At 46.2% G+C, this 69131-nt stretch overlaps 6 protein-coding genes and 1 long non-coding RNA gene across 9 annotated transcripts; 3 read left to right on the forward strand and 4 right to left on the reverse strand.

The window, feature by feature from the left end:
• Positions 1-5226: 5226 nt before the first annotated feature.
• On the reverse strand, positions 5227-7543 carry LOC138100633 (dentin matrix acidic phosphoprotein 1-like). The gene is made up of 4 exons (XM_068998509.1): positions 7469-7543; positions 7329-7370; positions 6596-6850; positions 5227-6480 (listed from the first exon to the last, which is right to left on the reverse strand). The coding sequence occupies exons 1-4, from the start codon at positions 7529-7531 to the stop codon at positions 5227-5229; spliced, it is 1614 nt and encodes a 537-aa protein (XP_068854610.1). The 5' UTR covers positions 7532-7543.
• An 802-nt stretch (positions 7544-8345) lies between these two features.
• LOC138100631 (uncharacterized) lies at positions 8346-9696 on the reverse strand. The gene is given in 3 exon segments (XM_068998507.1): positions 8346-8810; positions 8812-8921; positions 9669-9696. Coding segments are annotated over 3 exon segments (603 nt in total).
• A 16666-nt stretch (positions 9697-26362) lies between these two features.
• Positions 26363-35549, forward strand: LOC138100630 (SPARC-like protein 1). The gene is made up of 10 exons (XM_068998505.1): positions 26363-26423; positions 26551-26604; positions 29114-30283; positions 30988-31057; positions 31698-31825; positions 32385-32505; positions 33272-33408; positions 33863-34011; positions 34885-35033; positions 35521-35549. Exons 1-10 carry the CDS (start codon positions 26370-26372, stop codon positions 35547-35549), a joined length of 2061 nt encoding a protein of 686 aa, XP_068854606.1. The 5' UTR covers positions 26363-26369.
• Positions 35550-38528: 2979 nt separating this feature from the next.
• Positions 38529-45224, reverse strand: LOC138100622 (ADP-ribose pyrophosphatase, mitochondrial-like). 3 transcript variants are annotated; one of them, XM_068998498.1, is made up of 8 exons: positions 45117-45224; positions 43455-43691; positions 42308-42403; positions 41703-41789; positions 40712-40823; positions 40398-40544; positions 40065-40149; positions 38529-39145 (listed from the first exon to the last, which is right to left on the reverse strand). In XM_068998498.1, the coding sequence occupies exons 2-8, from the start codon at positions 43646-43648 to the stop codon at positions 38970-38972; spliced, it is 897 nt and encodes a 298-aa protein (XP_068854599.1). In that variant the 5' UTR covers positions 43649-43691; positions 45117-45224; the 3' UTR covers positions 38529-38969. The 3 variants fall into 3 exon arrangements, with proteins under 3 accessions (XP_068854599.1, XP_068854598.1, XP_068854597.1); XM_068998497.1 differs by lacking the exon at positions 45117-45224 and adding an exon at positions 44809-44916; XM_068998496.1 differs by lacking the exon at positions 45117-45224 and adding an exon at positions 44359-44739.
• Positions 45225-45364: 140 nt separating this feature from the next.
• Positions 45365-54902, forward strand: LOC138100624 (estradiol 17-beta-dehydrogenase 11-like). Its single transcript, XM_068998499.1, has 7 exons — positions 45365-45620; positions 47431-47538; positions 48147-48278; positions 48919-49025; positions 52731-52868; positions 53130-53246; positions 54196-54902. The coding sequence occupies exons 1-7, from the start codon at positions 45411-45413 to the stop codon at positions 54281-54283; spliced, it is 900 nt and encodes a 299-aa protein (XP_068854600.1). The 5' UTR covers positions 45365-45410; the 3' UTR covers positions 54284-54902.
• Positions 54903-57171: 2269 nt separating this feature from the next.
• Positions 57172-58158, reverse strand: LOC138100626 (uncharacterized). The gene is made up of 3 exons (XR_011146861.1): positions 58073-58158; positions 57879-57971; positions 57172-57790 (listed from the first exon to the last, which is right to left on the reverse strand). It is a non-coding gene; the product is annotated as an uncharacterized lncRNA (long non-coding RNA).
• Positions 58041-64925, forward strand: LOC138100625 (estradiol 17-beta-dehydrogenase 11-like). Its single transcript, XM_068998500.1, has 7 exons — positions 58041-58676; positions 60858-60965; positions 61574-61705; positions 62346-62452; positions 63134-63271; positions 63533-63649; positions 64355-64925. The coding sequence occupies exons 1-7, from the start codon at positions 58056-58058 to the stop codon at positions 64440-64442; spliced, it is 1311 nt and encodes a 436-aa protein (XP_068854601.1). The 5' UTR covers positions 58041-58055; the 3' UTR covers positions 64443-64925.
• The last annotated feature ends 4206 nt before the right edge of the window (positions 64926-69131 follow it).

The following is a 69131-nucleotide window of genomic DNA, read 5'->3' on the forward strand; positions in this document are numbered from 1 at the left end:
TCATTGCAGAAGTAACAACCAACAGCCTGCACACGCAGCTCAGGAACTGAGCTCTCTAGCAAAGTTAAGTCAGTGTCCCTGGACCATCAGGCATCTGGATGGAGCGGAGGCACACTGCTTCAGTGCTGCACTAGTGATGGCTGCCTGCCTCCCAGGCTGCACACACTGCTCTAACCTGGGAAAAACCCTGAATCTGGGATTAAAAAGGTGCCACATGCAGCAGAGGCAGAGTGTGCTACGTGTGTCAGGAGGAACTGCTGCTCTTGTACATGTCATTTGTTATTGTGTACACCCAGGAGTTGCAGAAGAGTGATATATGTATCCACATATCATAGAATCACAGAATGCTTTGGATTGGAAGGGACCTTAAAGCTCATCTAGTCCCAAGCCCCTGCCGTGAGCAGGGACACCTCCCATTAGACCAGGTTACTCAAAGCCCCATCTGACCCGGCCTAAATACATAGAGAAGTATGTGTCTTCCACAAAAAGTACTCAGGCACTCATTTAATATTATAAAAAGGTGGCTTTGGAAGTTTTCACACTGTCATGAAACTCCTTTTTGCTCTGCAGGTGAAACAACATCCGGTCTAGGGCAGAAAGGGCAGGTGTTGCCTCTGCCCCCCACGTGCAGGTTCAGCCCCTGTGTTCAGTAACCTGATGCCTTCTGCTAAAACACAACAGCTCTTTGCAGCTTTGCATTTCAGGGTATAAAAATAGGAAAAAACTGAACTGCAAACCACTTGCTCACTCTGCAGCTTTAAGGTTTCTGTCATGAGTTTGGGGAGTGCAGTACAGGTGGATTTAAGGTTTCCATCATGAGTTGGAGGGTGCGGTACAGGTGGATGTTAACACTTGCACTTTATTTGTACCATCCTGTGGTGCCTGGCTCCTTGGGGCAGTGCTGAGGGGACCACAAAACTCCTGACATGGCTGAGCCAAGGCTGGGAAAGTTATTTGCCATCAAAGTGCATGGCAGTAAAGGGAGCTGGAAGAAAAATTTCCTGCGAGCATTTGAAAGGTTTGTAACATTTTGGGGTTTCACTGAGGTCAAAGGCTGTTTTCCCACGTCTGGGATATTCTTTTGTTCAGATTGATGGCCTCGGTGATTCCGTCAGAGGTTTTTTCTCCCCATTGAAAAGGGCAGAGAAACGCAATCAAATTCTCGTGGCCGCACTTTGTGCTTGGAGAGGAGTGGTTCCCACCACAGAATTCCATCACAGGGGGCACAGAAGAGACGAGCCCATCAGACCTGAAGGGAGCCTACAAGAAAGAGGAAGAGAAATTTCTTACAAGGGCATGTAGTGACAAGATAAGGGGGGATGGCTTCAAACTGAGAGAGAAAAGGTTTAGATTTGGTCTTAGGAGGAAATTCGTTGCTATGAAGGTGGTGAGGCACTGGCACAGGTTGTCCAGAGAAGTCATAGGTGCCCCATCCCTGGAAGTGTTCAAGACCAGGCTGGATGGGGCTCTGAGCAACCTGGTCTAGTGAAATGTGTCCCTGCCCATGGCAGGGAGGTTGGATTGAGATGGGGTTTAAGGTCCTTCCCAACCAAGACCATTCTGTGATTCTATCATTGTTTCTTCCACGGATATTCCCATTTCTCTAAAGACAAACACAGGCCAAGGAAAAGCCCTGCAGCCAGCTGTGGAACTCAGATCACCACAGGAAGCCCAGGACATGTGCCTGCACTGTCAAAAAAGTCACTGCTGGATGGAGAGGTGGTCTGGAGGTGCAGAGGTCTCTCTGTTGCTCCCACCAAAGCCAGGAAAATAAGGGGGTTGAATAAGTGCACCTTGTGTGCCGTGGCTGCCCCAAGTTCAGCTGCCACAGCCAGGCTCAGCACTGCTGCCTCCCACCACTTCAGCCACACCAGCTCCTTATTAAAAATAGATTTTTTTCTTCTTGGAAAGGACAAAAAAAAAAAAAAAAAAAAAAAAACCAAACAAAAAAAAAACAACACAAGAAACCTTTCTTTTAAGATGATGCAAACTCATGTTTTCACAAACCCAAATGGATCCAAAAATACCTGCTTTAAACCCCAATGCTGATTTCTGGGTAAATCACTACATTCAGCTCTGGAGCCACCCCCAATGCACAAAGAGTGTCATGTGGGTGGATACTAAAAGCATACATTGACGTGGGCATTTTTTATCCCTGCCTAACCCATCAGGAAAACTGACCCTGACAACTTCATGGCATAATCATCTCGAAACTGGAGGCAGGAACATCTCCAGTGATGGCAAAGCCTGTGGCTGACCTCCCAGCTGCTTTTCCTGCCAGCTCAACAGCAGAGAGCAAGAGCTCTCCCCTCCACTGCTCACAGTGCACAGACACATGGCACGAAAACCAAATACATAAACTCCTAAAAATGCCTTCAAGTCCTCCAAGAGAGCATCTTTTAGTCACTCTCTCTCTGTCCATCCAAAACCTCACCCTGTGAAGTGCTGCCCACCATCAAGCCCTTCCAGATGTCAAGCAGGGTGGCCCTGCTCACACACAGATTAACAGCATTTAATAGGGATAGTCCAGTGCCACCAGTGTCCCCCAAAACCTTGCAGATGTCCTTGCCAGGTTCTGGGCACATCCCTGCATGGGGCCAACACGAGCGGCTCCCTCCCTGCGGCCAGGCAGGAGGTTTTCCCAGAGAAGGGCAATGCCCAGGAGGGATGGTGCCGTGGGAAGCTGTCCTGGCAGGACCGGCAGGCAGCAGCCAGCTCTGGCACCGGCTCCGTGGCTTTTGGGGAGCAGCCAGCCAGCGGGAGGCAAGCTTTGGGCACTGCTGGCCAGGACACGAGGGCAGCGGCAGCACGTCCCCGGGAAGGCACGTGAAGGGCACCCACGTGCGGGGCAGCACAGCCGGACACCCTCAGCCCTGTTGGCAGGGCACTCGTGCCTCCCGCTCAGAATAAACCCAGATCTCTCCAGTTTTTCTCTCCATGCACGAACTGAGGAGGACGGGGACACGCGGTCCCCTGCCCAGCTGTGCCAGGCTGCTCTGCACCCCAGCACCGCTCCCACAAGGATGAGGATGGACACAGGGTCATGCGCCAACTTGCAAGAAGCGATTTCCCCCCACCCCTGCTACGTCTCGACCGTCCTGCTCGCAGGCTGGGCTCACTGCAGAGCTGCACTCCTCTTCCTGGAGGGATCCGAAAAAAGCTGCTCCATCCCCACCCCCGCCAGCTGTCGCTAGGCAAATATCACCTCTGGCGGCCCCAGTGATGTGACCCAGCCCCGCGGCAGAGGCGGCACCAGAACGTGGCCGCTGCCTGAGCAGCAGCACCGCTTGCTGGACACGGGAGAGCTCACGGCCCTGCCCTGCCCCGCAGCGGCGCACACGCCGCTGCTGCAGCTTTAAACCACAGCCACAGGGATGCGCAGACCCAGCCCTTTTGGCTGCAGCCAAACCCACGCTTGATGTCTTTCACCCCACTGGTGGGGCTGCACACCAGAATTTTGGTTCCCATGACCCCGACAGGCATCGCCGCTATCACAGCGTCCCCAGCTACTTACACAATTGATCCGAGGGGTCCAAAAAATAAGGGCCAGGTCACAGCTGAGGTATTCACCGTGAAGTGGGGACTAGTGGGATGGAGAGTCAGGAAAGAGGCTCATTCCCAAGGCAGCAGCGTGGGGAAGCTGCAACTTTCAGAGCTGATCTCAGAGAGAAGCAAAAAAAGGTTACACAGGGTGAAAAAACCATGATTTCCACAAAAATCAGGAGCTGTTCAGCTACCAGCCTTCATAGTGGTGGAAACAGGCTACAAATTAAGTGTGGTTCTGCTAAAAGTAGCAAAAAATAATTTCGTTTTTTTACTGGTTCTTGAATTTGGTACTGCAATGCTCAGCAGTGACACCCCTGAGCCCCGACAGCTGAAGGGCATGTACCCACTCACCCTGGCCCCTTGGGTACTGTCCCCTGCAGAGCCACAACCTCATGCTGTAAAAGTGACACAACAGCCCAAGGCTTCATCTGTCAGCATCGAAACCCACATTGTACAGCTTGTCCTGCCACGTGAACAAGGAAGAAGCGCCTGGGTGGGATTTAAAATAATGTGATTTTAAATAATATGTTGTTTATGTGCTTGCTGATAGGAGGAAAAACCCAACCAAATGGCACATAGGGTAAAACAGGCTTTACTCACAATAACACCTTTTGCCTGCTCACCTGCATCTCTGCTGCAGGGGACCTGGTACCAGAGGTCACCACTGGCACACAGAAACAGTGGCCCAGAAGAGTCCTCATGCCCTGGGACATCTTTCCAGCACCCCAGGAAGAGCAGCACAACCCTTGCTCACATTGCAGGAAGTGACGGCCATAGTAGAGCAAAGCCCCAGGCCCAGCTCACTGGGGTCATCAGCCACATTTTCCACCCCACTGCGGGTTCACCGAAGGGCAGGGATGGCCTTTGGGGTGCCTGGAAATAGAGTGGGTGGGAATACCCTCAGCTTTGGCTTTCCCCCTCCCCCTAGCATGCTGTGGTTCCCCACACAAATATCCTGCTTTCTGCTTCCCCCTCCCTGTAGTCCAGCCCCAAATTGCAGACCCTGCCACGCCCAGGAGGAAAAAACAGCAATACCTCAAACCACACTTCAGTGGAGTTTGGTCGCTTTAATGGTGATTAAAGAAATCAACAGGGTACATCTCATCTTTGAAATACAAGTGCAAAAAGGATACAGTATAATGTTTTCTGTACATTTCTTACAAAATATTAAAAATATTACATACATCCCATCCTGAAGTGGTACTTCACACCCTGCTGCGCCCATGCACCACGTGTGCACACCAGCTGTAGCTTTTCCTTGTTATGTGCGGGACATGGAGTTAATGGAAAGCTCCAGCTGGAGTCTGGGCAGATGTGTTTGGGGCAGTGGTAGGTAAATACAAGGGGTGAACACAGGGACCTTTCTGCCCAGCATGCCCAGGTGTGCCAAGCCACCACTGTGCCCCCGAGGCAAGTGGGCAGCATCACCCTGCTGGCACTCACAGCTCTCAGCTGCTCTCCAGTTTGATACAGAAAATGCCTTTTCTCGCTGTGGTTTGGCGTTCTCCCCGTGCCTGGCAACACCTACCCCTTCACTCCCTGTGTAGCCTAGCCCTGGCGAACCTGATTCCATTTTAACCACAGCATCTTCTTGAGAAGAAGTCAACCAGGCTATATGACAAATAAATTAACCCCTCCTCCCCCCACATCCCCCACGCCACTGAGGCCATGGGGCACAGGTCAGTACCCGTCCTGGCAGTCATTGTCATCGTAGTCAGCAGCAGGTCTGTGGCGGAGGGCGCCCAGCCGCCGCTTGCGGCCCCTGCTCTCCAGGCTCTGCTGGGAGCTGTCGTCCCCGTGGCTGCTGGACTCGCGGGTGGCATCCTCCTGGGAGCGGCTCTCCACGTCATCATCATCCTCCTGGGACTCGCTATTGTCACTCTCTGTGGACCTGCTGTCCTCACCTGTGTTGTCCTCTGGGCTGCTGTCATCCTCTGGGGACTCAGGGCTCTCAGCTGATGTGCTCGGCACAGAGTCATTCTCATCCTCCTCTGATTCCTCCACAGTGTCCTCTGTGGACTGGCTCTGGTCATCATCATCTTCCCTGGACCTGCTTGGTTCACCCTCTTCTTCCCTGGACTCACTGTCAGGTGTGGACAGCACACTCCTGTCCTCAGCAGAATCCCAGTCCTCCTGCCCTTCCCAGGTCCGGCTGCTGCTGTGCTCGTTCAAGGTTCTCACCACCTCCGGGGACTCCCCTGGCTCTTCATCTGACTGCTCATCAGTGCCCTCCCTGGAATCACTGTCCTCATTCTCCCTGGAGGGGCTGTCCTCTCCATCCACATCCCCATCCTCCCTGGAGCGACTGGAGCTTTTCTCCTCTGACTGGCTGTCAACAGGCTCTTCTGACTGACTGTTGTCCTCCACAGAGGGGCTGTCTTCTCCAGAGTCACCATCCTCCACCTCGGGGGACCTGCTGTCACCCTCCTCCCAGCGGTGGGAGCCAGCCCCCTGGGCACTCTCCCAGCTGTTCCCCAGGGCACGGGGGCCAGCGTGGCGCATCCTGTAGCTGCTGCCTGGACCGTCAAAGACAGAGGGGTCATCCCCCTGCATGGCTTCATCCTGGAAGTCATAGCTCTCCTCCTCCTGGCTGCTGCTGCTGGCCCCTCCGTGCCTAAAGCCGTAGTTCCTGTAGCGCCGGTGGTCTGCCCCGATGCTCTCGCTGCTGCTGCTGCTGCTGCTGCTGTCGCCATGCCCCCTGCCAGCCCCGGCATCCCCACGGCCAGCGTCGTGCTCGTGTTCCCCTGCCCCATCGGCACCAGCCACGTAGGTAGGGCCCTCGCCCCTCTCCTCTTCCCCGTTGGCATCAAAGGTGTCGTCCCCACTGTCATCCTCCTCGTCCAGGAACCCGCCGCCGTGGGACAGAAATCCATTGGCTCCGGTGCCGTAGTGGTCTTCATTGTCACCATCATCAGTGTCACGTGCATCCGCCTCCTATGGAGGTGACAAACAGAGATGAATGCTAAGCCAAGCACAACCTTGACCAATGCCAGGTTTGGGGCCAGGGAAGCTTTCCTGGCAGAACAAAACACTCCACTCACTCACTCACCAGGAAACCAAGGTCATTCCCATTGTGGGCGCCCATGTCCTCATGGTCCACCTGGTTCACATGCTGAGCCTGCCCAACTCGGCCTCCCATGTCTTGGCCACCGAGCTCACCCATCTCCCCATTCACGGCATTCCCACCCATCAGGTCCCTGGCAAGAGCATTTTCGCCTGGCTCCGGACTGCCAGGAGGATGAATGCCATCTCCTCCATCCAGGTGGTTGCCCAGCTTGCTGATGTAATCTTCATTTGCGGTATCCTGGAGGCAAAACATGACACAGTGCCTTGGTTTATTAAACACCAACCACAGCACACTTACTGCTGCTGCTGCAGGACCTCACTCCCAAGCCATGCAAGAGCTCAAGCCTTTTTATTTCTTGCACCTCAGCCCTTCAGTTAATTCTGCTGATACAAAAGAAAATCGTAGCCACCAACAAAAGGGCAGCCCAGAAAAGCCCAAACTGGGATAGTTCAGAGCACAGAAACTCCTTTCACAGGGCCAATACAGCAGAAGGTGTCAGGTGAACTGGGAACGTGCTCAGGGAGGCAAGTCAAAACAGGGTGAAACCAACCTAGCTTGAAAAGACTGAGCAGAGGGACAAAGCTCAAAGACCCACGGGAGCAGCAGATCCCTCCCAGGCTCCTGGTCCAAGGTTGCCTGCCCAGGGCTGGTTTCCCCTCCCAGAATTGCTCCCTGAGGGGCTGCTACCTGTGGGACAGGGGCACCTGTGCCTTACCTCCTGCAGGGCGCTGGAGTGGGTGGGTTCATGGCCAGGCACCTAAACACATCCAGGAGACATTTGATCAGTAATCAGTGTGCCTTGGCTGGGCAAAACGAACAGGTTTGGGGTGGGAGTGTCAGTCCAGGGTTACTTACGGGGTGAGCACAGGCCATGGCCCAGAGAAGCAGCACCAGGAATGCAGCCCTCATGTCAGTCATGGTCCCTGTGGCTGCAACAAGGAATGAAGTATTTGCACACTAGAGCAAAGCATTTGCATGTGCCTCTGGCTGGAACTTGGCCCCAAAAAGCCCTCCCAAATGATACAGCCTTGCCATGCTGGCACAGCGCTCAGCCTGGCATGTCATCAAACAGCCAGGGACTTGTCCTTGTGCCTCCTCCTGTCACCTCCTGTGCAGAAACCTCCCTTTAATTTGGGATTTGAAGTACCTAGCCATGCGCTGGCAGATTTTTTGTCTAAGCATCACTAAAGAGCAGGAAAGCTCTCTTGAATTTTCTGTTCCCATAGTAATGTCACCACCCAGCTGAGCTCAGTGCTTGTGACAGGAGCCTGCACCTCAGATGGGCAGCACTGTGAGAACACGGGCTGCAGAGCTGTACCCCATCTGGAGTCGTCCCCACAGCCACAAAAATCTTCCACCATTCCAAAGTGGAGCATCCCAATGAGATAACCCCATGGAGAGCTGCATCGCCAGGGCCCGCTGGGTCGGCACTCCAGCAGCACTGCTGTCTGGTAGGTGGATAAAGCAGTGGGGGCTTTCCTCCAGCTCTGCTCTCATTTTCCAAGCATTTTCTTTAACCAGCCCAGCACTTTGTCCCCATGGGACACACTGACCACACTGAACATCACCCTGCACCCAAAACACGATGGAACAAGCATGCTCCTGATTTCTTCCCTGACAAAGCAACGCCTACATCGCAGCTGACAAGTATCCTGCTTTCAGCCAAAACTTGTGAGGAAATCTACAACCCCTGTTCCCAAACGTTGCCATTTTCACTCCAGGCAATGCCGGATCAATCCAAAGAAACCAAACCCTTTACCTTAAGGTGCAATGCAAGCCCGTGTCTCCTCTGCTGGGGATGGGATGAGCTGGCTGCCCGTGTTGGGATGCTCCAGGCTGTGTGTCCCCGGGTGGCCGGGCAGGCATTTAACCGCTGGCCAGTACCAGCCCCGGGCCGGGGGCAGCCAATGGCACCGCCGGGCAGCGCTGCTGCGCCTGGAGGTGTCACCGGGAACTGGCCTCCCACGCTTCCTCTGGCCTCCGCCAGGACGCTGGCCCTAAAAAAGCTCCTTGTGGTTGCAGGATGACGAGACGGGCTGGCGGTTAATGACGGACTGCTCTGGCCCTCTGTTTTGACAGCTAAATCTATCCCATTCACACACTTCCCGCTGTGACACACACAAACAACTACGGCGTCACCCACGCTGAGCGCTGGACCCCATCCCAGGGATGACATCCGCCTAACCCGTGCACTTGGGAGCAGTGTTTGCCCTGTGCCATGGGCCAGGGTGCTGAAACCCACAGGGGACCATTTCCCTGCCAGGTCTCAGCCTTGCCCTGTACCTTGAGGCAGGAGCACAAAACCACGCTAGAAAGAGAGGGCTTGTCTTATTTTTGTGCCCACACAGGCACTTGTGCCAGGGAGCAGGGAAATACTAAATGGAGGTGTATAGGGAGCATCCCACACTCTGCACTGAGTGTAGCATTCCAGTGCTCCTTCCAGCTGCTGGACAGGGAGAGGATGAAACCTCTGCTCTGGAAAACTCAGGCCACAATATGTGCCATGGGGACATGGACAGGGCTGCAGCTTTGCAGGCATTTACAGGAGATGCTGGCACTGAGAAATAAATGACTGAAGGAAACTTGGGCAGGGTCAGGATTGAGACAGAGCTCTGTAAAATGCAGGTTCTCTGAATTTGCCCAGGCTATAGAAAACAGCATCCAGATGGCTTGCCTCGTGCTGGACAGAGCATCTTGTGAAACCAGACACGTCAGTCTGCTGCTGGGTTTAATTTCATTCTCACAATCTCCTGCTGTTTCCCCCCCTTCATTACCAGCCCACAGTCCATGTGTGTCTGCCCTGTGAGGACTGCAAGGTGCCGAATGTGATGAGCATCCTTTTTTCTCCTTCCTCCTGCCCCCCATGCAAGGAAGCCCCAGTGTAACTCGGCCCCACTATTTTCCCCACAGCCCCTTGGCCTCGAGATGGTCACCACCAAGCCACTCACTCTCATGCCCATACCTTCAGCAGATGTTTTCCCTCTTCTTCCCTACCTGATCCCTGCTGCAGATATTGTGGGATGTATTTTCCCTTTGACCTGCGACAAAATTATACCCCTGTCCCCAGCCAGATATGAGTTCATGTTGCCAACCTTTTTTAGGCACCTCCAACAATTACCATGTTTTGTTGTATTTTTTTTTTGTAATGTCAAACCTGCATTTAACTCAGCCCCCAAAGATCTGGTGCTGCCTCATGTCCAGGTGCTGTGGTGCAAAAAGGAGATAAACACCAAGCTCTACATGCCCAGCTCTTTTATAACACAGGTCACCCATTACCCCACCAGCCACCATCCAAAGGTCACTTCCCTCCTTTCCACTGGCCCTGAAATACCCACAGCACCAGCACACCCAAAAATGCTCACTGCCAGCACCCCAGCCTGACCCTCGTTCCTGTAATCTCCAATAGCCCTGGGTCAAACAACAAGGTCTGTTCCCCAAATCCCTTCCAGAGATCATCCTACAGCATTAGCCACACTGCCCAAGCAGATCTGCCTGTGTTTTGCAAGGAAAGGAAACCCCAGCCCACATATTGTAACCTTACAATTAACCTTATAAAGAAAAAAATTATTAATTATTATTTCTGTTGTTACGTCAGAGGTGAGAAATGGACTGAGGGTGGGAGCAGCAGCTGTCTGATGGGTGCTTTAAATGCCACTGGGCATTTCCCCAAGTCCTACCCTACCAAGATGCTCAGTCTCTGGAAGGAAGATGGGGGAAACCTGGCACCATCAGACTACCAGGGAGGAGGTGGCCAAGTGAGAAATGAGAAGACTGGCAGGGCTGGTAAGAAGATGCAGGAATATCACTTCTCTGTTTGACAATCTGGACTGCGTGGTGTCCATGAGAACAGAAGAAATAAATGAGTGCAGACAGCAGGAGGGATAAGAGATGCCAAAGCCAAGAGTAAAGCTTGCACTGCAGAGAACCAGCTGGCGGAGGAGGAATGTAACAGCTGCCCTCCCCCACTGATCAAGACAGCTCAGCATCAAAAACTCAAGAAAGTGATATTGTTCAAAAAATCACCATTCCCTCTCTTTTTTTTCAGTCCAGGGTATTTTAATAATATTAATGTTGCTGATGCACTTCTCTCCTGAACAGACCTATGGGTTTTGACAGCAGCATCAAAAGGAAAAGGATCAACGAATGAACTGGAACAAGGAAGACTAGGATGAGGGCAGGACCCAAGACACGTCCTCAGCACTCAACACCAGCTCCTACCTTACGGTCAGATTCAAATCCAAATCCCTTTGCCCTACACTTTCTGGTGACAGGTGTTATAATGCAGTTTCATTTTGCTACCTGAATAAACATTGTCTGTGTTTCACAGCATTAACGTGACACAGAACCCAGTAGATAATGATGACATTTTAGGTGTTTGAAAAGCAGCACTGATATTCCAACTCCTTCTGGGAGCAAGCCTCAAAGCTACAAATGCTGTGATAAGAAATTACCAGTGCGTTTGTCACAGCATGGAGGCGTGCACAAGTTTGGTTTCTGCTAACCCTCTAAAATATGTTACATCTTGCTGGTAAAAAACATCTCATGGGAGCCTGAGTCGTGGGGCCCTGAATTACAGACACACACAGGGCACCTGCTAATGCTAGACCTCTGCACAGGACTGACAGCCCTCTCCCCTGGCCTCCTGACAGCACAGGGGTAGGATCATTAACCCACCCTTCCATATTCACCATGGAGTTTCCTTTGCAGTCAGAGAAAACAGGCACTTTTAAGGCACCAATCATTTGCCCTATTTCAGGCATCACAGGCTGTTTGAAGTCTCTGTGACACTGTTGAGGGGAGGTGCCGACCTTATCCTACCAACAAGAAGCACCATGCCCTTTCCCAAAACACATGAAAGGCAAACTCCCAAAATGCCTCACTCCCCACCTCCTATGCCAGCCCCACACTCCCCTCACTTCTATTTCTAGCATTTTTCTACCATCCCACTCTGAGCAGTGGGCTCCAGCAACACCAGCACATCGCCCCTATGGTCTGTTGGGATGAAGGCTCACAGTGCTGTACCTGCTCTGTGCCACTTTTGCCAAAGCAAAATGCATGGAGCAATAACTGCTATCCACATCGTGCCCGCTGCAGCTGGAGCTCATGGCTGGACAGGTACCTTGTGTCATCCCTGCCAGATGTGTGTGACTGGATTGTCAGGTCCTATAAATCCATATTCATCAGTCAGCTTGGCTGAATTCACTCATTAGAGGCTGTGACTTCATCAGATGTGGATAAGGATGTCTCATTTCTGCCCGATCACTGTAAGATCCAACACGTCTTCCTGCACACAGGCACAACTGCATCTTGCTGCCCTCGGTCAAAATAAGGGCAGGGGAAGATGCTCAGCTCTGCCTCAGAGCAGAGACTGGTTTTGACAACGCTGGCACAGCTACCAGGTAGCTCCAGTGCCATGGGGCTGTCAATAGCTCAGCACTGACAGCAGTAATCTTAGAGACACCAGTGAGTAATTACAGCTCCTAACATCTCATTCAGAGTACAGGATCTTTCACAATCACTTCCTGCTCACAATTCAGCCCCTTGGGAGGTGAGAGAAATAAGTATTTGTAGATCACAAGGTGGAAGTGGAACAATAACACAGCCTTAACATGAAAAGCTCTCTGCACCTTTCACCCTGTGCTCGCTCCCACTCCAGCTGGAATTGCAGAGCTCTGGAAAGTCGTGCAGCATCAGTGCTCTCAAGAAGGAAAATACAGCAGTGATCAGGGGCCAGCCTTGCCCTCACATCAGTGAGCTCCTCAGGGTGACATAGGAGCAGCTGTGCTGTGTGTGTGGGTCAGGTGCATGTCTGTGTCCTGAGTCACAGCACCCTGATTTTTTGTTGGAGGGGAAAAAAACGTCAGGAGGAAATGGCTGATGGAAATGATTGTACGAAACAGGCACTGCACGAGTGCAAACGGGTAATGCGGAGGCACAGGCTGCCCAGAGTGGGCAGTGAGGTCAGGGCAGGGCTGGCAGCTCAAGGGATGAAGATGTCTGTATGGAGTGCCAGATCCTCCTAGAGAGTGGTCAGCACTCCTCTGATTCCTGTACTGTCATTATGGCTCACTTGGGCTAAATTTATTGCTGCTCAGTGTAGCTGGACAGGAAGCATTACCACAGTCCCCTGGGAGCCTGGAAAAACCGGACAGACACCATCAGTGCAGCTCTCAGCAAGAGACTGGCAGCAATTTGTCTCATACCTCCAAAGGACATTTGAATCCTCAAAATCCTGATAACACTAAAAAAAATACCAGAAGGAACAAAAAAAAACAACCCCCCCAAAAAAACCCCCCAAACTCCCCAGTACCAAAACCCAAGCAATGCCAAACAACTCACAAAAGCAGAGAAGTCTCAACCCAATACAACCACAGAAAATAAAAGCACACCACATCACACATTCAGTGACTTTCATTTGGTTCACAATCTAACTTTCTATTAACTATTATTATGTGAGTGATGTACCCACATCTTTCACAATATTCCATATAGCACAAGGGTCTATGTCATAGAAAAAATAAAAATCCCACAGAAGCTACTCTACATTATACAGGAATCTAAATGCTTATGATAAACCACTTTTCAGCAAGAAACAAGTATTAAATTCAAGGAGATGTTTCTTGGTTTTCTGTAGTTCTTAAAAAGGTGGTTAAATACTGGGGGGAGGGGTAGGCCAAGCTTAAGCATTATAGTAGTGTTCTGAATATCAGAGCAACAAAGAAAAATCTGCAGTTGCTTACTGAAAGTTATTTTTCTGAAAATAATACATGGGATTGTTGGTGACAAGCCTGTATGAGCACTCAGCCAGCAGCCAAAGTGCTCTGTAGGTGTGGGTGGGTAAGGGCAGGGAGTCTTTCCCTTCTGACATGCTCTTAAAGCACAGAGGCATTGGGGCTGATGTGAAGCTGTGCACAGCTGACTTCCAGCACCCAAAGATAGAGCTCAGGAACATCACCACAGCACCCACCTCTGATCCTGAGGCAGGGGTCTGCATTCCTGCTCCACTTTCACAGGGACTGCAGTAGGAATTGAAGCTGACTGCTTTTAAGACCTACATTTATAAGACCTTCAACTTATTCCCCCAGTAATCAGTTCACCCAATTCAGATACCAGTTATAAGGCTGGATCAAGTGTTCACTGTTAACACCATGATGACTTTAACACTCTTCCTTGTTTGATGAATAAAGCTTTTTGATGTTGATGAATGAAGCTTTTTCTTCTCCCCCTAGTTGTTCTTAATAATATTGTACCAATCACCAAATGAGCAGCTGTAAATGACTGATGGAGTCTTACACAACAGCCTAATTCTGCTGGGCAAGTGTATTCACACTCTGTTAAACTTCCAGCAGAATTCAATGGTACACCTCAAAGGAGTTGCATACGTGTGATTGCACATGCCCATCACTACCTTTTGACTCAGTCTAGTTCCTCTTCACTATTCTTGCTGGAAATTCCTCGTTACTCAGTGCTTTTTTTCTGAGTGCAGAATGCATACAAGAATATTGCACAGGAGATAAGAAGCAGGAATCAAAAAATGTTCATAAGAAATGAATATTGGATAAGCATTGACCCTTGTGCACAGAATTCGATTTTGCATAACACAAACAAAGATGTGAAAATATGTTTGATAGGCAAACAGGGCAGACTGATGCAAACAGATGAGAGCAAGGTGCTGTCTGGGGAAGCAGGGTGGAGAACAGGTGCTGCCTGTTCCCTACCTGCATGGTCCCACAGCAGGACCAGGAACGCAAAGCTCCCCTCCAACTGTTTTTAGGAACTTCAGAGCTCCAGTTATTGACAAAAGCTTTCCTGAGGGTTTCTAGTACTTGTGACTCCTGACATGTCTGCAAAGCCCGGCACTGCCTGCTCCAGTCACGTATGTAACTGTGCTGCAGGAGCAGCCCTGCTCTGCCCAGATGTAATTACATGGTACATGCTGTGGCTTTCTATGAGGAAGTGGCATCACCACCTCTGTCTTCTGCCAGGCTCTTCTCCAGAGGCAGCCCAAATGGGAATGCAAAGCCATGAAAGGACTTCCTTCGTCTGCCCAACCACACGGGAGCTGGAGGATCCCTGGAAAAGTCACCCCAGCTTATGTGCCAGGGCATCCTTTACCTTCAGCAGAGTCTTGGCACTCCTTACTGAAGAAATCAGGCCACAAAAGCTGATCTGTCTCACCCATAATCCCATCATCACTGTGGGTTTAAGAACTTCACTACCCAGCCCACGTTCAAATCTTGCCCATGCCCACAGCCATCATCTCTTCATGTGACTAATGTGCTCCAGCAGGTAAGCTCAAATCTTTCCATTCCCTCCAACCGAAAAATGAATGGAATAAAGGGAGGTCTCAGTTTGATTCACTTCCCCATTTTTTTTCCTTTCAATGAAACCAAAAAAAATAAAGCCAGTGTGAGCTGGCTGAGCATTAATGCAAACTGTGCACTCAAACAGGCGTCATTAAACCCCACTCAGTTTTGGGATCTTTTCCAGAAAAGCCCATAATTTTCCATTAACAAACCCAGCCCTTGCTGTGCTGTACCAGGACAGCCTCACAGCCAACAAGGGGCTAATGGCCATGATCCCAACACAGTGGTGCAGCACAGGGAAATGCTGCCATGATGCAGGTGTGGGATGCAGCACAGAGGGGCTGATGTGTGGGAGCAAGAGATGGGCATGGGCTGGGCACTGCAGATCCCTGAGTGATACACAGCTCACCAACATTTGGGCCAAAACTTCTGGCTTTAGGGGGTAACAAAGAAACTAGAAAATATATAGTATTATTGAGAATTCTACGTGTAGAAATATTCCAAATTATTATCCTTTCTTTCCTTTTCTGTAACGGTTAGGTCCTGAAGTGGTGGCCATGGAGATCTTGCTCTACACAATGTGGGGTGCTGTTGACAGGCTGTTCTTTAATGGCTGTGGACCTAAGGAGATGAATTTCTGGGGAAAAGCAGGCAACACAGATCTCTGAAAGATGGTTCTTCCACACAAGTGCTTTGCTTGCTCCCCGTTTGGGTCCTGCTTCCCTTTGAGCACAGAGAGAAAGGCACCCGTGCCCACACAGGGAGAAGGTACAGCATCCTTCCCCTTCCCACTATCTCATCCCATGGCAAAACTATAATTTGATTCCTCTCTCTTCAGATATTTTTGGATTTTTCAGCACTGAAATTAGCATAACTCATACAGACAGGAAGTTGTTGCTACAGCACTGGAGAAGGATGCTTGGAAATGAAAACCAGTCTTTGATCAGAAAGTGATCTCAAAAACCCTTTTGATGAAAAATACCAAAACAGGCATATAAAAAAAGGCCTATCAAAAGAATGCTCTACGCCTTTACTGTCACTTAATTTAGGCAAAAGACAATGGGAACACTTTTATAGCTGTACTGTGTAATTTACCAAGAGTTTCTGCAAAGGCAAAGAAATAAACTAAGTTCTTAAAATAAAAGAACAAGAAAATTAAACAAATAGAAATGGAAGTTTTACTACGTGAGGCACATCTTGAATACCCAGAGTATATAACCAGACATGACCATCTGGAATCATCCAGGAAGCCTTCACTCAAAAAGTAATTTGGCACCCCCACAAAAGATGTAAGATGGATCTCTATAAAAATCCAAGGAGTTCACTGAGGATGAGACACAAATCTTAAACCAGCTCAACTACATCAAGCTTTCTCTAACCCCAAACCTTGCCTAAAGAGGAAATGAGCTCGTGTAAATGCCTTCTGAGTTTCTAGTGCTGGGGAACAAGAGGAGTATCTTATGGAAAGAGTGTTTCTCTCTCCTCAGTCCTCCCTTCCTGACAGAAGGTCCCTGCCACCCCCTGGAAAGCAGGGCAGCGTCCTGCTTATTGCCCTCCCAGCTCACCCATCTCATTGCCCCTTTGCTCCCCTCTCCCCAGTAGAAATCCAGTGCCCTGAGCGACCCCAAACAGGCATTGGGACTGCAGTGAAAGCCACCAGCCACCCTACCAGTGATATTTATCTCCCCCCAGTGTCCTGTTCCCTTCTTGTTTAGTAAATTTTGTTTTGAAATAAACATCTCTTCAAATTCCTTTCCCATCAGAAAACTGAAATGTGCTGGGCGTGGATTGCCTTCTAAAACTGCTCCCATCAGGTCATTCACAAGTGGTATTTTTAAACTCCTGGCTGGCTGAACAGCAGACACTGCAGACATTACACCCACCCACCCCCAGCCCTGTCTTTGTCTTGTGAGAGGCTGCAAGACATCACACACGCAGATGGCAGGTTTGATAGGAACCTGACCTTCGTGCTGGCACCAATAACACACCCTCCTCGGTATTTATTTCTATTTGAGGAACAGGCAGTTGCACAAAGTTGAGGATGCATGCAGCAAGTGGAAAAACCTGAGGGAAGAGGGGAGCAGTCACCCAGGGCAGAAGCTGGGGACCAAAACCCTCCTGTTCCCTGCAAATCCTAAGAGCAGCTACCTGCTTCAGGGAAATGCCTCGTTGCCCCTAGCCAAGGCAAAATGCCCTGAGAGCTGTTGTCCCCAAGCTCCCAGGAGCAAGGGAAGCTCCCTGAAATGCTGGCTTGGAGGCAGGGTAAGAGAGGCCCAGGAGCAGGATGGGCTGGTTTAGCTCTACAAAATTACACTTGGGTTTTGCTGATTCCTGAGCAAGACAGAGCCAGCATTAGAGCTGAAATAAGTCGCTGACACACTATATGGAATACCAGCAGAACCAGGACCATGACAGGAGAGGGTGACCCTCCATGCTAAGACCATGCTGTTCCTGAAACAACAAGGAACATTAATTGCAATGTTGCACAATCCTTATGTCTCCTTATGGACAAAGGCTTTGCTGCTTGTCACAGAATCACAGAATCATTTAGGTTGGAAAAGACCTCAGAGATCATTGTGTCCAACCCATGGCCAAACACCACCACGTCAACCAGACCCTGGCACTGAGTGCCACGTCCAGTCTTTCCATGAACAGCCCCAGCGATGGTGACTCCACCACCTCCCTGGGCAGTCCATTCCAATGTCTAATCATCCTTTCTTGTGAAGAAATTCTTCCTAATTTCCAACCTAAACTTCCCGTGGCACAGCTTGAGGCTGTGTCCTCTTGTCCTGTTGCTGGTTGCCTGGGAGAAGAGACCAACCCCCACCTGGCTACAGCCTCCTTTCTGGCAGCTGTAGAGAGTGATAAGGTTCCCCTTGAGCCTGCTCTTCTCCAGGCTAAACGACCCCAGCTCCCTCAGCCATTCCTCATCAGACTTGTGCTCGACCCTTCACCAGCTTCATTGCCCTTCTGACATCACCAAAGATCACAGCACTTACTAAATAAACAGCCTTGACAAACTCTTTTGTGATTCTCAATGTGCTTTTTACATCAGATTCCCCATCACAAGTGAACCTGGCTTTTTTCCCCAGTTATATTTGCTTCATGGTGCTCCCAAATATCTGCAGAGTCACTTCACGTGGCAGTCAGGTTGGAAATGCAATGAAATGGCACCCATCCATAATATAAAACCTGGTTTTCCCCCTGCCCTAAGATTTAATTCCATCTACACAGGCAGTTTTAAGGCAAGAACATCAGAAATTAGGAAGCTGAGTCCCAATGAGCAGTCCCTGCTGTGTTACACGTCCGTGAAAGCCTCTGGCAGCAGTGTGTGTCTGAAATGATTAAGTGCAATAACCACCTCCTCTTGAGACACACATAGAGATTGTACAGCTTGTACAACACAAGTGTTTTCAGTAGAATTGCTCTTAAAATCCTCACGCTGAACTTCATCTCTTTGCCTCATTGTTAAAGCAAATGCACATCTGAATAATAAAAATAAAGCACATCTCTGCAGAACAGAAGGGTACAGATCTTTTCATGTTTGAGCCATGTCTACCTCTTGCTGGCTTAAGGACTCTTCCTGCTCTTTCTTCCTTCCTCTTTTTAAGAATTTGTTCAAGAAAAGGGTTTGAATAATATAGACCATTAGCTGAGTCTGTCTGGCTGACGGGCAAAAATAGCCATCCCTCAGTCTGAGCTTTAAAATAGCTCCTCCCCAACGGGACTCAAATGTTCCCCGGCTGGGCAAGATGTTTATTTCTCTCCCTCCTTTTTAAACATTTAATTTCAACCTATGCAGGCACTGTGGTCAAGCATGACACAGCCGAGAGCAGCAGCTCTCAGGAGACAGGATGAGAGTCTCTAACACCCTGACTGCATCACAGACAAAGCCTGATATAGCAGCAGCACAGGGGCAGCCATGCCGGAGCCTTGGTCCCATCTGGAGTCACTTCCCACACGCCATAAGTGCGGCTCATTCCATACATCCAGGCAACAGGAGTCCTGCCTGGCACTTCTTGTCTTCCCAGGCATCATGAAAATCACAGGCAAATTTACATCCAGTACAGCATTTAATGCAGGTAGAACAAGAAATAAAAAGCCACAATAGAGTTTTGACTAGCTGAGATTGCTGAAGTGTAATAAAGCAAAGGAATTGTGATGTGCAACTAGACAGAACTAGTGCTGTATGGAATAAAACGCTGATGATGGAGGGCTCCTGGGTTAGAGCAAAAGATAAACTGTGCAACCACATAGTCTGTATTCAAGGGAACCTGTTTTTAGATGCAGAACTGACCAAGTAACAGGCCAAAAAGATCACATAGGAAGAGTTTTAACTTTGTGTCTCTGTGATTTTTAAAATGTATTTAATGATAAGCTACACTTTAGTGAAAAATCTCAACAAAAACCTCTTGGGAGATAACTCAGTTTCAGTATACTCAGCCGCAGCTCATATGCATTTATTATTATGCTCCAGAAATGCTTGCCAGTCTCGAAAGGACTCCAGGCATTGCTGGTATCTAATTGAGAAGGGCAGCCTTTAGTGTCAAAAAAGCTGTGCCAAAATTTCGTTTTTCAGAGTATAGAAACTTCACTCCAAATTCAGCACAAAGAGCCTCCAGAAGGCAGTCAAGTTTTCTTCCTTTTGAGGAAAGAAGAAAGCAGTAATGCATTAATATTACTTAGTCCAGAGGTTATGACATATTTGTATATGAACACACCTATATATTGTATTTACTGTAATTATCAGTGGTTTATTTTCAGTATGTAAGTTAATTTAGAAAGAAATGCATGCAAAAATACTTGGAAAAACTTCCTGATCAGAATCTCTATCATAAGATACCTAAAGAGCTACAACTGATATTCTCCTGCCTCCCCCCAAATTAGGCACAGAAGGCCCCCCCACCCCCAGTATTCCTTTGGTGTGGCACAACTGAACAGAGCTGGTCAGAGGCACCAGTTCCCTCCTATCCCCAGCACTGTCTCCAACCACTTTTTCTACCTTTCTCAAGAAAACTGAACTCCCCATGAAATGCCTCTGTAGTCCACAGGAACCCTATCAATCATTTTGAGTAGGAAAGGACAAGCAGTACTTGCCAACATTTCCAGCGGGAGTAGCTACAGGCTGTGATCTTTTGAGAATCTAAATAATTTATACAGTTATCTAAATGAAGACCATTTCACAGGCTCATCAAAGGCTTCAGATGCATCTTTTGTTAAGGAAGTTACACCAAGACTTCCCTAAATTCCCTGATCAGCTGTTAATTAATGGCTAAGAGGCAAGCAGGGATGTGCCTAGAGCCCTCTCAACACCACCTGGCAGACTGTGATCTTCACCACTTGGGACTGCACAGCACACACACATCAGCACTGACTGCAATCAGACTCAGTTTCACGTCTGCTTGTTGTTTTGTGGTTCTTTTTGCTCTTTTTTTCCCTCTGCAGTAAAAGGAGAAAAAGCATAGATACATAGCTAGGTATTATATAATTTATATAATACCCAGTATAGGTGCACAGTTTCTTCATCTACACTAAAACACTTGAGTTCCAACTTGCTTAGGCATTTTCATTTTGGGGTAAAGCATATTTGATGGACCAGTCAAACTTTATTTGTAAATCAGAATGAGCACCAAGGTCAAAATTTACCTTACAGTTTAAAAGCCTGTAAGCTGAACCCTGGTACATGGTCTGGAAGTGGATGGCTCAACACCACTCTCTTGTGGGCAGAGACCTGAACCCTCTGGCTGGACTGAGCACGCAGAGGTGCCGACAGCTCCAATAAAAACAAATATTTTTTGAGCCCAACTCCATCTCCCCCACAGTCTGTCAGACCCACAGATCTTTGCTGCTAGAGAACACAATGCAAGACAGGCATATGAATAAATGTAACGCAAAATTCTCTGAGGTTTTGCTCTTCTTCCTTTGTTTAAAGTGTCCCATTTAAAGTGTCTATTTAGCAGCTGTCACAGTGAATCCGATAAAGCAAATTTTTTCACCGCCCTGTACTCATCTGTCTTCTTTCTTCTGTGTTTAATCTTTCTCTATTGTTTGCTGCATATCCTCCCTTTCACTTAGCTCAGCAACTACTTGGCTACCCTCTTCCCTTTACCTTGTTGGCACAGCACCTCTTTCTGGTAACAGAACTACTAATCCACCACTGAGAATGTTTCCAAAAAGCATACAGCCTGGCACACTGGGGCTGGCTGAGGGCTGGAGCACTAGGACTGATGGCCCCAAGTCAAGCTCAGGCCTCCTGGAGACATAGGAAAACAACCAGAGATCTTCTCAACCAAAGCATTTTGTCATCAAACATGAAGCTAGAAAATATTGTTTAATTAAATATTTAATAAATATGTAACAGCTCTGCTAAACAATGTATAATCCCTCAGTGTCCTCAAAACCCAAACATTTCCTCCCCCCTGCCCTGTAAGTCCCAAGAAAGCTGTTTAAACACAGAAACAGGCAAAGCCTACAAATCACATACAGTTTTCCAGTAATAACCCTCAAACACCTACAAATTTCAGCTTCAAGTTTCTGCACAGTTCTTCACAGTCTGGGGCTATTTTTTGTGAACTAAGAACTTCAAGGCAACGTTAATAGCCATTACCAGAAAATCTTATGACAAAAAGAGTTAATATTTAGCTACCTTAAAATTAACATTGGTGTACTTGTCCTAATTTCTGGGGAGCCACCTGAACAGTTTTCTTCTATCAGCTGAGAGTCCATCCCTATCTGGAATATTGAAAAATCACGGGAGAGCCACTTAATCTTTGATAACCCAGTAAAACTAATCTGATGGTACAGCACAGCACACAACAAAGTTTTGAATAGATAAAACCAATCATCTTTTCAGCATGCATAACAAAAGAAAAAACAAATGGGAAGTTCTGACATATCCCCACTCCTTTCAACACTGACTGGCTGACAGACCAGCACAATTTCAACTCCAATAGGCATGAATTAGTTTCCAGGCAGAGAAGCAGAGATAAAAGGGGAAAGGATTTAAAGAATTTCTCATGGGCTTTTGTCAAAGGGGTTTTTTTCTGCTTGGTCCACAGAACAAGGGCTCAGCTGTGATTTCAGGCTCTTTTTTTCTTGTTTTTTAAAATTAACTATGAACTTCACAGTTGGCCACATAAAACATGGTCAATTTTTGTACATTTCTCACTGCATCTTGTCTAATCAACACCCAACGTCTATTACCTTTTTGGGTGAAAAGAGCAGAAGCCACTAAAACTGAAACTTTAAAAAGAATCATATTAAAATATTATCTAAAGTGACTGAATTTTCAGCATTTGCATTACAGTTCTTACCATTCACACACTTCATTTCATTTTGCTTCAACCTCTCTTTCAGTCATGTCAACACAATATGTAAAGTGTCCTCCTTAGGAAGAGAGGATATTGGCAGAATGGGGAATTTGAGGCTGGAAGTGCCTCTGCTCTTACATTGGTGCATCCCCCCCCACTATTTCTGGACAACCTCCCAGAAAGTATTCCAGTTCAGGTAGAACATTTTACGGAATAATGAGATGAGAAAAAAATAAAGAATAAACTCATTAACGTTTGCAGAACCAAAAGCCACAAAGGCTCTGCTGCAGAGGCTCACAGAGGTTTCCACACTCCTCACCAGCTCACTCTGTGCCGTCGCTATGGCAGACAGGCAGCACAGCCATGGCAACAGCTTCCAAATAGCAAACTCCTCAGAGTTATGCAAGAGTCTCCAACCAATACTGGGTTTTACATATTTAATTCAGAGTTTCTATCTTTTTGCAGACTTACACACACCATATGCAGCATACTGAAACAACAGTGGGCAGTTTAGCAGGGACTTGCATCCCTTGTGCTCCGCTTTCCCCGGGCCCACAGTGTGGCTGCCCCAGCAGATCCCTTAGTTCAGCTCTTCTGGGAGGAGCTGATGCAGCAGGAAGTCTTGCACCCCCTCCCTTTGGCTCCCCTCCCTGCACAACACTAAATATGTCCTTCCCACACAGCCGCTGAGCTCCACTGGCCCGCAGCCCATGAGCACCAAATTGTCTTTCTGATTCAATTAATCCAGCAGAATTCCACTAGCCCATTGCCCCCACCTCATCCCATGGAAGCCTAGGATTCCTTGTTCCACCAAGACCCAAAGAGTACCATCTTCCTTCACTGAAGCTTGCAGCAGAAGGCATCTGCTGAGAGGATCTGTTTCAGACAAGTACATCTCAGGAAAAGCAGCAACGTTTTGCAAAGCTCAAGGATTTCCAGTACATCAGTGGCAGGCCAAGAAGGAGCACCTCTTCTACTGATATGGTACTATTTCGTCTTTATTCTTAATTAAAAATTTAGAATGCTTTGTATCTAACCCTCTGTTTTTTTTTTTCCACTTACTGCAAAATAGCTGAAGCTTTCATACGGTATAATCTATTTTAAGGATAACACATTTCAGATGTTTCTGTCTAGAACAGAAAGAAGTGTCCTTTGTAAGAGGAAACACTGTGTAGTTACTGTGTTGAGGAAGACAACTCTTATCTTACTACTGGGATAATTATTTTTCCAGTGATCTTGTGAAACAATAAAGCATTATGGCCAACAGGAGCCAAGAAAAGTACACACCTCCTTTGGAACTTTGCTCCAGCTGAAAGCCACAGTGCAACCTAATTTCCCAACACTTCAACGATCTCTTGAAATACCAGTTTAGGAACCTTAGTCCAATAGACAAGGCCAAAAAACCAGATTCATCCTTCTTTTCTCATACTGGAGAAGAGAGAGAGAAACTCTGGCTGGTCTTGAAGGAACATTTCAGAAATGTGTTAGTAGAGCTAGTGCAAACATGTACCAAACAGGGAGCCCCTGAAAGAAATGCAGATTCTGGGAGAGGACAAAACCCACCAACTAATATCAAAATAATCCTGCCTAATAAGTAAGTCTCATTTTCCTCTCCTCAAATTAAATCAAAGCAGCTCATTTTGACTTGATCTGATCTTAAATTACAGAGAGCTCTGGGTAAAAAGAATCCCAAAACTGTAAAAACTCAGATCTAAACAAGTAGAAAATAGAATGAAATGGTAGAAGGGAAACGTAAGAGATTAAACAATTAACATTGAGTTAATGTGAATTTTTGTTTAAAAATTGTTTTTAAAAGTTTGTTTAAAAATTGTTTTAAGATGTCCTGAAATACTTTTGGTTTGGTTTTGATTTGTTTGCACTCAGCCATCAAGGACTTATGCCTGATGGCTTTTGCAGCTGTAAAACTGGCAGCATCAGAGGGATCAAGTCTCATTAGCTGCTATTTGCTGGTAGAGAATGAGTGAAATAGTTTTATGCTTTAATATTTATTTTCTTATTGTGATCTCTTCTTTTACTCAGATCAAATACCTGCCTCAAACTCTGCCTTTTAGTTGTATGTGTGTATGCACATAAACCAGCTTCTACGTGTATAATGTACTCATGCTCTCACAGGGGCTTCTGAAACAGACCTACAAACAGGAATGTGCTGTACCAGTTGTAATTTAAGAGTATCACACTTATGTTTTTACTAAAAATCATGTCATTGATGAGTATTTCAAGTGACTGTTGACATTATTAGAATGGTAGCCCTGTAGCCTCCTGCCAACAAAACCTTGCCATGCAAACCCAGTACTCCTAGTTAGCATTGCTTGCTCAATAACCCATGCTGAAGTATTGTTAAATTCCTAATTTCTTGGTCAAAAACCCCACCATACTCAAGATATTTTCCTATTCCCATTTTGGCTAAGTTTTCCTACAGATTCTCCTGCAGAGTATAATGACTTCATTTTCCCAGGGAGATGTCTCCCTGCTTTTGAAAATAGCTTCTTGTGTAATCGTTCCTCTCTGACGGTTCTATTAAACTTACATGTTACAAAAGCTTGCTTTTAAGAATTCTCTTCCTTAGGACATATTTGGAAATTAAAGCAAGAATGAAGTGTCTTCCTACTTAGATTTCAGTGTAAAATAAAGAAAAAAAAAAATCTCACAATGCATCATATAACACTCCATTCAGTGTGGTCAGGCTTCCCTAATAATTCAATACTTATTCAAGACTTGTGCTTCCTGTGGGCTGCTGTGGGCTTGCTACTACTAAGAAAAGAAAATACAAAAGCCCTGTCCTGTCACCTTAACTCAGATTTGTTCCAACTGTTTTTTCATTATTTGGACAAAGGCAGGAGAGGCAACTTTTACAGACAGAGACACAAGCCAAATTAGAAAACTGCAATTATAAATAAAATACAACACGCAGAACTTTTCATTTATAACTCTTAAACTAGTTCACCAAAACAAATATGACAAATGGGAGTTTTTACAAAGGAAACTCAGTTAAGTGACATGCCCAGATCTGTGTTGCTCACCAGGAACAGAAAGAAACAGAAATCAAGCCTACCTGACATTCAGCTCCTTCTTTCCTCAGTCACTTGCCAGGCCTTCAAAAAGCAAAGTACACAGTTTTTAGGGCTTTACATGAAATGTGATTGTTTCCCTGCATTTCTGAGAAGTTGCCTGCATAACCCTCAGTCTAACAACACTTACCTTGATCTGAACTGACTGCCCATACCCAGCCCAGTGAGGCATTTTGTGTATGCTCATTAATGGCTTTTGTTGTATTCTGCCTTTCCCTCTGAAAACATCTTAGACGACTAACTGTGAATGCCAAAGAGATAATAGATAATTAGTCAAGAGGTCGTTTGGAGACTGAATGAGCTAACTGCAAGAAAAAATGGATTGCATACTAGATATGCCCCACTAATGAGTATTTTGATCCTCATTAACTGAAAGATGATGACATTAAACAATGTTTAACAGAGGGATCTTCCAAAAGATCTTCCTTCTCAAAGGATCTTCCAGATTGTCACTTTGGGTGACAATTGCTGAGAAAGCACAGAAGCAGGACTGCATCCAAAGCAGGACTGTACCCATTCTTCAAGCAGCCTGGGCAGCACTTCTGAGCTTGGAGACCTGCTGAGCAGAACTTCATCACTTAATTCTTCCTACCAGACACAGAGGGGAGCAGCCAGGAGACACCTCAGCCGTAGAGATGCCACAAGCAGACACTGCCTCAGAGTTCAATAAAAGGTGGTATCTCAGAGGAGTGGATAAATACAAGTATTTGTAAGCATTTAAATACTCAGCCGATGTCACAACTCTGCCTTTCAGTAACACCCACTGGAGTTTGTGAGCACAGCCTACAGCTTAATCCCTGTCAAAGAACTGAGACCAAAGTGTCCTCCAGTTAAGCTGGTGTAACATCTGAGTTTACAGGACACTGCATGGCAATTTTGTGGGTCTCCAGACTAAACAAGTTATGTCAGCCACTGCATTGCTTCTATCAGTCATTTCTAGGTCATTATACCAAATCCTAACTTTTTTTGTTTTCATGTTTCTTGCAGAAAGGAAACTTCTAAGCTTTACCCCTGTACCATTAACTGTTGTCCTCTAGAAGATCTGGAAAGCATGAAGGCTGTAGCTCTCTTCATTTTTCTTGTAGGACCAATTTTTGCTATTTCAGTAAGTCCTCATCATGCTACTATTACCAGGCACTTAATTTCCCATTCTGAGAATATTCTATGTTATCCCACTGACCTGTACAAGATTTTTATGGACATGCAGATATTCATATATTTGTCTTTTTCAGACCCATCCTGTAAACCACAAGCTCAGAACTCACAGACAGAAAACTCCAGAAAAGGTACTCTTCTTGTTCTTTAAATAGGAAGTAACATTATTCATCTCAAATATAAAAACACATTAGCACATACACACTGGTTGGCAAACTGATTTATGTTAAAAAACTTTAGGCCCTCTCACCCCAAGAATTAATGCCAAGTATCTCATGCCTTGCATATTAAACGATTGCAAACAGGACAAAATCAAAAGCTCAAAATGGAAGTTTCACTTATTGACAAAATTACCTTAAATGAATCCCCACATATCATCATTACCTATATTTGTACGAGCAATAAGCTCCAGTTACAGTCAAACTGTGGTACAAACAGCTCCAGTACAGGAGGAGGATGAAATCCTCAATTTATCACACCAGCTGATCACATGCAGTCTCAAACATACAAGAATTTTAGTCACTGTATGTTTCATTATTCACAGTGCAGAGCATTAGACACAGCTTGTGCTGGCAGAGCACTCTGTGGCTGACGAGCCAGATGCCCTGATGGCAATGAGACAGAGGATTTCACCAGCCCTCCCTACGCCACATATGTGTGCTAATGACAGAGCCCACAGTTTTGCATTCACGGCTGACCCAAATTAAAATGCCTTTTTATTGCACTCTTCTGGTGAGCCTTTGTGGCTCAGACACAATGGATCTTGGCTCCAAGCCATTGGATGTGTCAGAACTACTAAACTCAGGTCATGCTCTGTGGTAAGAGATTCAAAATCCCAACTGTTATGCTAACCTTTTTGTTATTTTTAATTATAAACAATATCCCACTCTGTAGAGCCTTCCAGATACATTTCATATCAATCCAGATGGTGCTCTGCACTATGAGAAACAAAAAATTAACTTTTCCTAATGAACTACCCAGCTGAAGAATGGTATAAACATCAGTTTGTAGCCCACAGCTGTCTACCAGAAATAACACACAGAAGACACTTGCATCGAAACAAGACCTTGCAATAGCCCATGAATCATCAGTTCCAAGTGTGTGCATCATCTATCAAAGGCCAGTTCTCCCCCACAGCGTCTAATCACAGATAGTGACTGAAATTTGCCCAAGTTCCTTCATGAGCACCAGAGTTCCTAAGAGCTGATTTTATCCAGGTATAACAGAAAGCAGCATCTGGAAGCCATCTGCAGGCACATCTCTGCAGGACAAGTGCAGGACAAGGCTTCCTGTCAAGACATGAGCCAAATCTTTCTCAAACTGCTGCTTCAAACACAGACACCCACAATAGACAATCTTAAAGACTGTTTGGCCTTGTGTCTTCTGAATCTGTAGAGCTTTGGAAAAGCTCCACCCTGAATTTCTGTTAGATTTGAGCAAACATAGGATCTTCCCTTTAGTTGGGAATCAGTTGGAATCAGGTGGAATGGATACAGTGAATATATTTTCCAGTACTATTCCCACATCAGCAAGGACACCAGGCAAAACGCAAAACTGTAAAACGTTAAGATACCACTTTGACATTCCTTTGACAGGAAATAGGATATAGCTGATCTACAAGAACCTAATTAATATTTCCAATCCTACCTTTAAAAAAAAAAAAAAAATTGTATAAGTATTTGTGAGTGGAGTGTTTGTTTCCAAGCAGTCATAAGACTGCCTAAACTAAAGGAAAAGCTATTCCAGCAACTTGGGTGCTGAGAAGAACCATTCTCCCCAAATTAAACCCCCCAAAAGCTTTAAGAAAAATCAGCATCAGGTGCTATATTGCTGTAAGCAATAAGCAACACCGAACATGCAGAGGTGTTGCTCAGAAGTACACACAGCAGCAGAAAGGTAATTGCTGAGGCAAGACCTGACATTCATTTTAGTACCTGCTTTCTTCTCAAGCATTTGAACCATTTCCACCGAAGGTAATAGTTTTGCTATTGGCTTGACAGAATAAGAAAAAAAAAAGGCACTCAAACATCTATTGTTGATCTTATGATACAGTGATTGTCACCACACACAATAGTTCCTGGTGAGTTCAGCCAGGAAGCAATGATGTATCAGACTCAAAATAGATAAATATATGGATTATGAAATCAATGCAGGGCACTCCTCAGGAATTACTATCATGACACCTTATGAAAGGTGCCCTCTCTTCCCCTGCTCCTCTTTTCCCAGGTCCCTTATTTTTCCCCTATCTGTGTAGGAAGTTATGTTTCACCTCCCCCTTCTCTGAGGTAAGTGATAATTACTGCAGCCTACAAGCGCCTGGAATTATGACTAAACCACTAATTAAGCATTTTGAGATTTCACAAGACACCCATATGCACCTGTCTCTGAAACAGAGTTGTATAGACCTCTCCAGAAACTCCAGCACTAAAAGAAGGGACAGATAAACAGATTTGCTGAGAAAGAGAAGGGACATCAGCACTGAATTTCGTGCTCTGGGCTAGTTTAAGAAGAGCATATACAAAGAAAACAAATAAAGCATGCCATGCTTTGCAATACAAGGCAAAAAATAACACTGCATCAACTTCAAATAAAACCTAAGATTTATTAATCTCCTTTTTATTTTTAAAAATTTTTTTAAAGAGCGAATATATTCACCCTGAAGCCTCAAAGGAAGAGAACACAGGGTATTTAGACAAAGGTGATTTTCTGCCCAGTCACAGAAGCTTAAAACCAGCGGTATCAGTACCAGGCACTGAATACAGGGATGAGCCCCAGACCATTAGGAAACAAGGAAGAACTGGGAGCGAGCATCAAGTGAAAAACAGCCTGAAAAGCATTGATTTCCTTGCACTGCACAATAAACCAGGTTTGGCTTCTGATAACCAGGACAGTGACTCTGGGAGCAGTGGCAGAGAGCAGTCCAGCTCTGAGCATGACCAACTCAGGAAGCATGAGAAACATGGGAACACAGCAAACCAACACCTTCCAGGCCATGCAGAACACCTAGTGGGTGATTTCAGCCTTCATCATGAGCGTAACATGTGGAAATATAACAAAAATGCTGTTGTCCTGTCTGAAAAAAACAGTGAAAGCGATGAAGAGGCAAGTATGGAAGAAGAGGACGAGGAATGGGGTGAAGACACTGATTACAGAGACAAAAAGCACAAAGGCCACCAGACACATCAAGGTGACCGATACAAAAGACAGCAACATGAGAACAGCATGCAATCAGATGAACTCCTGAGAGATTCCAGCCAAGCAACCCGGAAAACCAAGAGACACGGAGAGAAATTTGACCTAGAGGAAGAAGAGAGGGAGAACAGCCAGAAGAAGTCCGATAAAGAAGAAATCCCCCTCTCTCAGAAAAACCATAATGATGATCAGGATAGAAAACAGCAAAGTCAAGAGAGAAAAGACAATATTCAAGTGAACTATCCAAGTGACCATGACACAGTGGTGAAAATACGAGATAAGGAAGACAGTAATGATGATGATGGTCATGATAGTGGTGACATTGATGGTGAGGAGTATCTCAGCAACACCTGGAAAGAAGCAGCCTATGAGGAAGAGGAGAGAATCCAGAGTAATGACCAGGAGAGAGTCAGTACTGAGCCTGAAGGGGATGGAACCACTGAAGGTAACACTGCAGTTCATAGAGAGACTGAGGATTACCAAATTGCCAAGATTAAAGACCTTGCTCACTCTGAACAAGATGATTATGGTCATGAGCCACCTAATTCTGACAACAAGCAACAACTGAAAATGAGTAGCTCTGTTCAGAGCGTTAATTCAATGGGCAGTGAAGATAAGGTAAGTTATCTTTAAAATAAAATTGGAATACTACAAAAAGGGGGAGAGGGAGAGAGGGACCAGTTCCAAATTTAAATTCTTGATGATTGAAATGACATGTTGGAGAAAAACAGATGTAATAAGTTATTAATATGCAGAAGTCTCATCTCTCCTTTTATTCACTATTTCTCTGGTTCATGCTGTGTCACTGCACACAGAGCATTTAGGTGAGTTGGACTAGGAAGGAAGTGAACACCATTCATGTAAGAGCTCCAGCCCCGTGGGGTGTGTAATGAAACACACAAATAAATGCAGATACACAGATACAAAACCTGAAACCCAATCTCCAGTTTACTAAGACCGCCTGTTCACTCCTCTCTCACAAAGATTTTAAACACTACTACACAAAAGTGAACAGCTTGGAAAGGCAGGACTACAGTCCACAGAATAATTATAGGAAACTCAGGCCTTACCAAGCTCCCATTTCTCTCTCTCTTCACCTCCTACTCTTATTTTTTTCCCCAAATAACAAGAGCATGTTAATACTACCAGAGGCTTTATGCTCTTCTCACACATTTTGCATAGCAACCTCTCTCTGCTTCAAGCAGAGCAAACTGTGCCTCAGTCGGCTCTATATTCGGACCTGAGAAAATTTTGTCCAAGTATTTTTTTTTTCTTCCCAAGATTCACCACAGCTTTCTGCCTATGCCTCTGTGTCTGTGCAGGTTAAGACTACAGGCAGTTCCCATGGCGAGATGGAAAGTGTCAGTAACAGGAATGAGGAGGCTCTCCTTGGTAAGATAAGCCCCAAGCAAAGCTGTCATGTAACGCCCAGCTCTCTGCAGCTAGGAAATCTGCTGGTCTGCATTTCTTTTCTGCCTTTTGCAGCATGGGATTTCACGTGACTGAACTGTGCTTGTGCCTAATCCTGTGTTCCCAGAGAATCCCTTCCATATTCCCTTGAATTTAGTAATTTGTTTGTGAAAAACATTTGTAGGCAGTGCACAAATTTTTGTGTCAGTTACACAGAAATGGGAATTACCTTGCACTGAGAGCTTTCAGTTTCAGAACAGTAGCTTGGATTCAAGTAGGAGTGGGACAAATGCCAGTGCTTGATTCAGCAAAGACAGATGGGATGTGTTTCACCAAAGGAAGCTGGAAGTGAATGTTAGTCCTTACAGAAGAAACAGCTTTTTGTGAGAAAATTATTTCCCCATCCAATTACAACCTGGGACTGCTAGAAGCCTCACAAAAATCCTCATTTAAAGTTTGGCTTGTTTTATTCAATCCAAGATCCAGCTTCATTTCAACAAACTTAAAAATGCGCTTGAATTTCTTGGTGAATATTGGGCTGTGTTTTGCTTTGGCTGTCAGTAGTACCTGACAAACACTTGGCTTCATCCCATCACCTCCAACAGTCCCTCTTTCCTGCTAGGATTGCCAGACCCATGTCATAACTTCCACTGCAAAAGAGGCAAAGTCTGCCATGCAGACAAACAAGGGAAACCCCACTGCATTTGCCAAGATCCTGCTGCTTGCCCTCCCACCAAAGACTATGAGCATGTGAGTATTTCACCCAGTGCACAGGACTGGGAAAAGCCACCTAAAGTGTTCATAAGATAACATATTCCCCTGCTGTTATTTAGAATGATTCTACCCTAAAGAGCATGCAAGTGAGTTTGAATGATTCCAGTAGTTGCAAAATTAAGTATAAAGCACCCAAACACACTGACTATGGCTTGAGAGCAGTATGAACCCATGTAACTGCACAGCAACTGACTTGCTTCACTCAGTCTCAGGGATTGCAATTTTTCCCTGTCACTAAAAGTTTCATGTATCCACTTTGTGTTTTAGAGCATGTGCTGAGCACTACCACGTATTGAGTGAAATAATCCCACAGCATCTCAGAGGCTATATTACAACCACAAAAATAAACTCAGGTGTTGCAAAACTGGGCATGCAAGTACAGACAACTAATTCTCACGTGGGCATACAACAACTAATATTTCCAATACTTCTGATCACGTGTACTCCCTGTGGGCGTTCACCACATGTTAATGATGCTTTTATTTTCTCAACACAGCGGTGGGGGTGGTGGTTTTGCTTTTCCCTCCTCCTCTAGGTTTGTGGTACGGATAACAAGACTTACGATGGCATATGTCAACTCTTTGGCACCAAATGTCAACTGGAAGGGACAAAAATGGGCCGCCAGCTGCACCTAGACTATATGGGCTCCTGCAAATGTAAGCTTGTTTTTCTGTGAAGAATTCACCTAGGTATAAAGAAGCAGTAGCCTTAACCCATCAGCCAGCCCTAAACTACCCTTATTCTTGTAATTTGCCACTTGTGCATCAATTATCTGCTAATTAAGACCTCCAGAACCTAAGCATGTTTAAAAAGTATCTGAAACCTAGACATCTCTCCTGTGCTTAACACCAATTTGTTGCTGACCTTATCTTCCCCCTACACTGTCTTATATGTTCCTGTTGCTATAGCCTCTGAAGATTTTGTAAATCCTTGACCAGAAAAACAGTGTTTGCAGTGTTAGTAAATGAAAATGCCCATCTCTAACTCCCATAGAACAAAACCCCAACAAACAACAACCAAACTTAGATGCCACACGCGGAAGTCAGGATCTAAAAGCCAGAACTGATTTCCAACCTCTTCACGTGCTACATACGGTAGAAGGAAAGTGCTTTCCCAGCCAGAATACTCCTTTGCTGTCAAAAACTCTGCTTTCATGCAACTGACTGATAAAAGCTCTACTGCACAACTATGCTCAGAAGCTGCCCGGATATATAAAAGTTGGGTCTTGCACAACTGGTTAAGCACGTGCACAAAAAACCTGTAGATTTATAACTGAACACATTAGGTGCATTCACAATTTTATGTATTAACAGTTCTGTCAATTTTAACTGGAAGTTTGATAGTGAGATCCCAAATCTCAGAAATGCTCGAATAGGGACTAAACAGATGACTTGTTAACAAAAGCTTTCCTCTTTGGCACAGACATCCCGCCCTGTACTGATTATGAAGTGGATCAGTTTCCCCTCCGGATGCGAGACTGGCTTAAGAACATCCTTGTCCAATATTATGAACGTGACCTGAACACTTCTGGGATTCTAACTGAAAAGCAAAGGAATAAGGTCAGCAATCCTTTTCAGATAAAACCATGCAGTTACATGGACCAGCCCAGAACATCTCATACTAAATGGTACGAATTAGATGACTTCTGAGATGGCTTATTTCACAGTAAAACATGAGTTGCTTTGCTCAGGACAGAAGATGTGATAAAACTGGTTTAATCTTCTACCAAGCCAAGGCTACTGCCCCCCTTAGCCGAGCCTGACAATTAAGCCACAAGAATTTCACTTCCTTTCTAGTTACTGCCAAAGTTAACACGGACAGCAACAAAAATCTCCTAGACCACCTGAGGCAAGCTTTTTGTGCTGTGTATGGTCACAAACACTAAAACCCATTTCCTCAGTGGTATTTTATTATCAAGTTTCATTTCTCCCAAACACCTTCTTGCCAGATAGTTCTCTTCAGGACAGATCTTCATTCCTAAACAAAAAATAACAATTTCTGTGTTATGTTCAGGTCAAAAAGATCTACCAGAATGACAAGCGCCTTGTGGCTGGCGACCACCCAGTTGAGCTGCTACTGCACGACTTTGAGAAAAATTACCACATGTATGTGTATCCTGTGCACTGGCAGTTTCACCAGCTTGATCAGCACCCTGTTGACAGGTAAAAAAATATTTGTGGTTCAGTTCTGATTTGCCAATTAAACTCAGGCTGTTTTACTTTTCTAAACACCTCAAAGGATTCTCTACATATAGAAACCAGTATCCTCCCCCTTTCTAACACAGAACTTTTTCCCTCATTGTTTTCCTGGTCATGTCCTAGGTCAGAGCCTGCTATCCTCTTGCCTTGCATGATAATGTATCTTTACAGGGTCTGAATGGCTACTAATGCTCTCAGCCAAGAAGAAATCCTGTTATTACTGAAGCTAAGAGCAAAAGGCTAAGTACAGAGGACAGAGCCCTGGCAGCAAAAATCCACTAGTGAGGTATCCATAGTTTTCAACTAACACCACAGAGGCCTCTCAGTTTAATGAGTAGATACAGTCACAGTTCAGAGAAAGCCTCCAGCTTCTGAGAACGTGACTCAGATTTCAAGCTTTTCGTCATATCACTCAGTGATGGGATCCGTTATTTCCAAGTTCAGACCTTCAATACTGAGGGACAATCACACCTACTGCTTTAGAACAGAGCTAAGCACTTTAGCAAGCTTGATCTCCTGAGGATAAAGAGCAGAACTCCACAAGTGATGAGTAGTGAGCAAGTCGCTCCTTGCAATACTTGTAATTACTACACAAGTAATACTTTTCTAGGAGAAAAGATCTTAGCAAACAAACATGCAGCAGAAGCATTTTAGTTCATCAGATATTAGATATCTTTATAGTGACCTGGGACACATTCACTACAGCAGCACCATAACAAAATCCAGTGGGGCATCTCTGATAAAGCCATCCTTACTGTCTTCTACCTTAGATCACCTTTGACAATCCTGCTGATTTATTAAGGAAATGCAGCTCTCCATATCTGCTCTTTCTTTCAGATTATTAACACACTCAGAGCTTGCACCTTTGAGAGCCTCCCTTGTTCCCATGGAACACTGCATAACCCGTTTCTTCCAAGAGTGCGATGGAGACCAGGACAAACTCATCGCTTTGAAGGAATGGTGCCACTGCTTTGGGATTAAGGAAGGTAAGCCTAAAAAAATAGGCAGATGCACCTGACAGAATGTTCCCATCAAGAAAATTACTCAGACCTCAATGTAAGGCGAAGAAATTGTAAGTAGAAGCTCATGGCTACTGTGCTGGGAGGAAAACAGAACAGTAACAACAAGACTGCAAAAGGTCAGCAGGGTTAACAACATAGCACAGGTTAATCCCAGAAGAGTTACATGACAGAAGGCATTTGGCCAAACAAGCAGACTGAAGAAATGAATTCAAAATCTTACTAGCAAGTCCCTAATTTTAAGTGGAGGCTGATTCTCGTCAGAAGTCAGACACAAGGAGCTTCACAGAATTCTCTCAGCTCTTCTGATGACAATTCACCAGTCATAACACACGTATACTTCTGCCAGTTGATTGCTCATCCATAGCATCAGTCACCTTATTGACAGTGATACAGCATAAAAATGTCTCTTTGGCATAAAATGTCAATAATGTTTTCTTCTTCTTTGTTGCAGAGGACATAAATGAAAATCTCCTATTCTGAACCCAGCTGAACAGACTCCCAGTACTGTACTAAAACTAGTGAATCCTGCTTCTGTAATTAACAGTTTCACAGCTTTCAAGAAAAAGGTGGAATAAGTTTCACTGAATTCTTATCAAATAACAAAAGTGCAGAAAATTTCTACATTCATTAGCAGCAGTAAAGTTTAACTACTTCAATTGGTTCATAGCTAAACAACTAGTGTTTTCCCCCACATGTACCCATGATCTCTCTGAACCAATAAATACTACTAACCCAATGACTAAGCTGTTCACAAAACTCCTCAGTAGAATTACAGAATGTAGATTTTACTGCACACTGAAATGGGACTTGTTTCCTTTATTTACTGTATTGTCAGCTTAACACTCTGCAGAGAAGTCTCAAATAAAATAGAAGTCTACTTGGAATATGGGTTTTGTCAGAACTTTGTCAAAGAAAATTCTATTTCTTTCACCATTGCCCATCTTTTGCTCACCTCAAAAGAGGCACAATTTAAGCATTAAAAAAGCCAGGACAGTATGTGATTATTCCCGAATCCCTATAAATTTGTGATTTTAAGGTAAGCATTTCACTGAAAACACTCCAGGCATGTTCTGCTTTAAGGAAAAAACCCCAAATGCTATTCCTACAAAGGATGATCAGCAAACACCTTTCACCTGAACCATGTCACCTCTCCAATGAAAAGAAGATGGGATTCAGAAATGCTATTTTGGTATCTTAAACAGTGGAAGTCCCCTCACCCCCTGCTAATCTGCTCTTGAACCAGCAAGGGCTGATAATCATAGCTTAACACCAGCCTGATGCCCTGGCATACAATGAATTAAGCTGAGATTATTTTCAACACAAGAACTTCTTGCACAAAGCAGAGATTACTTCCCAGCAAAACCAGTTTCACTGCCAGTTTTTTCCACCATCCCAACTTGTTGCTCACTTCACATTCTGCAACATCACACAGCAGTGTGTAAACAACTCAGCCTGGATGGCATGTACAAAAGCATATTCTCAATGCTAATTCCATTTGGAAAAAATCCTTTCTCTAGGACTTCAAATGTCTTAGGGGAGAAAGTAACTTTGACAGCACTTTTCCAGCCTAGCTGCAGTCTTTTGCATATTTGCTCTTTCTGCAGCCAAGACTCAGCCACCTTAGAACAACTAAATATAGCTCACACGAGGATAACTCTCAAGAGATTGACTCACTCTCCACTGAGACAATGCTCATCACTGCTCTGCTCAAACCCACTACTAGGAAAACATACAACAAAATTGGATTTATCAGGGCAAAGGGGAAATATTTGCCCTTTAAATAGTCCAAGTTCTGCAGGGCAAATAATGATCATCACCAAGATGGTTACAGCTGTGGATATATGAAGAATATAATGTTTTAAGGAGCAGATGAACATCCCACCTGATGAGCTCTTGATGTCAGTGGCCTCAGACAGATCCAACGTGATGCCAACTTCTTCCAAACTGCATCCTACAAGATTTTCCCGATACATGTACTCAAACTTACTTACTTACTAGTAAAATAATCATTAAAACAGAAGGATCAGGCAAGCACCATAACTGAAAACTTATTTTCAAGAGCTATTTTCAAGAGCTCTTTCAAGAGCTTTTTGTTTAACCCACAGAGAGTTGGATGGCAGAAAGCACAGCTCTCAAACTGCAAGCACAAGGTCAGTACACAGATGGCTTCAAAAGGTAATAGCTTTAATTCACAAGTTCCCATTTCTTCAGGAAAAAAGAAAGTATTTATGCTGCCTCTCAGTTTGCAGCTTCAGTACTCTCAGTAATATCACCTGAGTACTCCTCCAGCATCGCTACAGTCAGAATACCTATACTGAAAAAACAAACAACAAATATTCCTTTTATAACACATTTCCACTGCCAAGCTTGTCAATCCTCCAAGGATTAGTAGGGATTGTTATAAAAAAACCCTGTCATTTTTATCAGCTGAGAAGTAAACTAATCATCCAAAACATCTGAAGAAGGCATGATTCATGACATTTTGTGGTTTTCTGATGCATAGAAAGCCGAAGTATAAAAAACTGTATCTATAGACTACAGATCCACCTCCCCTGACCCCATAAGAAGGGTCTGCTCTAGTAGGTCATGCTTTCAAACTACACTGCTGGGGGCCTGCTCTGCATAATGTATCACATCACAGAAGAAATCAAGTAGGCAGGAAGAGGTGAGCAAGGATTGAAAGAAAAATTAATAGCTCTTGGCATTACTTTTTCTTTGAAAGGAACATACTAATAACTCTGCAAGATTCCCAGGTTTTCCTGCATGAACACACATGACTCCTTCAGGTTTCACTAGCTAACTGGGAGGCAGAGGGAGGGTTGAAAAGGAGCAAGCCCTAAACCCATTCATTAGCTAAGCAGGATGTGGATAAAGTCTCAACAGTGCATGAGTGTGTCACAGTATTGTTACACAAGGTAATTCCAGACCATGACATTTCTCACCACCTTACTTCAACACATGGATCAAAATTCCTAAAGTCCTCAGGTTTCAACACCAACTTTCAGCTGTCACTGTCACCAACACCTGACACTACTAGACAATTAACAGCAATTGATTAAAAACACAGGGAGAAATGTCAGCAACGGTTGTGCAGCTCCTGTTAGCAGCATAAATGCCAGAGAAGGCCCACATCAGCCTCCTGACTGCGAGCTACTTACATTGCCTGAAGGGTAAGAAACCAGAACAATTTACAAGACTATACTTTAAGGCTGCTCTTTTCCAGTGACTCTGTTTATGCTGCAGTTTCCACAACTGCTGTACTGCTGTAAGCCATGGGAAGAGAGGAACCTCAAAATTCAGCTCTTCAAATCAGTCAAGAAGTTTCATCCTCCAACAGTTTTCTTTTCACACAGAGGCATTGTCATACATTTAGATGTGAATACCAGCCATGCTGTAAACTAAAAAGTAATTAAATGTGAAAACTAATCTCTCAAAATAGAAAATCACTGCAAAGATACGTTAAGTGAAATGACTCAGAAAAGAAATTTCGCTTTATTATGCAGCACTTAAATTAAGTCATTATTCAGGTTATCCTACAAGTCTCTCATTCCTTAGGGATTCATACCCCTGACAAGGAAACAGTGCAAAAACACAGAGCTAAGGTGAACAGCCTGTGAACTACCACCAGTCAGAATCCCAGTGCTGCCATGCAGATCTGCAGACATTATGAAACAGCTACAAATAATGAAGCCAAGAAAGCAAAGCAAGAGCTCCACATTCTTCTCATTTCACACTAGCTAAGAAAGAAAAAGAAGCAACCTGAAGTCTCTGAAAAACCCTCTGTTAATCACTGTGTTTTTCCCAGCTGAATTTCACAGAATTTTCACTGAGGATGACAATGACATCTGTTTCAAGGCTGGAAAATACATTCTCTCAGAGTCCGTCGGTTCCAAGTTTCCATCACTCGTGGCACTCAGATCCAGGATCCTCACTCCAGTGGGCTCCCCGTTTCTCAGTCACCAGCTTGATGAAGTAGCTGTGACTTGCATACAGCTCAAGCTTCTCACTGATGTCAACCCACTTCACCACTCCAGCATCATCACCTGCTTCCAGAGGCAAGTTATCCATCGTCTCACCTGTTCACAAAATGAGAGTTAGGACATGCTATTGCCTCTTTTCTTCCTGCTTTTTCCCCTCTCACATCCTGTCAGTTCTGCCCTTCCACAATGCTCCTTCACAGGCAGCAACCTTCTACTGCTTCTCAGAGAAAAAACAACTAAGTTTCTCCCTGATTCTGTGCCAGAAACCTTTTTCATACTTGCACTATTTTAAGGCAAACCTGCACTATTTTAAGGCAAATCTGAGTTAACTCCTTGTCACCACTCCTAGGGTATCACCAGCAGCATGAAAAGTTACTGGAAACCATCATGAGAACACGTACTCATTACCCCAAGTTTAGCCAATACATCTGCCTGGATTTTAGTTTGTTTGCTTAACATTTGACTGCTGCTTTTCTCACATATGATTCTACAGGACAAACTGAATTCTGAAACTTATATATGCTTATGAAAAAACAAAAATAATTAAAACTTTACTAAAGGCCCCAAAATAAAAAATACCACTTTTTGAGTTTTTACTCCGTTTTTAAAGAAGAATTTCAGGACTTCATAGACAACAACCAAGGAAATGCTTTTCCATTCTGTATTGGAAACAAGGGCCAAAGATACACTATCTCCACTACTTCTGGGGGCCGATAAATCTAGGACCAGCCACATGTGAAACTTTACAACTGGCATCTACTACCCAAAATTCAGTGGAAATGTCACTACACGAAATCTCTAGCTTGAACAACTCAGAATCACCTAAACAGATTTATCTTACAGGTGAAAAATGGGAAAGCAAGATAACAGATCAATTTAACAATCTAGCCCCATATTTTACACCTGACTTTCATGCTTCCCCAGTTTCATTGCCATTCTCAGTTCAAGAACAGTCCCAATTTCAAATCAACATATGGAGTAAAAGACAGCTAAGAGCACCCCTGGAGATATTTACCTGTTTCATCATGATAATTCACTGCTTCTGTCTCCATCCAGGCATTATCAGTGTTACGAGGGTCATCCACATATCCTCTGTATACCTGTAAGGCCCCAAACAAACCAGAAAAAGCTCAGTGTCACAACAAGCAAGGTGGAATCAGTCATACTTTTTTCTTTCCCTCTGACACATTTGCCCTTACAGAGTTTTCAACAGTCCCTTCCATTTCCTACACCCCAAGAACATGAACATCATGACTTATTTTCATTTCAGCTGCACTTCCTCAGGTTCCATACAGCTGTAAATTACGTGCACAGCTCAAGAGGCTACCACAAGAGACACAGAGCTCACCACAAAGTGTTCCTGGCTGAACAGCTTCTGGAGCTGCTTCTCCAATTTTGCTTTCTCTTCAGGCGATTTCTGCAGAGAGTTCAAGGCCTCCTCCTCAAATTCTCGCTTCAGGGTAGCAGAGATCTTCTCCCCTGGGTCGACCATCCCCTTAGAGGGGGGAAAACAAACAAACAAAAAGACTATCCCTCAGATTCTATACATTTTAACTCCTGGCTCATAGTATGTTACATCCTCCTGCATCATACATGGGCCATATCAGCCTCATGGCCTCACCAGCAGGGAAATGTCAACTGCCTCTGGAACTTTGCCCTTACCCCTGGAATGGCCCACTCCCCACAGTCTCTCCTCTTGATGGCTACGAACTGCAAGATGTTCTTGCCAGTACCTGGATGAGCAACTTTATTGCCACTTCCGTCCCTTTTCCACCTGCAGCAAATAACAAAAAAGAACATGTTTTGCTGCTTCTTGACACAAGGGCCTGAGAGAGGGACAGGAGGGCACTGCCACCTGTGAGGGGACAAACAAGGCTGAGAATGGACAGTCGGGGTGGACTGATGGATGCCATCCAGCAGAATTGCAACCAAGGGTAGAACACTGAGGGTTTTCCTCAGCCAAAAGGGCAGAAAATGCCCATGAGGCACATTTCTGCAGCCAGGCTGGTAGCAGCAGTTCCTCTGAAAGCTCCCTGTGCTGCACCTGTGCCAATCCATACTAAGCGGATGAGAATGTCTCTGCTGGAACAGAACGGTCGCACAGGCTGCAGCAGCGCCAGCACAAAGCCACAAGCAGCCACCATCGCCTTCAGTAAAGAATTAAGAACTACCAATAGGAAAAGCAAAAAGCTGTCTAAAAAAAAATAAAAACAATGCCAGCATTTACTTTCAAGGAAGAAACTTGGTAGCATCGGCATCCTTCTGGAAAGCGGAAGAAGTAAAATGCATCAGGATGATTTTCCACAATGGTTCTGCCTTCAGCATGGCACTTTCTAGCTTGCACTTCTGTTAACCACACAATCTTTTCTGAATGCTTTGTGTAAAATGGTTAGCACCCATACACACATCCTGCTGGGAAAAGCACATCAAAACAAAGCATGCAGTGACCAAAAGAGCATCCTAATCCCACCTTCTCTTATGACAGACTAAGTTAGTGTTTCTTACATAACAAAAGCAGAATGGGCTTACACATAGAGAACACACAGAGAAAATGGCCATGAAAAATAATAACCTGTCCAGAGAGGCAGAAAAGAAGCAAAAGGCATGGGTTTATTCTCTACTGCAGGGTACCTTGCAGTCACCTGTCCCTTACCTGGTTACAATAGGATCAGCAGCATGGTTTGGTCCCCAGCGCCCCAACAACCCTCTGCCGGTGAGGCCAGTCCTTCCTGCTGGATTCCTGAAATAAATGCCACACTACATGACTTACATAATCCTGAACTGGTTCCAACTAGAAATTAAGCCCAGCCACACCCAGCTCCTCTGATCTCTGAGGATCACCTGAAACACAAGGGAGTTTATTTTCTGCTAAATTTCCATACCCTTAACACAACAGTGCATTAACCATATTTACTTCCCCACATTCAAAATATTCTACAAAAAAAACCCCAAACAAACAAAAAACCCAACCAAAACAAATAAAAAAAAACTCAAAAAAACCCTCAAAAAAACCACAAATCAAGATTAAATAACAAAAAATGGAAGGACAGCAACACATATGTGGTGTCACCATGTGCTTTAAAGGGCAAGAGTCACAGCATGTTTTTCTCCTTCATCAATGTAGATTCATCAAACTAGGTTCCATTTTTCTCTCTTGGCTTATTCCCAGCAGGTACCACGTATCAGAACTGACAGACCTGTAACAGCACTGAAACCACATCACTGAAATGAATATGCAAACAAAAACCCCACACTCACCGGGGTCTCCCATTTTCGACCACATACAAGCCATTCAGACTCTTCCTTTCCACTTCCCCATCTCTCTCATTGAATTTGGGAGAAAAACCTTCATCACTGCGTGAAAAAAAAAATTTAACAGAGATAAATTATAAAACATATTATAAATTATAAAGCTTGCATGCCACCCATCAGACCAGCAACACCCCTTTGACCAATGAGCAGTTTCTACCAGAACTGGAATTGCAGGCCCTCCCTTTTCTAAAGGAGGCTATAAAGTCTCAACCTTTACTGATGACAGTCCCTCTGTATTTAGTTCTGCAGGCAAAAGTGCAGAACTAAAGTATTTAATATTGCATCTCTCTCAAGTTTCATTTAGACAGTGTTTAGAAACACTTTAGAAAGTGTTTCAAAGGTATTCTTGTTAAGGTTAGAGCTGGAGAATCACAGAATCATTTTGGTTGGAAAAGACCCTTAAAATCACTGAATTCCATGAAGCACTGCCAAGCCCACCAGACATCTTTTAAATACCTCCAGGGATGGTGACTCCACCACTTCCCTGGGCAGCCCATACCAGCGCCTAACAAACTGTTTGCTGAAGAAATTTTTCCTAATAGCCCATTTAAACCTCACCTGGCACAATGTGAGGCTGTTTCCTATTGTCCTACCCCTTGTTACTTAAGACAGAAGAACTGACACCCCCATTGTTACATACTCACAAAAAAATTACTGTAATTAATTCAGCCTGTCACATTTCCTGAGTCAGAGTGCTCACTTCAAGAACTATGATTACACTTTCTTTTTTTCATTCACTTTCTTTTTTGCATTCCAACCACGAACAAACAAACAAATGTATCACTAAAATGTTCTTCCAAACTCTTAAGGAGAATTAGGAGATTTTTATTCAGCTCACAACACAGAGAAACACACAGCATCAACAGCTGCCCATTATTCCAATCTCAACCATCAGCTCAGTAAAATCATGTGTCAAAGACCTTCACAACAAACCCAAACCATTCCGTTCTCTAACCATCACTTTTCTTAATCTTGACTTTCACACATCACTGCAGAATCACACATCACTTAAGATGATCTTGCTAACTCAATTCATGATGACTATTTCCTGCTTCCATGTTCACAGGGGAAAAAAGTCACCATTTCCACTCACTTAATTTGGGGATCTGCCCAACTGGGTCCAGCCAAAACAGACTTTGCAGTGTACTCCACAGGATTATAATCTTTCCACTCAGTCAGCCAGCCCACTTTATCTTCAGGAACGTGGCTACGCTCAATGTGTGATCCTGGATATGGGGAAGTGAGAGCTTTGCTGTGGTGGAACTTCACATTGTAACTGTTGAACATGTTTACAGGATGAAGACAGGACCAACAGTTTGCAGATAAGTTACTAAAAGAAAAAAAAAAAAACAAAATCAAAAACCACATCTCATTCACTAGGCTTTAACCTAGTCAATCCGGCTATTTAATGCCGGATCTGTAAAGCACATTACAGCAAGCGGAATAGACTCGGCTCTTTCACAGAATCACAGAATCAATCAGGTTGGAAAAGATCTTTGAGATCATCGCGTCCAACCTATGACCAAATACCACCGTGTCACCTCAACCATGGCACTGAGCGCCACGTCCAGTCTTTCCTTAAACATCTCCCGGGATGGTGGCTCCACCACCTCCCTGGGCAGCCCACTCTAACGTCTAATCCCCCTCATATGAAGAAATTCCTCCTAATATCGAACTCGCGAAACACCTGAAATTCACAAAAAAAAAAACCCTTTAACAGAGACGTGGAAAAGGGCAACACCGATTTTTTACTTTTCAGTAATGACATCACTTTAAGGGACAGCCCGGCTTGCCCTTCTGCCCCGCCCCAAAGGGACACCCTGAGACACCGCACACCCCGGCCAAGCTCCCCCTCGGCGGGCAGGGGGTGCACGGCAGCGCCGGGATCTCGGCCGGGCGATGAGGCGGCTGCTCCCGGCGGAACAGGCCGCCGACCGCCGGCAGCGACAGCGGGGCGGGACCCGGGCTCCGCGCAGCTCCGCCACCGCCCGCGGTACCTGTGGGCCGGGCGGCGCTGGGCAGCGCCCCGGGCGCTCAGCAGGACGGAGAAGGAGAGCACGGCCACCGCCCGAGGCAGGGCTCCGGCCGGCAGCGGCATCGGCCCCGCCGCGACCGCACCGCAGCGGGGGCAACCCCGCCTCAGCCCCGGGGTCGGGCCGGGGCGCTGGGCCGGGGCCGGGGCCGGGAGCGGGAGTGAGGCGCTGGGCCGGCGATGCGAGGCAGCCCGCTCTAGGACCCCGCTCCTTATCACCGCTCCGGGATCCCGCTCCTTGCCGAGCCGCGGGCAGCGCCGCCCGCCCCGCGCCGTACAACCTGGCCTCGAATTGGCGGCAGCGGCGCCAATGGCAGCGCCCGTGCCGGGTCTGCCTGGGGCGGAGCGCCGTCCCCACGGCAGCGCCGCAGTGCCGGGACGTGCACTGGCTCTTAGGAAGGGCTTAGTAACACACCCGTGTTTTGGCCATTGCTGGGCAGCGCTCCCACAGCATCAGCGCTGTGTCCCCAGCATTCCTAGCCCCATCACTGAGAAAAACCCTGGGAGCGGACACAACTAGGCCAGCTGACCCAAAGCGACCAAAGGGCTACTCCATGCCACATGACGTCAGCTCAGCTATAAAACATAAGGAAATGAAGAGGAGGAAGGGGAGGGCATTCGTTATTTACAGTGTTTGCCTTCCGGAGCGACCGATGTGCGTGCGGAAACCCTGCTTCCCGCGGGGAAGTAGAGAATAAACTTTCCTTTTTTCTAATCTTTTACCTTAATCAACTACCTTATCCCAACGTAGGAATCGCCATTCCCCATGTAATTTTCCCTCCCCTGTAGAGCCGGGAAGGGGGAGCCACAGAGCGACCCGGTGCGCACCCAGTCCCCAGTGGCGGCCAAACTTCCGCACGCCCCCGGCGTGGCCCCGCCCACGGGCACGCCCCCTCGCTTAGACGCGCTCTGATTGGGCGCTGGACCCCAGGAGGCGTGGCCTCAGCAGGCTGTGGGGCGGGTGGCAGTGGCGGGGTCCCGGCGCCGTTCGGTCCTCAAAGGAGCTCCGGGAAAACAATGCATCTGTTTCTGGAGCTTCTCCTGTTCCTGGCCACGCTCCTCTACTCCTACCTGGAGGCTTTTGTGAAGCTGTTCGTGCCTGTGAGGAGAAAGTCTCTCAGCGGGGAGCTGGTGCTTATCACGGGCGCTGGCCATGGCGTCGGGAGAGCGACCGCCTTGGAGTTCGCCAAGCGCCAGAGCAGGCTGGTTCTGTGGGACATCAATAAGGTAATGGCACACTCGTGTCCTCACTCCGTAACCACCGAGTCCACGGGGAATTTAAGGGCGTAAGAAGGGCGGCACCGCATTGCACCCCCATCGCCTCCTTCCAGCCCGCTCCCATCGGTCTCTGGCTGGGATGCTGAGTGCCAGCAGAGCGTTTGGCCCCACTTGCAGCAGAGGATGTGGGGCTCTGGTCCCACAGTCACTCGGTGCTACTCGGGAGGGAGCAGGCAGCACCCGGCAGAGCACCTGCGAGAGGGAAAGAAGCGCTCAGGAAGCTGCTGGTGGACCCGCTGCCTGGGCTGGCAGGGAAAGCCCGCTGAGACCAGAAGGCTGTTTCCACAGAGGAGCAGGTTTGCCTTCACTTGTTCTCTTTGTAGCCTCAGGTGTTTTTTGTGCATTGCTGGGGGATGTGTTTTCTCTGCGCTCCTATCAGCAGCATCACTGTGCTGGGCTGTGTGAGCCCGGCTGCCCTCCAGGCAGATACACGCGTAGATGGCTCCTCACTAAATGTTTACACTGGCCCAATCTCTCTATTTCAGATGATTTGACTGGAATGCAAAAAAGCCGTGGCAATTGGAGGATGGGCAGATACAAACATCCAGCATGGTACTCAGAAGGGATCCAGGCCAAATGCTGGGTGTACGTGCAACAGGGAGGGTGAGAGGCTGCGCTTCCTGTTTCTGACACAGTGGGTCAGCAAAGGAGTTCACCATGAAGCTGCAAAACAGAACCCAGCCCACCAGAAACAAAAATACCCCAAACCCGAGACAGGTTGAGTGAGAGGATGGATATACAGGGAAGATAGTGTTGAACATTTTCAGTGTCTGTTCGTGGTACCCATTATGGCTAAGCAGACACTGGAGGGGTGGGAGGAGGCATGGCACTGCTCTTCCAAAGTGTACAGGGCTGCAGCAAAGCAGAGAATTGTTCATGTTCGCTAGATGGAATGAGGGGATTAAGGTATAAATTTAGTAGCGAGCGACACCTGGCTTTAGTGCTGGGAAATAGATTGTAAGCGTGGGTGTCAGCAGGAACTGAAATACAGTGTCAAGGCAGGCTGTGGGTTCCAGAGGATTTATGAGTATGATCCTCCAACCCAACTACCTTGACAAGGCCTCCTTCTTGGGGCCTCTCAGCATTAAACAGCAGCTGGTGTTGAGGGCAGCTGCCCAGTCACTCACCACAGGGACTGCTGAGCTCTCCCAGGCTATTTGTGACCTGGGGCTTTTCACTACACAGGCCACTGGCATGGCCTTCTGGCACCTGGGAACAGGGATACAACAAAGCCATTTCTCCTCTGGCTTAGTGAGTTGATGTAATGACTTTGGGGAGCTTGAGACCTGTGTGTGTCAAAGGTCATTCTGAAAGAAAAATCTTTCTACATTGTGCACTGTGGAGGGCACCTCTCTTCTCACACCCAGCATGTGAATACAGAAGTGCATAGAGCCACTCTCCACACCTCAGGGTGTCAGCCAGGCCTGTGTTGTATGAGCTCTGTTTACACTCACAGTGCTGCCTGCTGTGCTGCGATAGGCACCGTGTGCCCCCTGTCTGCTGCTACGTGTGCCTTACCAAGCCAAACTCACTCGTGTTGCCACCCTGCCTTTCTGGCTGTCACTACACACAGATCCTAAATTTAAGGCTGGAATGGCTGTCATCTCAGCAACCCCACCTACAGCTCTTTCCCTGGGTAGCCATGAACTGTTCTGGGGCTGGGCAGTGGTTGCTCAGTCCAGGGCCATGTTCAGCCCCTGCCGCTCAGCCGTGGCAAGGGGACAGCTGTGCACGGTGTCTTTCTCTTTGCCTCTTCCAGCATGGCGTTGAGGAGACAGCAGCAGAATGCCAGAAGCTGGGAGCCACTGTCCAAACCTTTGTGGTGGACTGCAGCAAACGGGAGGAGATCTACAGTGCTGCAGACAAGGTGGGGCAGCAGGGGCACGGTCAAAGGCTTTCCCAAACACGCTGGATTTCCAGAAAAGTCCGGGAAACTAGGCTAGAGGTGTTGTACACAAATCCTGCAAGGCCTTGGAAGCTCCCCACTCCTCGCTGCTCTCTGTACACGGAGTGCTGTAGCATTTCCAAGATCACAGCCAGTCTCATCCTATTTGGGAGGCTCCAGTGTATCACAGCCTGGTGCCAAGTCTGCTCTCTAGGGTTCGAGCCTCTGAAGGAACACAGACAGCACCGAGGACAAATGAAACATTTTATTGTAATGGCTGTGGTCCAGCTGCCTCAGAACAGTCTGTACCTCCATGGTCCCAGCTGTGACTACACAGTCCATACTATGCACAGTGCATAGAACACAGTAAATACTGGCAGTAATTAAAGGAGAAGAATCAGATCCAAACCAGATTTCCTGGCTCTCCTATGCAGTTCCTGCCACATCTGGAAATGTGGGATGATCTTCATCTCCCTTAAAGATGCGATGATAAGAATGAAATTAATTATGGCTCATCTTCCCCACCCTCGCATATTTTTTTCCCCCCTGAGTGACAGACACAATTTGGGGCTTTTTTTTCTCTCCAAAAGGTGAAAAAGGAAATTGGGGACGTGACCATCCTGGTGAACAACGCTGGTGTGATTACAGCTGCCGACTTTCTCTCGACTCAGGACCACCAGATAGAAAGGATGTTTGAAGTCAACATTCTTGGTCACATGTGGGTAAGGGCCACCACCATCTCCATAGCTACAGATTTTTGGGAATGTCACTGGGGAGGCAATTTAGACCAACCATTATTAGCAGTGAATTACCAAGTGAACTGTATAGTACAGGGTCACACAAGCAGAATGTCTGCTGGGGAACTGGAGTAGCCTCTTGCTGAGCTGAGCTGGCTGGTGACAGCCTCACCTGCAGCACACACGGGCCTCTGTCAGAGGTGTCGGGGCTGACAGGGTGGGAGGGTTTCAGCTGTTCAGCCGTACTTGTTTGGGGCAGAAGAAAAGAGAAGCCATAAGTTGCCAAGTGGTTTATTGTACGTGCTGGTGGTGAGACCCTGCCAGCATTTCTGCTGACACCTGAAACCTAAAAGCAGCAAAGGAAAGATGTGAAAGCCAGCTGCTCTTTATAGCCAACTCCTGAAACCTTTGGAGAGCAGGTTGCCAACTGCACCAGTGGTCAGAGAGCAGGTATCCCTGTGGCTCTGGGAATCTGAGGTGCTGTGCAGCTCGTAGCTTTAGGGATAGCTTTGGCCACCTAGTGAATGACATTGAGGGTCAGTGCTGAGTCTGCCTAAGAAAACAATGTTCCTTTCCTCCTTCCTGCCCCCTGCATTTCTGCCTCTTGGTTTAAATGACTTCCAAGACCACGAGAGCTTTTCTGCCAGTCATGATGAACAACAACTACGGGCACATTGTCACAGTGGCTTCAGCTGCAGGTCATTTTGTGGCTCCTTTCATGGTGGCATATTGGTAAGTGATTTTGAAATCAACTTGCTTCATTTTTTAAAAATTTTAATTGCATCTTCTCCATAAGAAAGTACCAAGTTTTTACCTCTGACTGAATCGGGAGCAATGTTTGTACAAAAGAATAGTCATGTGACACATCTACTAATGAAAGATTCTCCTTGTTTTCTCTCCGCCACCAATGCAGACTGTTGCTTAGCAAAGAAGGTATCCTCTTCCCTTCTCCTTCTTAGAATGTAGTTATTCTGTAATTTTTGTAGTGTTGTCAAGTAAACCCTTACTGAGCAGCTTTTGATCTTTTCACCATTGTGGCATTGACTGTAGAGTATAAAAATAGAATCATAGAATCATCAGTGTTGGAAGAGACCTTTAGGATCATCTGGTCCAACCATCCACCCAGCTCTGCCACTGTAACCCCTAAACCACATCATCCAGTGCCAGATCCAAATGCCTCCTTAACACCTGCAGGATGGTGACTCCCCCACCTCCCTGAGGAACCTATTCCAGTGCCTGACCACCCTAGCAGTGAAAAGATTTTTTCTAATACCTCATCTGAATGTCCCCTGTCTCAGCTTAAGGCCATTTCCTCTATTCCTCTTACTGCAGGCATGGCAGAAAAGACCGACCCCACCTCCTTCCAACCTCCATTCAGGGAGTTGTAGAGAGCCACGAGGTCTCCCCTGAGCCTACTCTTCTCCAGACTAAACAAACCCAGCTCCCTCAGCCATTCCTCATAAGACATGTTTCCTAGACCCTTCATGAGCCTTGTTTCCCTTCTCTGGACATGCTGTAGCTCCTCACTGTCCTTTTTAAAGTGAGGGGCCTGGAACTGGACACAGCACTCGAGGCGTGGCCTCACCAGTGCTGCGTACAGGGGAACAACCCCTGCCCTGGTCCTGCTGGCTGATACAGGCCAGGATACCATTGGCCTTCTTGGCCACATGGGCACACTCTGGCTCCTGCTCAGCTGCTGTCAGCCAGCACCCCCAGGTGTCCCTTTCTGTCCCAGGCCACTCCTCACCCAGCCTGTATCGTTGTGTGGCTCAGGTGCAGAACCCCACACTTCACCTTATGGAGCCTCCTGCAGTTGTGTCCTCAGCCCAGATCGAGTCTGTCCAGGTCTCCAGCAGAGCCTTCCATCCCTAGAGCACATCAACACTTCCACCCAACTCAGTGTCTTCTGCAGAGTTACTGAGGGTGCACTCGATCCCCATGTCCAGATCATCCATAAGATGTTAAACAGGACTGGCCCAGAGCTGAGCCCTGGGGAACACCATTAGCGACCAGCTGCCAACTGGGTTTATCTCCATTCACCACAGCTCTCTGGGCCCAGCCATCCAGCCCGATTTTTACCCACTGAAGGGTTCCCCACCCAAGCTGCAAGCCACCAGTTTTTCGATGAGGATGCTGTGGCAGATGGTGTCAAACACTTAACTGAAGTCTAGATAGACCCTAGATAGACACATCCACAGCCTTCCCCTCATCTACTAAGTGGGCCACTTTGTCATACAGGGAGATCAGGTTGGTCAAGCAGGGCCTTCTTTTCATAAATCCATGTTGGCTGGGCTTGATCCCCTGGTTGTCCTGCATGTGCCCTGTACTGGCACTCAGGATCATGTCTTCCATAACCTTGCCCAGAACCAAGGTTAGGCTGACAGGCCTGTAATTCCCCAGATAATCCTTCTGACCCTTCTTGTAGGTGGGTGTTATATTTGCCAATTTCCAGCCAGATGAAACTTGTCCAGTTAACCAGGACTGCTGGTAGGTGATTGAAAGTGGTTTGGCAAGTTCTTTCAACAGTTCCCTCATTACTCTGGCATGGATCCCATCAGGAGTCATAGACTTGTGAGTGTCTAATTGGCACAGCAGGTCACTAGCCATCTCCTCCTGGATTGGGAGCCCTTCTCTCAGCTCTCTGTCCCTAATTTCCAGCTCTGGAGCTGAGGATCCTGCGGGACAACTGGACAATATTAAAGACAAAGAAGGTATTAAGTTCCTCTGCCTTTTCCTTATCCCCTGTCACTACACTACCTTCTGCATTCAACAAATAATGGAGACACTCCTTGACCCTCCTTTTGCTGTATTTGTAGAAACCTTTTTTGCTGTCTTTAAGGCCATGTTCTAGTTGCACTTTGGTCCTTCTAATCTTCTCCCTACATAACCTCACAACATCTTTATAATCCTCCCAAGTTATCTGACCCTCCATCTGGAGAGGATACATTGGTTTTCTTCCCCGAAGTTCCAGCCTAAGTTCTCTGTTTAACCAGGCTGGTCTTTTTCCCTGACAACTTGTCTTTCTACCACATGGGGACAGCCTGCTGCTGAATATTTCACAATTCCTTTTTAAAGCCTATCCAGCCTTCCTGGACCCCTTTGCCCTTCAGGGCTGACTCTATCAATCAGTGTCCTAAACAGGCCAAGGTTTGCCTACCAGAAGTCCAAGGTAGAATTTCTGGTGCCCCTCTTTACTTCACCCACTATTGAAAACTGACATTTCGTGGTCCGTCTGCCCAAGACTGCCACCAACCACCACATCACCCACCAGTCCTCTGTTCACAAACAGCAGGTCTACCAGGGCACCTCCTCCAGTAGGCTCTTACCAGTTGTGTTAGGAGGTTGTCTTCCAAACACTCCAGGAACCTCCTAGGCTGCTTCCTCTCTTCTGTGTTGTATTTCCAGCAGACATCTGGCAAGCTGAAGGGCTGGCAACCATGAGACCTCTGCCAGCTGCTTGTAGAACACCTCCTCTGCCTGTTTGTCCTGGCTGGGTGTTCTATAACAGCCTCTCACTAAGAGAACCATCTTGCTGACCTTCTGCCATCATGACATCAAATTACTTTTCTACTTGAAATGTGTCAGGAAAATCATGGTGCAGGCACCGAAAACCTGTTAGACTGTGTGTTGTCATTCTGCATCACATCTAGCCTTCTGTAAAGGCAGCTCCAGCTGCAGCAGTCTTCCCCCAGGAACACTCCTTAGAGCAATCTTCTCCTGGGAATACTCCTTCTTAGGCCAGCCTTTTCCTGGGAACACTCCTTCTTAGAGAGTCACTCACTGTCAGCAGTGTGAGAACTCTCCAGCCAGGATTTTACTGGGATTACACCGCTAAATCCATAGCAGTCAATAAACTGATTCTGTGGTTCTCCTTTCTTTGGAGTTCATTTAAACTCCAGGCCCACACCTATTTCCAGGGCAGGTCATGCCTCAGTTTTGCTTGCATAATGCTCCTCTATTTCAAAAGTCACACAAAACTGTTACAAGATGCTCCTTTGTGGTACAATAAACAGTCAAGGGTTACTCTCCCTTTCTAGCCTGCCCATCTTTCTTAATTTTCAAGATTCAAGCTGCATTCCTTCTAGGAATCTTCTCTCATGGGAAAGAACAGGATGTCCATCAATTGATGCACTTCAGTTGAAATTTTCTAAGAATTCCTGATGTTTGTCAGTTTGCAATTAAAGTGCCTTTTTTTGAGACATCTGCTATGCATTACAAAATTACTCCCCAAAGCGATAATATCTAATCCACCACTACACTCTGGCACAGGGAAAGTTAGAATAGTCCCTGCTCTGTCTCTCAGCTGGATTATATTATTTGGAGGTTTTTGCCTCCTAGCCCGTACTGTAAGTGCATGATGGTTTAGGCCATTTGCAGTTGTAGAAAAGTGGAAATAGGATTTCTGCCTTCTCATTTGTACTTTTTCCCCTCCTGCAGCTCAAGCAAGTTTGCTGCAGTTGGATTTCATAAAGCTCTGACAGAGGAGCTGTCTGCCCTGGGAAAGGATGGAATAAAAACAACGTGCCTTTGTCCAGTTTTTATAAACACTGGATTTGTCAAAAACCCCACTGTAAGGTAACTGTCAATGCTCTGCATTCCTGTGCTTCCTTCTTTGCATCAAGGCACTGCATATTATCCCCAGCTTGAGGCCTCTGTTCCAACTGGCTGTATAACAACAGTGTGTATCATTGACTAAAGAAGATCTGCAGTGTCCTTTAACTCATGTAATGGTTGCATTTGAATTACCTGAGGTTGTGCATTTGTGAAGCCCCCTACATCTGTTGGTACCACCCCTTTTTACTACTGCAGGTCTTATATGTTTGCTTTCCTGTGTAGGCTTGGAAAGATTTTGGAGATTGAAGAAGTTGTAGAGGCTCTGATGGAAGGAATAGTGACCAACCAGAAAATGGTTTTTGTTCCACCACAGCTAAACATTGCTTTGCTTTCTGAAATGTAAGTACAAAGGAAAATTAAGCAATGGGTGTGGAAACAACAACTAACTACCTGAGTATACAAGGTTCAAACTTATAACTTCTGAGTCAGCATAGTTGCAGAAAGAGCTGAGGACCTGCTGCTTATTAGTGTTTATTTCTTCATGTTAGCACTGAGGCCATGGAGGCTGAGAACATTCCTTCAAAAGGGCTTTACTGCTCTCTGCTATGTAAAGCAAGATTTATCCTCTCACACAGCTTATTACATTATCCAGTGTAGCTGCTCTGCTGAGGAGGTGTTTTTACCAGAGCTCCAGTTCCAAATCTGGAGTTCACATCTGAACAACTAAGTTAACTTCTCAGTTAAATCCTACAGTATCTCATGAAACATTTGGTAGTTTCTTGTTTGCAAAACCCAACACCAGACACTTGGAAAAAGATTTTAAATCTCTTTGCAACTCCAAGAGCTGCTTGTTGAGAGTGCAAGTCTGCAGAAGCACAGGCAAGTCAAAACCGATGCTGTCAAAACACTTAGAATAACTTTGCTTTTTTTGTCATAATTTAGGACAGAGGGATAAAGAGACAAAACTCTTAAGAGAAGGAATCTTAGGAGTGGAAACTGCATCTCACTTTTAATGTCTCATCCTTCCACAGACCTGCTGCTTTTCAGAGCGTGAAATGTAATACACACCTACATCTGTACAATATTGAACCTTCCTGGATCCTGCAGCAGTATTGCAGCTCACATACTCCCTGTAGATACCGGGGATTGGAACTGTCCTAAAAGGCTGGGACTGGACTTTAATTAATCAGAGATTGAAGACAGCTATGGAAATAATGCCCACTTGAATACTTAGTCCATGTGTGTGCATGCATTCTGCTACCAGACCAGCTCTTCCCTCACCTGCAGTGACACTTTTCTCTATATTTTTTCTATCCCGCTTTTAACTTCATGTTATTATCTCTTTCAGGGTGTTTCCAGAACGTGCTCTGAATGTTCTGAAGAAGCTGGCCATTCCAAAGTTTGATGCAGTCATTGGGCAGAGAAGCACCCAGTGAAAATCAAGAACTGATTCTCATTTCCCAGAGGCACCAGAGAAGACAAAACATGTGCTGGCTTGATTCAGAGCAGAGCTAAGGCAGGTGCTTCCAGGCCACCATTCCCAGGCACACCTAAGGGCTTATCCCACACCTGCAGCTGGGACACACCTGCATAGCAGGGAGTGTTAGCAAAGCAGAGATGCAGCTCTAGAAGGGCTGCTTTGAATGTACATCCCATCACCTCTATCTCATTGTGCTGAGACAGGCAGGAATTCCCACAAAACCTATGGGACTTTGTTTGGGAAAACACAGCTGCCTAGTTAAGTGCAAAGGGATTGCCTGAGAATATGTTAATCTGGACTCAACCCTGAACAAAAGCATCTTGCAAGAAGCAATTTATAGAGGAAGTGGGTGGCCTGTTTCACCTCATTTATTAATTTTAAGTTTTAAAAAATGTGCTCAAATGAACACTTACAGTTTTGTGTGCATTTGTAATGAGCATTACTGAATTAATTATTTGTATTATTGAAATAATACAGCCTTGTTTGTAATGTAATGCCTAATTACAATGTTTATCAATTATGCATTAGCAGCATCAACACTCCTTATTACAAATAAATACATTTTTTAACCCAAAGGTGACTCTCAGCAATGAAAGTGGTAACCAGTTCCAGGCAAGGACGGTGAAGCAGGTGCCATAATGCTGAAAGGATCAGCCAGAGTCTGCCAAAACACCAGCCCAGGCTGCAGGGATGAGGCAATCCCTGGGCACGGGCGAAGCCGCGTCAGGATCAGTGAGGTACAGGGCCAGGCCGTGCAGCCCATGCAAGGGCCAGGGCTTAAAGGCGGTGCCAGGGCAGGGGGTGCAGGGGAAGGCTCCAGACGAGCCTTCACACAGCTCCTTGTCACAAGCCTGGGGCCTGCTCAGATGGTGAAACCCCTAAAGGTCTTTGGCCTGTGGTCCAAGAGAGCAGCAGCTGATGACACACGGGTCAAAGACCCCTCCAGAGCACAGAGGATCTGTGCACCCACTTATGCAACTCCCACCCGCTGCAGGCACTGCTGGCCCGCAGCCATCCCAGGCACAGATGCCACCTTTGGCACAGTTGGAATCCGTCCTGTTCACCTGAGTCTTTCAAGCTGTTCTGTAAACAGGTTCTTCAGAAAAGGGAGAGCCCTCACCACCCAGCTCCTCCTGCTTTTAGCTGGCAACAGGTAGAAGCACTGTTGACAGCTTAAATAATACACAACTCTTTTCCATTTTGCCCATGGAACATTCATGTAACAAGACACTCAGGGTGTGTCAAAGCACAGCTTCCCAACTTCAGCTCTTGCACTTCACAGTGCAAGATTCCTGCAGCCGAGACAGGAAAGGAAAGAAGGGGTTCACAAAATTCAGGACATTAAAAAGAGTCGTAACCCAATTAAAGAATACTTAGGCATGGTTTCCATTTAAAAACCAAGACAAAATGTGGGGGGTTGCATCCCTGCTTCTTTTTGAGCTGCATATTGCCCTCTTGCTACCATGACAGTCCTGTCACATATGTGAGACACTTGAAGCCAAAGCATATCTGTGTGGCTTTTTGATTTTGTTCACACCCACCTATTCTTACCTAGTGTGGAGTCAAAAAGTCTAAAAATACAGATGCTTCAAAAGTGCAAAAGACCTGTCAGAGCAAGCAGCATACTGGCCAAAATGTTTGTCCTTAGAACTCACTGTAACATAAAGGCTAAATAAGTACTTTACTGATTTGTAGGTATTTGACAGTTGTCTCTTGTATGGCTGGCAAACATTCTTAACTTCCCACCCAGCCTAGCCTCTCCTAGTACACACCTTCCAAATTTCTTCTATTTCATGACTTGAATGCTTGCTTAAAGGAAGAGTACAGTCCAGTGACTCCAAAGAAAAAGCTTAAAATGACTGCAGAAACAGGTCAACATCTGATGACTTGGCCCTTTTCTTAGACTGGGGAAGGACTGGCTTCAGTAGGACACATCAGATAAGATGCTTGGCTTCTCCTGCCACATCATTCCCACTAGCCCTGTGTATCTTTCAGATTCTGATGGCAGCATTAAATAGGAAGACAAAAATCCATCTAGGGGATGACAGTGCTCTCCTGCAGAGTCTGTTTCTTAGCACACTTCTCCTAAGGAAGGGGAGACTGTATTGATTCCTGCTTTGCCCAATCTAGTCCAGGGTCTCAGAGCCCAGAGGAATTATTGGGCAAGGCAACTTCTGCAGTACCGTATGTGGCTGTGGTTCTGTTCTGTGTCTTCTATAGCTGGAAGTCTTCTGCTTGGCATAAAGAAACTTATGCAAAAGCAAGGATTTCAGCCTTCATCTCCTGAACACCAGTGCCAGAACTGAGTCACCAAGCCTCCCAGACTCCTCAGTTCTCTTTCTGGCCACAACACTCAACTGAAGCTTATCCCAAAATCTGGTCACTGAGGGGTGCCCCTGTCCATGCAGGAGTCCATGTGAGCAGGTTTCATACAGCCACCTACAGCTAAGTCCCAGATTTGGAGAGTGGTGCCTCACACCCTGGCCTAGGACTCCTTATGAGTCAGGTTAGTGATTCTGGCCCTGTGCTCTGCCTCCTGCTGAGTTGTCTCTTGGAGTCAGGCTCGGTTCTTCCATGCCCTCCCTGCCTCCCCTGCCTTGGCCCCAGCACTGACTGGAACTCTGTGCCAGGAAAATGGCAGCACCGCTGAGCCATGCAATTGGGGTCTGGCCCAAACACTGATGTGTTAATTAAGCAGAGAACCAAGTTCCAAGAGAAAAGTAGGAAGTGCCTAGCTCGGAATCTCTGTGCTGGAACTGACCCAGTTTCTCACTGACAAAGTGAGAGCCAAACCACCAGAAAAAAATAATACTTTTCAAAAACTGTAATCTTAACTGGACACGATTTTGGTTAGTTGATAGATGCTTGTGAACCCTTCACAATTCCCCAAGAGCTCAAAAATATCCTTAAGTGAAATGATGAACATGACCATGATACATCTGGTTTTCTAACCGAATAACAAAGGAGTAAGGTCAGCAATCCTTTCCAAGAAAGGCCATGCAGTTACATTGATAGAGCTGGAAGAAACACCTGAAAGTACTTTTCTCCTATTTCCTATAAGCATTCCTGTTCTGGTTAAGGTTCTGGATACTCTGTTACATACAAGTGATTCCAAGTGTGAGTTGTGTGATTTAGACTCAATTAGATAAAAATGACCCAATTCAAGCAATTCAATGCCATTTTTCAAAGGACTTGTGGAAACTAAGCAGCCATAGCATTAGATGGAAGGTCTGAGTATGGATAACTAAATAAAGACTTAGTAAGAGAAACAGCTAGGCAAGAGATCACCTCTGGAGTTCAGAAATTGAAAGGACTTGTCTCATTCAGCTTTCCTTAAGGGATCTGGAAGAGGATGGTGGGGGACAAAGTCTGCTGACAATGCACAGATATGCAATGGAAGGAAGGACCATGAAGAAAACTGCTCAAGGACCTCATGGCACTGAACGACTCGACAGCCACAAATCTGAAAAGAATTACAACACAGAGTTGAATGTAACTTCAAGATGCTTTTGTCAGTAACTGGATGAGCAATTTCATTGACACTTCCATACCTTTTCCACCTGCAGCAAATGACAAACAAGAACATGCTTTGCTGCTTCCTTGACACAGGAGCCTGAGAGAGGGACAGGAGGGCACTGACACCTCTGTGGGGACAAACGAAACAGAGAATGAATAGTCGGGGTGAGTGACAGATGCCATTCGGCAATGTCATAACCAAGGGAAGAACAATGAGGGGTTTGCACACCGCTATCGTCTCTGTTTTCCTCAGCCAAGAGGGCAGAAAACGCCCTAAACCCTACATTTCTGTATCCACGCCCGGCAAGTCCTGTCAACTGCAGGGCGAACATGTTCCTGCTAGGACAGATTGGAGTGCAGACTGCAGCTCCTCCGCACCGCTCACCCAGTGCCAGCCCAGGCACACCGGCATAGGGACACCGGGAGCTCAGCGTGGGACAGCTGGGCGGAGCAGCCGCCCCGGGCTCCCGCCCCGGCCGGTGCGGGCGGTGCGGGGTGGATCCTGCGAAAATGGACGGGAGCAGCGGCGCGCGCTAGGAAGGGCAGCGGGTAAATCAGCAACCTGCGTCCCCTTAAAAGAGATTAAAGTTCAGTTCGGTCCTCAAAGGAGCTCCGGGAAAACAATGCATCTGTTTCTGGAGCTTCTCCTGTTCCTGGCCACGCTCCTCTACTCCTACCTGGAGGCTTTTGTGAAGCTGTTCGTGCCTGTGAGGAGAAAGTCTCTCAGCGGGGAGCTGGTGCTTATCACGGGCGCTGGCCATGGCGTCGGGAGAGCGACCGCCTTGGAGTTCGCCAAGCGCCAGAGCAGGCTGGTTCTGTGGGACATCAATAAGGTAATGGCACACTCGTGTCCTCACTCCGTAACCACCGAGTCCACGGGGAATTTAAGGGCGTAAGAAGGGCGGCACCGCATTGCACCCCCATCGCCTCCTTCCAGCCCGCTCCCATCGGTCTCTGGCTGGGATGCTGAGTGCCAGCAGAGCGTTTGGCCCCACTTGCAGCAGAGGATGTGGGGCTCTGGTCCCACAGTCACTCGGTGCTACTCGGGAGGGAGCAGGCAGCACCCGGCAGAGCACCTGCGAGAGGGAAAGAAGCGCTCAGGAAGCTGCTGGTGGACCCGCTGCCTGGGCTGGCAGGGAAAGCCCGCTGAGACCAGAAGGCTGTTTCCACAGAGGAGCAGGTTTGCCTTCACTTGTTCTCTTTGTAGCCTCAGGTGTTTTTTGTGCATTGCTGGGGGATGTGTTTTCTCTGCGCTCCTATCAGCAGCATCACTGTGCTGGGCTGTGTGAGCCCGGCTGCCCTCCGGGCAGCTATGCTTGTAAAGGACCTTGGCAAGTGGAGGATGGGCAGATACAAACATCCAGCATGGCACTCAGAAGGGATCCAGGCCAAGTGCTGGGTGTACGTGAACAGGGAGGGTGAGAGGCTGCGCTTCCTGTTTCTGACACAGTGGGTCAGCAAAGAAGTTAATTGTGTTATCCTGAAGCTGCAAAACATACCCCGGCACAGGGCCTCACTGGCATGGCCTTCTGGCACCTGGGGTCAAGGCAACAACAAAATCACTTCTGCCCTGGCTTAGTGAGCTGATACAGTGACAGAGGGAGGCTTCTCTTCTGTGTGTCAAGTGCAATTCTGTAAGGAAAGTCTCTCTGCACTGTACACTTTCGTAGTGGGTTGACCATGGCTGCATGCCAGGTGCCCACCAAGCTGCTCTATCACTCCCTCTCCTCAGCTGGACTGGTGAGAGGAAATAACATGGGAAACAATGACTCATAGATTGAGATAAAGCAGTTTGCTAAAGCAAAGCTGAAAGTTTGCAGGCACAGAAGCTAAGAGAAAAAAAATATTTTATTCTCTGCTTCCCATCAGCAAGTGATGACTGCCCACATGATTCTGGGAAGTGGTTGCTGGGGAAGGCAAACACTAAATACTGGAAGCCCCTCCTCTTCTTCCTTCTTTTCTTAGCTTTTATATCTGAGCTGTCATCATATGATATGGAATATCCCGTTGGTCAGTTTTGCTCTGCTATCCCCTCCCAGGGGCGGGGAATACTGGGGACACAGCACTGATGCTGTGCCAGCACTCCTCAGCAGCAGCCAAAAAACTGGTGTGTTATCAACCCCTTCCTAGCAGCTAGTGCAAAGCAGCACAGCACTGTGAGAGTGAATGAATTCCATCTCAGCCAGACCCAATACAACTGTGGAGGGCACCTCTCTTCTCACACCCAGCATGTGAATACAGAAGTGCATAGAGCCACTCTCCACACCTCAGGGTGTCAGCCAGGCCTGTGTTGTATGAGCTCTGTTTACACTCACAGTGCTGCCTGCTGTGCTGCGATAGGCACCGTGTGCCCCCTGTCTGCTGCTACGTGTGCCTTACCCAGCCAAACTCTTGTTGCTGCATTCCTAAGGCTAAGAGAATTGGGGCTGTTCTGCCTGGAAAGCAGATGGCTTCGGAGTGGCCTAAGTGCGACCTTCCAGTATGTGAAGGGGGCTTACAAAAAAATGGAGAGCGAATATTTACAAGAGCATGTAGTGACAGGACAGGGGGAAATGGCTTCAAACCGAAAGAGAGGAGCTTTAGATTGGGTATTAGGAAGAAATTCTTTACTATGAGGATGGTGAGGTACTGGAACAGGTTGCCCAGAGAAGTTAGAGATGCCTCATCCCTGAAAGTGTTCAAGGCCAGATTGGATGGAGCTCTGAGCAACTTGCTCTAGTCTCCCACCCATGGCAGGGGGTGTTGGAACTATATAATCATTAAGGTCCCTTCCAACTCAAACCATTCCACAGTTCTGTGATTTCCTTTCTGGCTGTCACTACACACAGATCCTAAATTTAAGGCTGGAATGGCTGTCATCTCAGCAACCCCACCTACAGCTCTTTCCCTGGGTAGCCATGAACTGTTCTGGGGCTGGGCAGTGGTTGCTCAGTCCAGGGCCATGTTCAGCCCCTGCCGCTCAGCCGTGGCAAGGGGACAGCTGTGCACGGTGTCTTTCTCTTTGCCTCTTCCAGCATGGCGTTGAGGAGACAGCAGCAGAATGCCAGAAGCTGGGAGCCACTGTCCAAACCTTTGTGGTGGACTGCAGCAAACGGGAGGAGATCTACAGTGCTGCAGACAAGGTGGGGCAGCAGGGGCACGGTCAAAGGCTTTCCCAAACACGCTGGATTTCCAGAAAAGTCCGGGAAACTAGGCTAGAGGTGTTGTACACAAATCCTGCAAGGCCTTGGAAGCTCCCCACTCCTCGCTGCTCTCTGTACACGGAGTGCTGTAGCATTTCCAAGATCACAGCCAGTCTCATCCTATTTGGGAGGCTCCAGTGTATCACAGCCTGGTGCCAAGTCTGCTCTCTAGGGTTCGAGCCTCTGAAGGAACACAGACAGCACCGAGGACAAATGAAACATTTTATTGTAATGGCTGTGGTCCAGCTGCCTCAGAACAGTCTGTACCTCCATGGTCCCAGCTGTGACTACACAGTCCATACTATGCACAGTGCATAGAACACAGTAAATACTGGCAGTAATTAAAGGAGAAGAATCAGATCCAAACCAGATTTCCTGGCTCTCCTATGCAGTTCCTGCCACATCTGGAAATGTGGGATGATCTTCATCTCCCTTAAAGATGCGATGATAAGAATGAAATTAATTATGGCTCATCTTCCCCACCCTCGCATATTTTTTTCCCCCCTGAATGACAGACAGAATTTGGGGCTTTTTTTTCTCTCCAAAAGGTGAAAAAGGAGATTGGGGACGTGACCATCCTGGTGAACAACGCTGGTGTGATTACAGCTGCCGACTTTCTCTCGACTCAGGACCACCAGATAGAAAGGATGTTTGAAGTCAACATTCTTGGTCACATGTGGGTAAGGGCCACCACCATCTCCATAGCTACAGATTTTTGGGAATGTCACTGGGGAGGCAATTTAGACCAACCATTATTAGCAGTGAATTACCAAGTGAACTGTATAGTACAGGGTCACACAAGCAGAATGTCTGCTGGGGAACTGGAGTAGCCTCTTGCTGAGCTGAGCTGGCTGGTGACAGCCTCACCTGCAGCACACACGGGCCTCTGTCAGAGGTGTCGGGGCTGACAGGGTGGGAGGGTTTCAGCTGTTCAGCCGTACTTGTTTGGGGCAGAAGAAAAGAGAAGCCATAAGTTGCCAAGTGGTTTATTGTACGTGCTGGTGGTGAGACCCTGCCAGCATTTCTGCTGACACCTGAAACCTAAAAGCAGCAAAGGAAAGATGTGAAAGCCAGCTGCTGTTTATAGCCAACTCCTGAAACCTTTGGAGAGCAGGTTGCCAACTGCACCAGTGGTCAGAGAGCAGGTATCCCTGTGGCTCTGGGAATCTGAGGTGCTGTGCAGCTCGTAGCTTTAGGGATAGCTTTGGCCACCTAGTGAATGACATTGAGGGTCAGTGCTGAGTCTGCCTAAGAAAACAATGTTCCTTTCCTCCTTCCTGCCCCCTGCATTTCTGCCTCTTGGTTTAAATGACTTCCAAGACCACGAGAGCTTTTCTGCCAGTCATGATGAACAACAACTACGGGCACATTGTCACAGTGGCTTCAGCTGCAGGTCATTTTGTGATTCCTTTCATGGTGGCATATTGGTAAGTGATTTTGAAATCAACTTGCTTCATTTTTTAAAAATTTTCATTGCATCTTCTCCATCAGAAAGTACCAAGGTATTACCTCTGACTGAATCGGGAGCAATGTTTGTACAAAAGAATAGTCATGTGACTATTCTATTTTCTTTGGAATCCATTTAAACTTAAGGCCCACACCTATTTCCGTGCCAGGTCATTCCTCAGGTTTGCTCCAATAATGCTCCTCTGTTTCAAAGCACACGCAATTGATTTGAGATGCTCCTGTGTGGTACAGTAAACATTCGAGGGTTAATCTGCATTTCAACCCTGCCCATCCTTCTTCATTTCACACATTCAGGCTGCATTCCTCCTAGGAATTTTCTCTCATAGGAAAATGGGATGTGCATCGATTGACACACACTAGTAAATGTTTTCTAAGATTTCCTGTCTGTTTTGTCTGCCTGTTCACACCTTGTCTACTTTCCACAATTACTCCACAAGTTTCAGTATCTAATCCACCACTACACTCTGGCACAGGGAAAGTTAGAATAGTCCCTGCTCTGTCTCTCAGCTGGATTATATTATTTGGAGGTTTTTGCCTCCTAGCCTGTACTGTAAGTACATGATGGTTTAGGCCATTTGCAGTTGTAGAAAAGTGGAAATAGGATTTCTGCCTTCTCATTTGTACTTTTTCCCCTCCTGCAGCTCAAGCAAGTTTGCTGCAGTTGGATTTCATAAAGCTCTGACAGAGGAGCTGTCTGCCCTGGGAAAGGATGGAATAAAAACAACGTGCCTTTGTCCAGTTTTTATAAACACTGGATTTGTCAAAAACCCCACTGTAAGGTAACTGTCAATGCTCTGCATTCCTGTGCTTCCTTCTTTGCATCAAGGCACTGCATATTATCCCCAGCTTGAGGCCTCTGTTCCAACTGGCTGTATAACAACAGTGTGTATCATTGACTAAAGAAGATCTGCAGTGTCCTTTAACTCATGTAATGGTTGCATTTGAATTACCTGAGGTTGTGCATTTGTGAAGCCCCCTACATCTGTTGGTACCACCCCTTTTTACTACTGCAGGTCTTATATGTTTGCTTTCCTGTGTAGGCTTGGAAAGATTTTGGAGATTGAAGAAGTTGTAGAGGCTCTGATGGAAGGAATAGTGACCAACCAGAAAATGGTTTTTGTTCCATCAAATCAGAGTGTTGGTTTACTGCTTGAAAGGTGAGCAGGAAAAAAAAATGTATCCACTGTAACCTCCTGAATGTATCACCCTCAAACTTGTAAAATCTGATTCAAGATTAAGTACTATTTTAGAACATATCACAAGCTAGTTAATAATGCAGTGGTTCTTTCCAGTGACAACAGCAGACATCATCCAGAGATTTTCTTGAGCCCTTTTATAGGCCCTTGTACAGAACCACTTGCTGCAGCTGACTGTTCTCAGTGCAGAGCTCCACTGCTCTGCAGGCCACCACATTCTCGGAAACAGTAGTCCCAAGAGAGAGATGAGGACCTGCTGCTTATCAGTGTTTGTTTCTCCATGTCAACACCAAAGATTGAGGCCATGGAGGCTGGAAAATTGCTTTAAAATGGCTCCTTTGCAAAGAGAAAGCAAATGCTTGTGTCTATGTTCAGTATGAAAACTTTCTGGATTCTGCAGCAGTATGGCAGCCAAAATCATGGTTGGTACATACCTGTCATGGAATTTTCATAAAAAGAGATGGGTGGAATTGGAGTTAAACTTGTCAGAGATTGACAAGGGCCATGTGTCCTTGGGCAATAATGCCCATCTTAATACTCTGTCTCAGTCCATGTGTGTGCATACATTCTGCTACCTGACCAGCTCTTCCCTCACCTGCAGTGACACTTTTCCCCATAATTTAAGTTACTATCCCACATTTAACTTCATGTTAATGTTTCTTTCAGGGTGTTTCCAGAACGTGCCCTGAATCTTCTCAGGAAGATGACTGATGTCAAGTTTGATGCAGTCATTGGGCAGAGAAGCACCCAGTGAAAATCAAGAACTGATTCTCATTTCCCAGAGGCACCAGAGAAGACAAAACAGGTGCTGAGCGTAGTTCTGCTGGCTTGATTCAGAGCAGAGCTAAGGCAGGTGCTTCCAGGCCACCATTCCCAGGCACACCTAAGGGCTTATCCCACACCTGCAGCTGGGACACACCTGCATAACAGGGAGTGTTAGCAAAGCAGAGATGCAGCTCTAGAAGGGCTGCTTTGAATGTACATCCCATCACCTCTATCTCATTGTGCTGAGACAGGCAGGAATTCCCACAAAGGTGGGTGGCCTGTTTTCAGTTCAATTTATATTCTTAAAATATAAAATTCTCTAATGAACGCTGGATTTCCCATATTTTTGTAGCAAATACCTGAAATAATAGAGGTGTATATGTAATATACCTAATTACATTGATTATCAATGACACATTTGCACCATTAATATGCCTTTATATGAATAAATACAGTTCTTTAACACAAAGAACACAGTGTCTCGTGGCAGTGAAAGTCATAATCAGGTCCTAGAGATGCATTTAAGGTATGGTATCAAGGAATACACCTTTTCCTGTATGAATTCTCACATGGTCCTCTGTACTTTCCAGACATCTTTAAAACACCTTCTCATGAAAACAATGCAGTATTTCTCTACAAATGACTGGGTGCCACAAATACAGCCCTCACAGGGCAAGGGCCAGGGCTTAAAGGCGGTGCCAGGGCAGGGGGTGCAGGGGAAGGCTCCAGACGAGCCTTCACACAGCTCCTTGTCACAAGCCAGGGGCCTGCTCAGATGGTGAAACCCCTAAAGGTCTTTGGCCTGTGGTCCAAGAGAGCAGCAGCTGATGACACACGGGTCAAAGACCCCTCCAGAGCACAGAGGATCTGTGCACCCACTTATGCAACTCCCACCCGCTGCAGGCACTGCTGGCCCGCAGCCATCCCAGGCACAGATGCCACCTTTGGCACAGTTGGAATCCGTCCTGTTCACCTGAGTCTTTCAAGCTGTTCTGTAAACAGGTTCTTCAGAAAAGGGAGAGCCCTCACCACCCAGCTCCTCCTGCTCTTAGCTGGCAACAGGTAGAAGTTTTGCTGCCATCATCACAAATAGTTGCTAGATGTGCTAAATCCCACAAAAATAGTTTCCTTTTTGCTCATGGAACACTCATGTAATAGGACACTCAGGCTATGTGAAGCTCAAGTTCCCAGCTTTGGATTTTTTGTTTCATAGCGCAAGATTCCTGTAGCCAAGAAAATAAAAGAAAGAAAGGGTAAGCAAATTTCAGAGAATTTAAAAAATCCAAAAAGTTAAAAGTCAATCAAGGAGTGTTGATGTGGTTTGAATTTAAAACCAAGACTCTCAAAACCCCAAAGCATTTGCGAGAAGCATGCTTTGAGTCCTGAAGGATAAAGGAGTCCAATTTGCATGCATTTTCAGTAAGTTATTTTGTAAGTCTGTTTTCCCTGCCTCAGTGGCATCCCACAAACCTGAGAAGAGTGACTTAGTGGCTTTGTCTACTCTGAAAGAAGTTCTTGGTTTGTCCTGCTTCTATTTGAACTACATGTTCCTCTCTTTCTAAGAGGACAGGCCTTGTCACAACTGAGAGCCACTTGCTCTTCTCCATGTTGCTTGAATTTCCAAGTCTTCTGCTTGGCATAAAGAAACTTATGCAAAAGCAAGGATTTCAGCCTTCATCTCCTGAACACCAGTGCCAGAACTGAGTCACCAAGCCTCCCAGACTCCTCAGTTCTCTTTCTGGCCACAACACTCAACTGAAGCTTATCCCAAAATCTGGTCACTGAGGGGTGTCCATGCAGGAGTCCATGTGAGCAGGTTTCATACAGCCACCTACAGCTAAGTCCCAGATTTGGAGAGTGGTGCCTCACACCCTGGCCTAGGACTCCTTATGAGTCAGGTTAGTGATTCTGGCCCTGTGCTCTGCCTCCTGCTGAGTGGTCTCTTGGAGTCAGGCTCGGTTCTTCCATGCCCTCCCTGCCTCCCCTGCCTTGGCCCCAGCACTGACTGGAACTCTGTGCCAGGAAAATGGCAGCACCGCTGAGCCATGCAATTGGGGTCTGGCCCAAACACTGATGTGTTAATTAAGCAGAGAACCAAGTTCCAAGAGAAAAGTAGGAAGCGCCTAGCTCGGAATCTCTGTACTGGAGTCAGCCCAGTCTCCCACAGACATGATGAGCAACAGCTCAGTTAAAAGCACCATTATGTTGCCTAGAGGTCTGTGGAGCTCCTTCCTTAGCTCTTCCAGCTGTTCTGCTTTAAGAAAGCTCAGGAGAGTGAGGGCCCCACAGGGATTTCATGAGCCAGGTGCACTATGTACTCCCTGAGGGGTTGCAGCCAGCAGGCAAATGCCTCTGCTGTGACTGCCCTGCCAGGTCAGGCGCTCTGGTCTCCAGAGCAAGAGGCAGAAAGGTGAACTATTTACAGAATCTAATGGCATGGATTAAAACTCCCCACAGCACTGCTGCCTGGCCTGTCTCTTCAGCAAAGTTTGAGGGTACTTCTTTGGAGACTGGCTCTGCTGCATTTTTCCAAAGTCCTTAAATCCTACTCAGAATGTTAGGAGAATCATCTCAACCTGTGTTTCTTGGCACAAACCCAGGCCACTTAAAAGAGAAAATCAGGGCTGTACCTCCTACTGCCCCTGTCCGCTAGCACCAAGGCCCCACCGTCATATACCTTTTAATGCTTGCAGGTGGTACCAGTATGCATAAAAACCCAGGTAATTTTAGGCAGCACTTCAGAACATGGATTTCTAAATGCACAGAATCTCCTGAACCCAGCAGTTCAACAAAAGGGGGGTTTGTACTGTTTTGTGGTTTTTTACTATGTCTCCACTGAAATTAAGCATCTGACATCACTGGTGGTTCATAGTGTTGCAAAATTGTCTGCAGAAATTCTGACTCAACTTTTTGGTACCTTCAATCTCTCAGATTCTTTCATTCTGCATCTATTATCTGACCATGCATTTTTTCCTTTTCCAAGCAAGTCTCTTGCTTTGTTTGAGCTCATCACTGACAAGCTTGTGGCCTTACTGCAAAACTTCTACCAGAGTATTAATAAGCTTACATTTATCCAAGAAGCCAGGTGTTTCTAGGATTAAACTTGCTCTCCTGCAAACTACTTCCCCCTCTGTGTTCTCAGCTTTTAATGTTCACAGCTGGTTGCTGATCTTTTTCCAAAAAGCACTATCAAAATGATTTTCAAGAAACATTCTAGTTAAACTGATGCTGCAACAGGAAGATACACTCAATGCTCAAAAATAATCCGGTGACAATAATGACTGTATTTTTATATAAAGGAATTCCAGACACTCATGTTCACCAGTGCCTCCCAGCTTGCTAATCATGAGGTAATCTCTAATGGGAGAAGAACCCAAACCCTGAGTAGGAGCTTGCACTAATCCTTTGATGGCCACATAGCTTTTCTATGATGAGGTGTTGCTGCTTCCTTCTGAAGGGCTGACCTGGAATACAGTACATAAGGACTCCTTTGGGCCTTATAGAACTGACAGCTGCACTCTAAGAGAGGTGAAAAATTGAAAATCGTGTAATAGCTGGCTTTAATATTATGCAGGGTATAGAGATCTGCATTTATTCTCATTGAGTGATTTCTGTGTTACACAGGAATTATACTGGCAAAAGACAAGATTCAAGTCTCGCTAGTATAAAAAACAATGAAGGGGAAAAAACCAATATTTATGTGTAGCACAGTTCTCTAAGTCCTTAAAGCATGCACGTGCTGTTAACACCAGTTCTGGCTGCACAGCCGGATCATTAATGTTATCTTCCCAGCTGAACATCTGTTCATGTGGCACATTTCCACATCCATCCTCCTCTCTCTCTTAGACATTAAATTGTACCAAGAGCCCTTTTAAACACAAGTACAATTTTAAGGGGATTTTAATGAGCTTGTCTGGAAGGAGGCTACATCATGATTTATAGCAAGGAAAGTAGTATGGGCCAAAAAAAAGATTTAAAAATTTAAATTAATTGGTTACTTCCTTAGAAGTAACTCAGAGGTCACTCAGAGCTATGGTCAGTTCTTGTGCATTTAATGAATATTTTCAGCCAAAAGAACCCAAACAAACCCAAACTCAACCAACCAAAATCAATCAGCACACTAATTAACAGAGGCACAGTTACAGCTAACAGCTTCTGAGATACTGAGATTTTTCTGCACAGGACTATGGAGACACCTTGGAAAGGAGACTACTTTTATATGGGTCAGTTGTAATGGACATTGGGAATGAGTGACTGAGAATCATTAAAATGCAACATTTTGTGAACATAGTTTATACTCACTGTTGGCATGTTCATTTTCTAGATAAAGAATTCCTGACTCACAAGGATTTGTGCCTAATCCATATGGTTAATCAGTAACCAATTTAGGGGCAGGAGAGGCTGTAGCTCACTTCATGCTCTCTCTCCTCAGGGGCAGGGAACAGATAAAAGGGAAGAAACATGCCAAACAGAGGTGTACTCTCCTTTAGGAGGATGATATAAATCCATGTATGCCACAGGCCTATAGATAAGAAAGCAGCAGCACAGATTTTTCAGATAGTTATTTTTCAAGTCATGGATTGTTTCAGTTTTGCCCTCACACACAACACTGTTTACATCTGAAGCCTTGGAAATCATGAAACTTGGAACCTCCATACACAGTTACATTAAACACAGA

This window comes from Aphelocoma coerulescens, unplaced genomic scaffold (genome assembly GCF_041296385.1).
Source record: "Aphelocoma coerulescens isolate FSJ_1873_10779 unplaced genomic scaffold, UR_Acoe_1.0 HiC_scaffold_121, whole genome shotgun sequence".
NCBI classification, from domain to species: domain Eukaryota; kingdom Metazoa; phylum Chordata; class Aves; order Passeriformes; family Corvidae; genus Aphelocoma; species Aphelocoma coerulescens.

Bases quoted from the DNA above. Each gene is read 5' to 3' on its own strand.
- LOC138100624 (XM_068998499.1), top strand. From the start codon at position 45,411: ATGCATCTGTTTCTGGAGCTTCTCCTGTTCCTGGCCACGCTCCTCTAC. The intron at 47,539-48,146 runs GTGGGGCAGCAG...TCTCTCCAAAAG, and splicing joins TCTACAGTGCTGCAGACAAG to GTGAAAAAGGAAATTGGGGA. The intron at 52,869-53,129 runs GTAACTGTCAAT...TTTCCTGTGTAG, and splicing joins GTCAAAAACCCCACTGTAAG to GCTTGGAAAGATTTTGGAGA.
- LOC138100630 (XM_068998505.1), top strand. From the start codon at position 26,370: ATGAAGGCTGTAGCTCTCTTCATTTTTCTTGTAGGACCAATTTTTGCT. The intron at 26,424-26,550 runs GTAAGTCCTCAT...TGTCTTTTTCAG, and splicing joins GACCAATTTTTGCTATTTCA to ACCCATCCTGTAAACCACAA. The intron at 32,506-33,271 runs GTAAGCTTGTTT...TCTTTGGCACAG, and splicing joins CTATATGGGCTCCTGCAAAT to ACATCCCGCCCTGTACTGAT.
- LOC138100625 (XM_068998500.1), top strand. From the start codon at position 58,056: ATGAGGGGTTTGCACACCGCTATCGTCTCTGTTTTCCTCAGCCAAGAG. The intron at 61,706-62,345 runs GTAAGGGCCACC...ATGACTTCCAAG, and splicing joins ACATTCTTGGTCACATGTGG to ACCACGAGAGCTTTTCTGCC. The intron at 63,650-64,354 runs GTGAGCAGGAAA...TGTTTCTTTCAG, and splicing joins GTTGGTTTACTGCTTGAAAG to GGTGTTTCCAGAACGTGCCC.
- LOC138100622 (XM_068998496.1), bottom strand. From the start codon at position 44,459: ATGCCGCTGCCGGCCGGAGCCCTGCCTCGGGCGGTGGCCGTGCTCTCC. The intron at 40,824-41,702 runs GTAAGGGACAGG...TATTTGCTGCAG, and splicing joins GCTGATCCTATTGTAACCAG to GTGGAAAAGGGACGGAAGTG. The intron at 40,150-40,397 runs GTGAGCTCTGTG...GGGGCCTTACAG, and splicing joins TCAGCCAGGAACACTTTGTG to GTATACAGAGGATATGTGGA.
- LOC138100633 (XM_068998509.1), bottom strand. From the start codon at position 7,531: ATGACTGACATGAGGGCTGCATTCCTGGTGCTGCTTCTCTGGGCCATG. The intron at 7,371-7,468 runs GTAAGTAACCCT...GGATGTGTTTAG, and splicing joins CCATGGCCTGTGCTCACCCC to GTGCCTGGCCATGAACCCAC. The intron at 6,481-6,595 runs GTGAGTGAGTGA...TCACCTCCATAG, and splicing joins GGAATGACCTTGGTTTCCTG to GAGGCGGATGCACGTGACAC.